The following is a 72,089-nucleotide window of genomic DNA, read 5'->3' on the forward strand; positions in this document are numbered from 1 at the left end:
TGTGTTTTGAGGATTGCTAGAAACTAGTATGTTCAACGCCTGAAGACTACTCTGTTTCGTCTAAAAGAAGCTGGCTGGCCAACAAGACCTAGCAAAACCTATTTTGTTGCAAAACCAAGAAAAGGAACAAATAAGGAATATGTAGGTGGCTCAACTAACCCCTCCTGGTTAGATTACAACAAAACTAATATGGAACTAAAGTAAGAAAACAAGTATAAGATAGAAAGTGCAAGAAAATGAGTACGAGATAGAAAAGCAAGAAAATAAAAGAATTGAAAACTAACTGCTTCAGGTTAGGTTACAACAAAACAATATGAAACAAAAGTAAGAAAATGAATTTGAAATAGAAATGAAAGAATTGAAAATTTACCTTCTAACGAAAGCATGGACTTCTTGATTTCCAAACTTTCTCTTGATCACGCTCAAAGTTATGAATTATGATCTTAATCCTCAATTCAAGAGCTTGAAATTTGACCTTTAGAATGATGGTTTTGGACAAGTGTATGATCACTCTTTAATCTTCTTCAATTTGGCAAGACTGCTCTCTCTTTGATCAAAACTCTAGAATTTGGTTATTAAGTAATTTTTGCAAAGGAAGATGAGATGTATAGAGGCTTGGTAACTTCATTAATTTGGCAAAACAACTCTCTTATTTTCAAGGCTTTCTTTTCTCTCAAATTCTAACTCAAATTTGGCATTCTCTCTACACTTCTCTTCTAATTCATCCCTTCGAACTCAAGACTAGAGCTCTCATTATATAGGCAATGCAAGTGGAGCAACAGTAGAAGACAAAGTGGAGGAGTAATGGGGCATTATGAAAGATAATGGAACTAATGGATCACCAAAATGGAGCATTATCCTCAATGGATCAAGCACTAGTCGATGGAGGCTGAGTATACATGCATTTGGTGCCAAAATGGGTCAAAAAATGGGATAGTGGGATGCCCCACACGCTCTAAACAAGAATTCTGCCAAAACTGCACTGTTTCTGGGAAAAGTTGGCCGGCCAGCCAATTTCTTGGCTAGCCGACCAACTTTTTGGCCGACTGGCTACTATTCATGCCAGCCGGCACTATTCATGCACTATTCACTACATTTTTTTTTTTTGTTGTGGAAAACAGAGTTTTTCAGCAGAATTATTTAAACTATGCGTAAAAGAAATACTTTGAAAAAAGTGAGTTTTAAATAGGTCTAAAACACTTGACCAAGACAGGATTGAGGTTAGAAATAAAGTTCAAATTCCATCTTTCTTACTAAGAATTTTGTGAGATAGCACATTCTCATTTTCATTATCGAGTGATCAAAAGAAAGCAACCAAGTCTTAGGGCTGGTCATGTAGCTTGACTTTTCGTGCCCCCTTTCGGAAGTCGAATATGTCCTACAGTATCGGACTCCCGCAGTTTTGAATCTAATCTCACAAGTGTGCAATGTGAAATAGATAATCACCAAAGAGTCCAAATCTGGCAAATCTTTTGAAAAATCGATTTTGAATCAAAATGCCAAAAATGGATTACTTTGCCAGATATAGAGTCGCCACCTAAATATTTTTTGGAAAATTTAGGAAACCCATGACTCGTGCCAAAGGCCACATGTCCATTATCACTAAGATTGTCTCGGCTCGGGAACTTAGGAACGAGAGGGGAAGGTCATGAATTGAGCACCTCCGCTCACCCAATCAAAGATCGCCCTCTACTAATCATGATATGAATCCTATCTACATTATATGCTCTTATTCCAATTATTAGACTAATTTACTATGTGATGCGCACACAAGTATAGACTAATTTGTAAAAATTGGAACACTAATTTGCAAATAAAAGCTCACTTTATACTCTAAGGCAAGCCAAACAAAGCAAAATAATTAAAAAAATGCATGTTCCTAACTAATGCGATATGATTAATAAAACACATGCGATATGCAATCTAAATAGGCTCGGCTACTTAACATTGCATGTTAATCAATTTGATACCATGCGGTAAAGCATGTATTCAAAGAAGTGTTAAACTAACAAGGCAAGTTAGCGTGATAAACTGAACCTCAATGTATGTAAGACAAGTGGATGCAAGCATGAGAGATGCTAAACAAAACATGATACCCTAAACTAACCATCATAAGCAAGTAAATAAAAAGGAGAAAAACGTAGGGTTGGAAGACATATACATTATTACAATTGTGCCCTCACGCAGGAGAGTCTGAGTAAACTAATTAGCTAGGCTAATTACTACGAATTAACTAACTATTACAAAATGAATGAAATAATTAACTAAACTAGCTAATTAATTACACTAATTAACTATTTAGCAAATTAGAACTAACTAATGAATTACAAATTAACTAATTACAACATGAATACAATATAAGAGAAGTATTAAGCTAACTACTCTAACTACTTCGCCTCAGGAAACGATGAATGCTCATGCATGCGTAGATTTCCACCCGAAAAAGCCACTGTTCTGCTGCCAGATGCCTTTGTTGCACAGTAGAACAATTGCACTGTTTTTGTCACGCCCTCAAACCCGTTCCTAAAAGTTTGGGCATGACCCGTTCAGAAACGGACATGTAACTTGATGTACATAACATACGGGGCCTTATCGGAAGCACGTAATATGAAAATAATGGAACATATAAACTCCATTGAGCTACTTCTACATGCCAGGATCCCATATATCACATGTACCATAGTAGATAGATAAAGTCCCAAACTATATCACAAAGCATCGGTTATATACATACACATATACAGTCCCAGCCCTATAATTGGGCATATACAAAAACCATTGAAGTTATATACATTCGACCTTAGATGGGCAATCAAAAAGTAAGCCAACATCTTAACAGACTTCACAAAATAAATGGCCTTGCACACTGTCTGGACACACGAAGGTTGACAAAAGAAAAACAGGCGTCATGGCTAGGACTGACCACCTAGTTGGTTACCTACAGAAACAGACATAACACAGAGTGAGCCAGGCTCAGTGAATAGTAATACATAAATAAAACGATGCTTAGCTTGAAATATAATATATCAAAGCGTAAGATGATGCACACATAGTTAGTCTGATTCTGTACTAATTTCATAACGGCCTTAGGCCCATTCTTGAAATGTAAAGGCTTGAAACATAATATCTTGAAACATGATGGCTATAAGCCCTTAAATGTAGTGGCACAAGGCCCTTAAACATGGTGGCACGAGGCCCTTGAATAAGTTGACATTAAGCCCTTGAATCATTTGGCATTAAGCCCTTGAACATGCTTGTATGAACTCAAGAGATGTCTCACACGGATTCTAGAGGTGACTCACTTCGTAGCACTTAGTTCCGTGTAGCACTTGGCTTCATGTCATAACAACTTATACGGAATGGCCATAGGCACCGAGTCTTACAAATACTTAGAGTCATGTGAAAGTATTTCATTCTTTCCTTTATTTCTTTTCATGCTTGGCTTCATTCACATAATTACATGCATAATAGTCATGCGTTAATAGAATGCTAATGACAATCATTAGCTATATGTGAAGCGTACTACTACTCACAGTGTTGTGATGACATGCTTGTTCCTCCCAGAGTGTGCCCTGCACACATTCAAAGCTTACAATTTAGTTCAGCTTTCATATCAAATTACTTCCTGTTTCGCTTTACTTCAAAGGAATTAATACATATCGAAAAGGCATCAAATATACATTCCGACAATATTAGAGGGTCCTACACGTAAAACGGAGCAACCCATGTTTTTCAGCATGGGCCGCACGTGCGGCTGTGAGCCCCGCACGTGCGGCAGACTCCCCTACACGTGCGGCAAAATTCCTCCGCACGTGCGGCAATTTACCTGTTTGGGTCTGAAAATTGCAACAAAATCTTGTTCTTTTGAGAGTGTTTGTAAGGCTCTAAGTTGAAACTTTTAAGTACTAAATCATGGTTTAAAACATGTAATTAAAGGTACAACATACCATAATCTAACTTGAATTAAACCCATGAACATAACTCAATTGGTTTGAACAAAAATTGAAGCTCATCAACATCCTTTCATTCTTGAAGCTCTTAACTTTACATACACATAACATAGATATACAAAAACATGGCATAAGCATGAATACCAATTTGATAAGTAAAGAGACAAGATGATGCTCTCACTAGATCACTTGAATTGGATTCAAAATACACAAATGATAGGATTATCATACCAAGTCTTCAACACACACATCCAAGACTTTCATTCTACTCTAGATTATACAACATTAAGAGCTTCCTATTTCAAATTGAGAAAGAGGATTGGACTAGGGAAATTACACTTACCTTAGCTTCAATCTCTCTCAACTCTTCCTTGTTCTTAGCCTCTCTTCACTTTTCTCCCAGGGAAGATATTATAAGAAGGTTCCTAAGTCTTGAGTTCAAAGAGGCTTTTATAGACATACATATACAAAGAGTGAATAAAGACGAAAATCAATCGTTTAAACATCCGAAATTGAAATTTCCCAGAAATGCTTAATATTACCTAAAAATTATGCTGATCACATATTTAAAATCAATTTCAGATAATTAAGCCCCTAAGGCTTCCAATTTCTAATTCAAACATTCTAATGTAGCAGATACTTTTCTTGTTTAAACAGATAGACACCCTTAAACATGGAGTTCACTTACTTAACCTTAATTTCTCATAGGCTTTCACAATAAGCATTCAAAACACAAAATAGGGTCTGAAAGTATATCAGAAAACATGCACGAGGGTCGGGTTATTATAGTTTTTCACCTCAGAATCAGCTCTGTTTTGCTAAAAAAAAGTACACCGCTTGGTTTTGCAAAGGTGGCCAGTAGGCTAGAAATGGTGGCCTGCCGGCCACAAATGATGGTCTGCCGTCACCAAATAGTGGCATGCCGGCCACGAATGCCTGGTTCTTTCTACTGCAACAAAGAGCAAACAGAGCAAGCATAGGGTATTCTCAAGGGTTGTTTGCACAATGTATCCCTCTTTATCATTAAACAGTTCAAAGGAGTGGTAAACTTGATTCACAAACTATCAATCGATGTAATTTCATTGCATGATGGCATATGAATCAAAGGGTGCAAATTCAACAAATGCAACAAAATAAGACTCTCAAACCCCTTCCCTATCATGGATTGATCAAGGGAAGTCGTTAACAATGACTTTTGAACCGTTTTCATCATTAACAAGTATGAAACGATTCAAAACTCAAGGGTTCAATTAACTCCGATTAAACCATAACCAAGTTATTATCTTGCATCATTTTTAGTCCCCAATTTTATTACTTAATTTTAATTACCAACCATTCCTTAGTAATTTAAGTTCAAAGATGAATTTTAAGTCCTCTAATGGGAAGAAGCATCAAACCAAGAGTTGTTTTAGGCATGAGAGAAGTGTCATGCCATTGGTAATGAACCTCCAAAGAGATTAAACCATTAAGCACAAAACCTCAATCTCAAGCTTAAACAAATAAGTGGCTTGAAACAACTTTCGAAGCAAAGCAAAAGCCAAGAAATGAGGGAGGTTGCAGAGGTGATTAAAGGTGAAAACAAGTATGGAAAATCATAAACAAATGCTATCAACTCAAATAGGTTTGTGGCTAAGGCCTAAACCACCAAACCTATGAGGACAATTACACTACAAGCATGCAATACAAAGCTCACATGCAACCAGCAGCTAAAAACCATCCTAAAACATTGCTAAATTAGTCCTAAAACTTGCTGGAATTAAGATAAAACACGAAGCATGTTAGGCTAGTAAGCAAGACACAAGGAGGGGAGGCTAACCCCTCCAATTTTGGACCTTAAAATTAACATTTTAGCCACTGAACTAACTCTGAAAATCAGTTTTTAAAAGCTTTTTTAAAAAAAATAGTGTAAAGGTAGGAAACACAAGGGTAAAAACTAGAGAAGCAAGGTGGAAAGAGAGGTGAACCACCCTTCCACCCTTTAAGGCCTTAAACCACAAGTTTCAGTCCAAAATTACAGAGGTTACACAGCCCAAAAAACAGTAGGAAAATAGTAAGAAAAATAGAAAACAAAACCAAGGAAACAAATTAAGCCTTATACCTCTTGAAGATGAGAGCACTTCCAAGCAACAATTTAACACAAACACACTCTCAAGAGCTCAAAAAGGGCTCAAAAGTACCTCAGCTCAAAGATGGTAAGGTTTGGCTTAGAGCGTATAGGCAAAGGTTCAAGAAATTTGCAAGAGATAGAGAATTGTAAAGAGAGAGAAAATAATTTGCTCCAAAATTTTCTAACCTTCAAAGCAAAAGGGGATATCCTCTATATATAGATAAACATCAAACTCCCTCAAAAATATCAATACATACACGTGTAAGCAAGTGCATGCATATGTGATAACAACTGGCACAGCTGGCAGAAAATACCTGCAAAACACACTTGTGGGCCGGCAACCAAGATCAGTGGCCGACAACCAAAGGTGGTGGCCAGCAGGTTCCAAGGGTTTTCAGGCATGAAGAATTAGGGTTATGATCCAAAGCAAAGCAAGAGGTGTGTAGGGTTTAAAGGCTCAAAGTTGTGGCATTCTGCTGAGGACTTCCAAGCACTAAACAAGTATATACATTCATCATTGGATATGCAAGTGTGAAGTCCAAGTCATAAGGACAATAAAAAATGGGATGTCTACACTGAAATTATTGACTTCATCTTGTTTTGTCATTCAAACGAATACAATACTTGATTAAAATCACCTATAATGACAAAAGACCGATAAAGGTGGACCACAAACTTGGAAACACAATCCCATGCTTCCTTCCTATAGTTACTTTTGGATGTCCATACAACAACAAAAGAACCCAAGCATCCAAACAGGTTCTTGGATTTCCAGAGCTATAAATCGTTCACAATGTTTTAACACCTTAACTTGTTTAGTATTATCCCAAGCAGCCCAAAGACCACCACTTTGACCAACACTATCAACTCATGTCCAATACTTGAAACCTCAAGTTAAATCCAACACTTTCAACTTTTCTACCTTCATCTCGGTCTCAATCAAAAATAGTAAATTTGGCCTATGCAATTGGATCAAGGACCGAGCTATACGAACCGTCAAGGGTTGACCCATCCCTCGATAGTTCCAACTTAGAACCTTCATGGTGTCCGCGGTGGTTGTTGATGGACAACCTCCGTGGAAAACCCATTGAATTGAACACCCGATTCAGTTAGCAAAAAATCCAACAAACGAGCTACCGCGGATTCCACAAAAAAGTGATCAAAGACCTCATCTGAAACTGGAATCCTAGACAAGTAGATTTCAAGTTCACCATCTAACCCATCAACGCCCACTGATTAAGAGCTAGAATTCGACAACAGAACCTTCATAAGCAGCACACCTTCTTCAACCACGTTCAATTCAGAAAATTTCCTTTTACGCCACCTTGAAGTGTGCTATAATACAACTTGTTAATATTACATGATATTACACTCCCCCTCAAACTCGAACAAATGAGAGGTCAAGAAGCGAGAGTTTGCCCACCACGAATTCATGCCGAGCACGGGTGTGAGACTTGGTAAACAAATCTGCAATCTGAAGGCCTTACTCATTTAAGGCGAAATAAAGGGCTGTCTTTTAATCCAAGCACTTCTAGCGAGTAAAGCGCCCTTTTTCTTTATATAAGGGTAAAGCCACTTTCATTTATTATCGGTACGCTCATTAACGATAGGGTTGGTTACAATCTGAATAGTGTCGTTATTGTCACTATGAAGAGGCGCTGATCACAAAGACCACAATCCTTCACATCGATTTCCTCTGGCCTTAACAAGGGATCTGTAAAGATAACGCTTCCATTGCCAACTGTAAACGTCATTTACAAGCCCGCCCCTTAACATGCACTGGAGAGTCCTTCCTCTTCGTTATTTTCTGACGAATCTCCTGTCCCAAACGACCAACTGAAGCAGTTAGATGTTGTCAGCGACCATTTAGGGGAAACGGCAACCCAAAAATCCTCAATTGACTTCTTCTATGCACCTGCACACTCTGTCGGGTCTTGATCACATCACGACGTGTTTGGAGCCGAGAGCTAGACAATGAAGACACAAAAGAGCCCACAATCAGTAAAATCAACGGAGACGAAGACCCTAAAGAATTCGGAGTAGAAAGAAGTAGACGACGCCGTGATGATCCAGCTCCATTATCCATAGACCCGCGCCTACTTGGTGCATTGTAGAAGATTCATCATCAGAGCTATCTTCTGCCTCTGAACCTAGAGTAGTACACAACGCCTTACCTTTAACCCGATCCCCTACCCATCCACTACAGTGAGAGCCCCCAGTTTGGCAATTACACCGCACTTCATTGTGCTCTTGAATCACAATGGCTTGTTGAGGCCTATGTCTTCTGGTCCTCCTAAGATTGTGAGGACCCAACCCCAACCCACCTCGGCCCATTAACATTGGCCTAGTGGGGGGCATTCGCCTCATCTAAAGCCCAAGGAACAAGGGCGTTAATGAGACCCACGAACTGCTCCAAACAAGACTTCCAACTACCATCTTCATAGTCAAAGGTGGAATTAAAACCGAGAAAAGTTAGGGTTTAAAAAAAAAAAATTATGAAAATGATCATGAAAGATTTATGATTTTTGAATTACCTGATTAGTATGTGGTGCTTTATTCTTTGTGTAATCTAAGGGTCACAAAACTTTCATGATTATTTTTATGAAAAGTTTTTCATGATACTTAGTATTACTGATTAATACCTTCCAAAAAACAATTGTAAATTTGCCAGACGATTCGACGCCATTATTAACTAGACTACCTGCATCAACTCCCATACCAGCCAAAAAATCAGCCCATTTACGCCAAATAATTTTCTAGCTCACCAACTCTTTGAACCTCTACATCTCTATCTTGCGAGGAAAGCAATCCATGCAGACCGGATTGCTAGAACCAACATTGCATCCACCGGACTTAAAGGCCTTAACGGACCCTCCATCTGAATGCCACATCCCCTGTGCAGTTGTTCCACTATTGCCACAACCATTAAACCGCGTTCCCAACTTGCATCATATTGTGAAACAAAATCATCAAGATTTACCGTTTCCATAGAACTACCATATCATCGTATTCCGGCAGAGTTTTCGATACCAGTCCACCCGTATTGGCCACAGTACCAAAAGTGGAAGCATTTCCCCGACCTGTTCGTGTATCTATAGTGGAAGTACGCCATTCAGGATGGCGACCGAAAGCACAAAGATGCAATGTATACATTAGCTTTGAAGGATTCGAGATTACTGAAGGTCCCAACTGGCGACCGATACCTGCAATAGTTCGAGTAATCGCCTCACTAGCATCTTCAAAGTTGACAAAACACTGAGTGAAAGTATGGTCAGGGGCCAACCACAAGTACGACAAAACTTATTCACCCGTTCATACTGGCATTCAATCCAGCTAGATTGCCCATCTTGGCATCGCAAGAAAAATTCACTTATCATCGGCTTACCAGTGTAAACCCATACATGAATACGCAAGAAACGAATATTCAGAGGGGTTACTGTATCCAAATCTACACCAATAAATTCCCCTATCGTGCGACCCAACCACCAACCCGCTACTTTAGTAAAACATTCCAGTGGAAGCCTAAACAAACACTACAAGAATTTACACAATTGCCGACCACTTTTGCTGAACAAAAAAATTTTGATCGCAGAAAAATGACATTTGACGACCAAATATTAATTAGTCACGAATGATCATTATTTTTGGCGACCAAATATTATTGGTCGCAAAAGATTATATTTTGGCGACCAAAAAATAAGTTGGTCGCAGAAGGTGGTACACTTTTGCCGACCAACTACAAATTTGGTCGCGGAAGGTCACATATTTTTTGGTGACCAAAAATTTGGTCGCCAAAAACTTATTTTCAGCAACCAAAAAAAATTAGTCGCCAAATTAGTACCTTTAGCAACTAATATTTTAGTCGCGTTGATTGAGATTTGGCGACTAAAAAAGTTTGTCGGCGAAGGTACCTTTTCTGCGACTAATATGGTCTTTTGGTCACCAAAAGTTTGGGAGGGAAATTTGAAACATGGAGGGAGGAAATGAAATTTTGAAAATTTCCGCCAAAACTACCACTTAAATTTTGAAATCTGTCTCAGCTATGTTTTGGCACTTAAATTTGGCGTCTTTTGGCACTTAAATTTGGCGTCTTTTGGCACTTAAATTTTGAACTCATAAAACTATGTTAAAACAAAAAATCTGTCTCAGGCAAAACCACCACCAATCCATCTTCAACTCTCCATCCTCCTTACTTACAGGTCCTCTCATTCTCTCTCTCTCTCTGTGTAACAATGGCGGACGTGGTTCAGTACAAGCTCGAGCGCATGGTGGACGAGCTCGACGACCTCGAGCGACGAGGACTCTTCTCGCAATGCGAGATTGCAGAGATTGTGAAACAGAGAAGGAAGTTCGAGTACAGGCGCAAACGTCCGAGCCCTCTCAAGCAAGACTTCATAGCCTACATAGACTACGACAAGCAGCTTAAAGCTCTACGGCTACTCCGCAAGAAGGCTGTGGCTCGGGAGCTGAAGAAGCAAAACAAGAAGATGAAGAAATCAGTTTCCGATTTTGCTGGAGTTTTGAGGATTTTGGAGATTTATCGGCTCGCAACGAACCGGTTTAAGGGCGATATTGAGCTCTGGTTTCAGTATCCAGATCAGTACAGGTGATATCCAGATTAGGTAATTGAAAGCCAATAGCAACGAAGTGCTTTCAGCTCTTGTAGTAGATCGGTCTGGTCGTAGATCCTTATTTCCTTCTGTCTTGTCTCTCTTTCTTCGCTTGTGAAGAAGTGAAATCTTATCCTTCTCCCATGCTTTCCGTTGGTCAATAATAATAAAAAGTTCACTATAGTTCTTCACTACTTGTAAAGGTTGGTTCGGGTGGGACATATTTAAAAACCTTTTCATTTCACAAAACGAGTAATACCCAAATCAACACATGATCAAGAGAAAACAATTGATCTTAAGTTCTATTAGAACTTATTTTGCCTCCTCTGAACTGGGTATTACTGGTTTCTCTTTATCCATTTTTTTTTATAAAAATTAGAAATAGAACTTAAGAAATGCCAGTTCACAACGCGACCCAGAGATGCAAAAGGAAAGCTTGGAATGCTGAAACTAAGTTATGTGAATTCAATACATCAGCAGACATACACAAATTAGCACCCATCAAGAAAACCCCAATATATAAAGGAACTGCTAATAAAACGCAATATAAAACGCCTGATCAAGCAACTCAAACTCAGTATCAGATCAAGAGAGTCATCGGTATTAGTTCTGCTTAATATTGGATTGAAGTTTTATAATCAAAAACTGATTGTTTAAAAAAAAAAAGAAAAAAAAAAGAGATTTGGCAACTAAATTGTTAGTCGGCGATTCTTTGACTTTTGGCGACCAAACTTTTTGGTCGCGAAATGTGACAATTGGCGACTAAGAAATTTGGTCGGGAAAATATCACTTTTTGCGACCAAAGTGTTTTAGCGACAAAATGGATTAGTCGCAGTAATTAAATATTTAGCGACCAAAAATGTAGTCGGCAAATCCAACTTTTCCCGACCAACCAAAATTTTGGTCGCGAATTACTTTTGCCGACCCTCAATTGGCGACCAAAGTAGCGACCAAAAAAATTGGTCGCGGATAACTTTTGCCGACCAAAAATGGGCTTTTAGCGACCAATTTTTTGGTCGGCAAAAGTGTTAATTCTTGTAGTGAAACATACCCAACAAGCAAACTTGACGATGATTGATGCTCCAAAATCAGACTGTGGTGCTAGCGTTCTAACACCAAAAGCCCACCTTGGATTGCATACGAACCTTCCTTCTATAGCCGCTCCAAATCCTCCACATTTTGAAAATGAAACACATAAATATTCCAACGCCGACCCACCACCAAAACCTCTCCTTGAGTACGCCAGTTTTGATCAATGAAATGTTGCAAAAGAATAAGAAACGTCTGCAAATCCTTCATCATGGAGATAACAAAATTCATCTTGTTTTAGAGCTATACTTAAGAATAAGATTTTTGTCTTTTGCATAATTTAAGGACATTTTGGATTAGGACTTAATATGGTACTATGAATTTTTTTATTTTTTACATTTCAAATATGTGAAATTTCACACTATTAAATATTTAAAAAAATTCCATTGAAAAACACTGTAAAATTTTAAAAACATTTGTAAAAAAAACGTGAAATTTCAAGTGTAACTACTTGTGGGAGCCAGAAAAAAAAATATATCATCTTATTGGGATTAACCCAAGCAAGGCCCACAATGGGTCTAACCCAAACAAATATCAGGCCCCCTCATCCATATAAAGAGGGGGGACATCCTAGAGAAGAGGTAAATGATCTCTCTACCCTACACAGCACACAAACACTTTATTTCTTTCATCTTCTTTCTCAAATTCTGGTGGCTAACTTTATCATCGGAGTGTCTCTGGCCGGCAACCCCAGTTGGGTGGCGCTGACTATGTTTATCCTTGTAGATGACGGTAGCCAAGCTCATCTCTTCGTTGGAGCTCATCAACATCCATGTGAAAGGATTTTTCGGGTCTCACAATTGGCATCGTCTGTGGAAAGATCAACGAAGAAGATGATAAATACACACCGTTTGCTTTTGCTCTCATCTACTGCAAGTTTATTTATATTTTAATGTGATTTGCATCATTATAATTACAGCTTTACTTTTCCTTGCTTTTTCATGTCAAGCTTACTTTCCATTTCAAGCACTCTATGTGCTATGGATTTTATAACCAGATACAGAGAAAGAAATTCAAAGGGCCATTACTTTGTTTTCTCTCTCTCACAGTTGACTCATTTTTATAGTCTTTGCATATAAATTTATTTATCAACTTGATCCATGTGGCAACCTTTTGTTTTAGATGCTCATTTTAGTTTGTCAAGAAATATTGCAGCAACCATTTTGGCAACTCGGCAATAAACTTTAACAACTAAAGAAGTCAGCGAGCCAATTGCCTACTTGCCAATCGGCAACCAAAAAAGTCAGCAAGCCAATTGCCGACTTGTTGATCAAGAGGCCGATTGATACCAAGTATAATCGTCAATCCGTATTACAAGTATAATATTATTAACATAGAGTCTGTTCTGCCAAACATTACATTTTTAGCAACAGTGACATGCAAATACAACAATTGCTTGTGGGGCCGAACAACCTAATAGCAGCGCTGCATGCCCCTTCTCAACACCTAGCATCAATAAAGTGTTAGTCGGCTCCTTATTGAGTTGCCGATCAATTTCTTCACAACCATATCTCTTGAAAATAAATAAATAATATTAATAGTTTTGCCGACCTAAAAATTAATCACCATATTTGCATGCATTTATATGTCTGTCACATACAAGTCTTCATGACCTGTTTGGCTTAAGAACTAAATGTTATAGTGAGCCCCTGGCTGGATCTCCACTTCTATGTCTTGGTATATCTTAATTAGATTAAACTTTATTATTTGGCACCATAGTAAAGGACGACTTCAAGAGTTACATTATTTTTATCTAATTTCAACTTGCTGTTTACCACAATTATTAATTGAATATGTTTTCCTCAACATCAACAAAACTTATTATAAGAACTTGGGCAATTATTACTGTAGTATAATTTAAAAGACCTCCTAGCACTCGGGCATTTCTCTCATCTAACAGGTGCACTCAGCAAAGCCAGAAGTTACCAAGCATTACCACCCAGACTCTCGGCAAAGACAAAACTACAAGAACAAGCCAACCAAATGCTCCAGTAAGAACGAGCCAAAATAAATTGCCAACCATTGCCAGCCAAGTTCTTAGCAAATCCAAATTCGAAGGGGTGTCGACACACCGCGAAGCTAAGAAAAATCGCCGATCAGAAGATCGGCACAATCACCGCCATAAGTGTTGCTGACCAACTTCTCGGCAAAGTCACATTATATATGAAATGGACACCGATGTTTTGACACTAGCTACTCAGCACACCACTCAAGTCCCTCTATTTTCCATAGACATAGTTGGGTTCACTCATAGGTTTTTCTGCAAAGGTTGTTAGGCAATCCACCAAGGCTATACGACAACCCAACATGGCTGATTCGAGAGCTTTACGTTTATATCCGACGTTCGAGCCAACTCATAGCAAATTGCTCGGCACAACTACAGAGTTATTCGGCCGAACTATGACCCCGAGCTCCATTCTTTGGCAATGAAAAACGGCCTTGATTATGCGTCGCCGAGTGCAAAGCCAAGAACGCGGACCACCAAGCTCTTTTGCCATATACATTTCCCTATCTAACACATTCTTCCAACGACTACATTTGTGCCGAGCACAAAGCTCAAGTGCGTTTACCATTATTAATTCATCAACATTATTAGGCTTCGGCAATTTATTCGGTGTAGGAGAGGGTTCAAGAAAGGAGTTGGAAAATTCGAAGATCTTCAAAGATCCTTGAAGAACAACTTCGAATTCTCTAGAATATGATGAGAGGCTTAGATTCTTCAATAATCTCAACTTAGGAACACAACAACAAAGGAGATGATGGAGATAAGAGATTGGGTGAAGAAGAAGGCAAAATGGCTAGAGAATAGAATAATGGCAAGGCTCTCCCATTGATCTCCCACTTTCACTCTCAAGGTTGATAATGGAGAAGGGAAATTAGTTCTTTCCCAAGAGTTAAAAAATCTCCAAAATCCATCCCTTGTAAAGCTATGGGTGGGTGCTATTTATAGGCACCTCATGATGTAGGATGGAGCCCATGTGCAAGGCACATGGGGGATATTCTCTCTAACCACCTTGTCCGAGGAGGTGACCTCTCCGAGGAGGTGACTTCTCCGAGGATGAGAAAACCCCGAAGAGGAGATCAATCCCTCGGCGAACCCTTCTTCTTAGCCACACCTAACCAATGATCCCCAATCATCCCAAAGGGTCAGGGGTAGTCCCAGAGGACGTCCTGCCGCAAATATTGCCGAGTCTCAGGGACCCCCTAGATCGTGCCACCTCGACCCGGGTATAGGCTAGTTTAACCGAAGAGTGAATTTATCTCCACTCACCGTCCTCGGGATCGGGTCCTTTGTTCGGACTCCATTACGCCCATGGTTCTGGTACGTAGATCCCGGAAAGCTCCGAGCCCGCAAGTGTTCTGGGACTCATTAACGGAGCGACTTCTAGATTGCGTTTGAATCCGTTCGAAGCCAAGTGCTTCGGACCTCTAGGTTCGTGGATCCGAACCTTTTCAAGTCCGAGTGCCTCGGATCTCTAGGCTTGCTCAATACCCTTTCGAGTCCGGGCCCGAGTAAGTCTCTAAGTTCGTGGATCCGAACCCTTTCGAGGCTTAGAGCGATTCAGCCCGTTTGATGGCAATAAATCTGGGCCCACCGATTCTTGGACTTGCAATAAATTCGGGCCCACCAATCTTGGGCTATTGGGCCTAAATAATTTAATGGGCTCAAATTAGCTCCTCTTACATTTGCCCCTTGCGTGTATGAGAAATTGTAATTTTTCGGACATGCATAATTTCACCTTGTCAGTCATGCTTCACATTATGTCTTCGAGAATATTAGTCTTGATAGAGTCTAAAGATAAAGCTGAAAATTCACCGTAATTTACAGATAAAATCGACAAGTAACATTAAAAAAATAAATAAGTAAATAACTTTTTTTTTTCTTTTTTTTTTCTTTTTTTTTTTTTAAAAACTCTTTTTTTTTTTTCTTTTTTTTTTTGAGCTTTTTTTTTTTTACAACAATATAAAAACATATTGCTTTTTGGACACCAAATAAATATTTGTGCTACGTTTTTCTTCATAAACAAATCCTGATCCTTTAATTCTTTAAGAGCCTGAATAATTCCAAGTCTTCTAGAACATTTGAAGGTGCATTGTTTTACTCCAAGTCAAAGCAAATTAAAGAATCCATTTTTTTTCATTCTCAACAAGATATGGCCACACTTTCTTTTACAATACAGCAGCCCATTTATTTTTTAATCTTGGAGAGATAAGGCCCACCACTTATATATATATATATATATATATAATCTTATTCTCTTTTTTTTTTTTTGTCAAACCCTACTCCTCTCTCTACAGCTTGCTTTGCACTCTATTTGAAGACCACCGCCGCTGCTTCTCTAAATCAAGAAAGCAGAGCCACGAATTTTTTTTTATTTTATTTACAGCTACCAAACCAAATCGTGGCCAGCTGGTTCTCCCTCTACAAGACAAACCCAGCTCTCAACATTTTCAAAGAGGCTCTGTTTCTGCCATTTACTTTTCTTTTCTTTTCTTTTTTTAAAGAAAATTAAGAAAATAATAATCTAAATCTCACTCCTCTTTTTGCAGCAGAGTTTCGTTTTGCCTCTACAACAACAACGGGCTATCCTTGCTTGCACACCATTTGCTGCCGCAACTCCGTCGGAACACCAATCTTTCTAGTGTTTTCCAATACACCGTCGCCCAAAACATTATCTGCAGATCTACCCATTCCATGCGAGAACCAGATGTGGATCTGTCTTGTGCGCGCGACCAGTCAACTCGTACGGCCTGTGTGCTTTTCATCCGTCACTTGCAGCCTCGCTACCGCTTCCAGTCGCTCCTGGCCAACGTCGACCACGCCGCCCACTCAACGCGGCGTTGGTTTGCCCAGCTGCTTCGCCAATTTGGAACCGCCGACTTCGACGTTTGCTCACTCCGGCGGCGCTTGTGACGTTCTGCTCTTCCTTGGCTTGTCTTCATTCGATTGGCTTCATCTTCTTGATTGTCCCAGATCTGTGAGTGAGCTCTTTATATATATATATATATGGGTTTTGATTTTCACTCAACTAATTCCATTCCCTTCACTGTTTCAGATTTATTGATCTTTGGACTTCAAGATCTAGTTGAATCTTTGCTCAAAACCTTCTTCATTTTTCTTCTTGCATTTTTGGATCTGCGGGTATTCCTTCTTATTGTTTTGATGGACTTTTGTGCTCAAAATAAATATGCACTGATACATTTTCTAATTTGGGAATTCTGGTGATAATTTATTTCAGTCTTGAGGCTTGCAAACAATCTTGAACTAGTGAAGACAATACCTACGGCTGGCCTCTCTCTGCTGAAACTCTTCCTTCGGCTTCGACGGTCCAATGCAAACCACACACGTTCGCCCTCTCAACGCAACGTGTGTGGTTGCTGACTCTTCTGTGGTACCAGTGTTGCTTCCGGCTTCAACTTATCTGACGCCGACCACGCACGTTCGCCCACTCAACGCAACGTGTGTGGTCTTGCCAAGCCTAGCCCGGTCTTGTTGATCTTGATCGACGCCGGCTCCGCTACGTCTTCAACACTGCCTTCGTCCTCAACTGTCCAACGCCGACCACGCACGTTCGCCCACTCAACGCAACGTGCGTAGTCTTGCCCAGCCTAGCTCAGTCCTGTTGATTACAGTCTATAAAACCTTTCTGATTTCAACTTGAATTTCCAACATCGGCTTCGGACTTCACCCCTCTAACAGTCCCAAATTTGTGAGTATGAAATTCGGCTCCCTCTTCCTCTTGTTGAATATATAAATATATTTATCACTCCATGTTTGATAGTATTGAAAGGAGTAGAACAAACAAAAATTTGATGTTGTTGTTGTTGTTGTTGTTGTTGTTGTTGATACTCGATGGAATGATTTCAGTAATGAAACTCGTAATGTTGAATATGAATTTTGTTATCGAATGATTGATTGTTGCAACCCCGAGAATATTAGATATCATGCTCGAACTCCTGATGTAGAATTCATCGTAGGACTTGTTGATATGATGAAATACCTTGTTGAATAATAAAGATGATATATTGTTGTTTGTTTAATTTGTGGATGCTTGAGAAATACATAGCTGATGCCAAAATTTTGTGTGACTGTTGTAGTTTTACGTCGGCTTGAGAGGAACCAGCCCGGAGAGACAAAAACTTGATTGTTGCATTTTCATGAACTCGCTCAGAGTAATAAAATTGTTGTAGCTTAAATAGATAATTATTATTTGTTGATGTTGCCCCATTCTGATAATGCCTGAATCATGATCTGAAATTAATATTGTTTGTCTCAGTTGTCGGCTTTGCTATTTCAGGCAAATGAATTCTTGATTGAAATCCACGACCTCGGGGCCCTTGGAACCCGAACTAATGAGAGCAAGGGCTGTTCCTCGGAAGTCTGAACAGAAGCAAGACTGTCCCTCGGGAGTTCGAAGGTAGCACACACCCTACTTTGGCAAGAAAGATTCCTCTGGAAGATAACCGAGTCTACCAAGCTTGCACCAACAGAAATAAAGATTGTCTCCCAGAAGTCCGAGCATAAGCAAGGCTGTCCCTCTGAAGTTCGAGCAGAAACAAGACTCTCCCTCAGAAGTCCGAGCAGAAACAAGGCTGTCCCTCGGAAGTCCGAGTGGATGTGCACTTCTACTTTGGCAGCTAATGGAAGCAAAGGCTATCTCTCGGGAGTTCGAGTAAGAGTCCACTCTACTTTGAAAAGAAAGATCCTCGGAGCTCGTATTGATGAAATCAAGGGCTGTTCTTCAGACCCGCACTAATGAGAGCAAGAGTTGTCCCTCGGAAGGCTCTCCCTTAGAAGTCCGAGCAGGAACAAGGCTGTCTCTCGGAGGTCCGAGTGGATGCGCACTTCTACTTCGGCAGCTAATAGAAGCGAAGGCTATCCCTCGAAGCTCGCACTAATGGAAGCAAGATCTGTTCTTCGAAAGTCCGAGGCGGAGAACACACTCTACTTCAACAAGAAAGATCCTTAAAGCTTGAACTGACAGAAGTAAGGGCTATTCTTCGGAGGTCGAAATGGGAACACACACTCTACTTCAATAAGAAAGACCCTCGAAGCTTGCATTGATGGAAGTAAGGGCTATTCTTCGGAAGTCCGAGTGGGAGTATACTTCTACTGTGTCAAGAAAACTCCCTTCAGGTTGTTAACTGAGTCTACCATTCCTTTTTCTTCTTTGAGGGGCAACAAAAATTGAAAACTGTTTCAAGCAACATAACACAATGAAAATATACAATGTAGAGAAAATAACTTTTAATGGAGATACATAATATAGAGGAAATAAATTTTTTCATAACATAAGAAAGATAGAACTTCATGCACAATGCAGTAAATGCAAACTGTAAATGTCATAGGTAGACTTCTTTCACGGAATGTTGAAATTTGCCCCTAGAGTTGCAAGATCATTTGGAAAGCTTTCACCAGCTGCTCGGGTTGTGGCCATCATGCACCATCATAGCTATGTCTTTGGATCTTTCTGTACAGACTGATATCCACATCCCCGCAAGACTTTTCATGGATCTATTGTAGTCGGAAACTTGCTCGTTGTTGGCCAACACACCAGGCTAGGAATCCGGTACCTCCTCGGAAATAAAGTTCACCTTGAATAATTATGAATTGGGCAAGCTTGGCCATAGTCAATTTTACAACTTTGCTTCTGAGTTGTTCGAGGACTTCTCCTCTCCAGTCCTCCGGAAGGCCTTTGTCTTCAGGTATTATCGAAGGCTCTATTCTCTTCTTGATAATAATTGTCGCCTCCTCCTCTGGGATATCAACTCTTGCCCCTAATGTTGCAAGGGCATCTGAAAACTTGTTGTCGGAGCGAGGCACATGCTCTATTTCGACCTTCTGAAATTTGTCAAGAAGCCTTTGGACTGTTGTTCGATATGTGGCCAAGGCAGGCTCCTTTAAGACGAACTGTCCTGAAACTTGCTTCACTATCAGCTTTGAGTCCCCCCGGATCCGAATCTTCTTGATACTGTGCTTCTCAGCTGCTATCAAGCCTAAAATAAGAGCCTCATACTCGGCTTCGTTATTCGAACAATGGAAATCCAGTTTATAAGACAAATATAATTTTTCCCCACTTTTGCTTGTAAGGACTATCCCGGTTCCTCCCTTCCCTCCGGCTGCTGCTCCGTCAAAGCTCAATGTCCAGAAGCTTTCCTCGGAAGCCATAGCTGCGTACACCTCTCCTCTTAATTCTTCATTCACTGGTTCATAGTCACCACTTGGAAATTGGGCAAGGAGATCAGCTAAGGCTTGGCTTTTGATCGCCTTGGGGGCTACACATGTGATCTCGAATTCACCCAATGCTAACAACCATCTTGCCACCTTCCCGGTTAGAGCAGGCTTGCTGAGGAGGTATCGGATTGGATCACTTCTAGTAACAATCTGAATCTGATGTGCTAGGAAGTAATGTCTGAGCTTTTGGGCAGTGAATACCAAAGCTAAACAATGTCTCTCTACTGGAGTATATCGGACTTCTGCTCCTCGAATCTTCCGACTGATGTAATACACCGGGCGTTCTACTCCATCTACATCTTGGACCAATAATGCCCCTATGGACTTGGGGGTTGAAGTTAGGTACAACATTAGAGGCACCCCGGGCTGCGGGGCTATCATGGTCTGAGGCGAGGTCAAGGCCGCCTTGATTCTCTCAAAGGCCTTTTGGTGCTCTTGGTTCCACTCGAACTTGGCATCTCCTTTTAATAAAGAACCGAAAGGCGCAGAGATCTCTGCCAGTGCTGGGATAAACCTCCGAATATAAGACACCTTCCCGAGGAACTTCTTTAACTCCTTCTGAGAATGCGGGGGAGGCATTGCTCTGATAGATTTGACCTTGTCTTCATCTGCCTTGATACCATGCCTATGTACAAGAAACCCGAGGAACTTCCCGGCCGTCACCCCGAAAGCACATTTGAGAAGATTCATCCTCATTTTGAATTTCTGGCACCTCTTGAATACCTTCTCAAGGTCTCGGAGATGGTCTTCTTCTTTCTTGGATTTTACCACTAGATCATCAACATAATCTTCCACCTCATGATGGATCATGTCATGAAAGATTGCAGTCATAGCCCTTTGGTAAGTTGCACCGGCATTCTTGAGTCCGAAAGGCATGACTGTATAGAAGAAGTTTTCGAGAGGTGTTCTAAAAGCAGTCTTTTCTGCGTCCTCTTCAGCCATCTTAATCTGATTGTATCCACTGAATCCATCCATGAGTGAGAACATCTGGTGTCCCGAGGTAGTATCTACGAGGGTGTCGATGTGAGGAAGAGGGAATTCATCATTCGGGCAAGATTTGTTCAAATCTCGAAAGTCTACACATACTCTGATTTGGCCATTCTTCTTCTTTACTAGCACGATGTTTGCTAACCACGTGGGGTACTGTATTGGCCGGATGAAACCAGCCTGTTGAAGCTTTTCAATCTCCTCCTTAATCTTCTCTTCGAGATCTGGATGATACTTTCGAGCAGCTTGCTTAATTGGCTTGGAGTTTGGGAACACATCAAGATAGTGGGAGACTAGGTCAGGATCTAGTCCGGGCATTTCCTTATATGACCAAGCAAACACATCTGAGTATCGGCTTATCAACTTTAACAACTGTTCCCGCTTCTCTGGGCTAAGGCTCGAACTTACGAATACCGGCCTCGGTGCATCTTGTCCATCACTCAAATCTACTTCAATAAGTTGTTCAGGCTGAGGCTTCGGCCCATGTTGCATGCATTCTGGAGCCACTTCAGGCTTTATTACTATATCATTGTCAGGAGGCTCTTCTTTTGACTCGGAGTCGGTGACTGAAGAAACCGACTCCCCGCACCTTCATAAATAGTACACCATCTTGCCTCCTTCTCGGACTTTCATCACCTTCCGAGGAATAGGCGGACTTTCTGGTCTGGACATCGCCCGCTTACTTGACTCTGCCATCGGCTCCTTGTCATCTTTGATATCCTCCCAACGAGGAATTTTGATCCCTCGAGGCTTAGAGGTAGTGGGAACTTCTTCGACAGCCAGTTCGGTGAAGTAGATGGCATCAGAATAATGAGCTTCATGAATCTCGAAAGGCCTTTCTGTAGCCTGAATTGTCACCGTCTTCTTTCCCCATTTAGCCTTAACACACTGATGATAACTCGATGGTACAGCCCCATATCTATGCATCCAGGTCCTCCCTAGAATGATGTGATAATTTGCCTCAGAATCGATAATATGGAACTTGGTGGCCGAGCGAATCTCTCCAACGGCTAAATCAACTGTTACGCATCCGATAGTAACTCTCCTTTCTCCACCGAAGCCAGTGATGACTATCGGCTGCTTCACAATGCGTTCTTCAGAGATTCCGGGTTTTTCTAGAGTAGCGCGAGTCATAATGTTAATAGAGGCTCCACTATCTAGAAAGGCCCTTTTGAACTCAACCCCGTTAATAAAAACAGTCACATAAAGCGGGCGATTGTGAGAAAAAGGATACTTCCGATCAGCCTCGGAGAAAGTAATGGCACTAGATTGCTCTTTTGCCTTCCTCGGGATAGACCCCTCAGTCGACATGCATTCCTCATGATGTGCCTCGGCTATATTAATGATAGACTTGGTGATTTCCGTTCTTGCCTCCCTGGAAAGTCCAAGCTGGTCAAAGAACTGCTTGAATTTTACACAGTCTTGCAGGGTTTTGGCATAGTGATCCGGATCTTTTTCCACTCTTGGAGGCTCGTAGTTAACCATCTCCTCGGTCTCCTCAAAATAAGATGCCACATAAACATGGTGTCCTCCTCTTCCATAGTATTCTTCTCCTCCTTCTGGATCAAAGGGATCTTCGCCATGAGTCATAAATGTTCTGCCCTCTGGATCGAGAGCACTTCCATAGTAAACTTGCTCACCCTCTGGCTCGAGGATGTCGTCCAGATAACAGTCATCGTCATCGAGATTAGCGATAGCCTCGATCATTGGGCCTTCATAAGCTATCATAGCAACATTCTTGCCCTTGTCTCGGTGTTGAGGATACGGTTGTTCTCGGATGTCTTGACTCCCTCGCTTTTTGAACCTCAATTCGTCTGCCTCGACTTTATCTCTGAAGATTTTCCTGAGAGTCCAACACTTCTCTGTCGGATGTTTCAATGTACGATGGTAGACACAAAATTCAGGGCTCTCACGGTCCTTTTTTGATGGCATTTCTTCAACATAAGGCAATTTTAGCTCTCCGTCAGCCACCCATTCCTTAACTAGAGCTTTCACTTCCTCGATTCCACATGGATAAGAAACATTCCCCTTTTCACCATTATATTGCTTTCTTTTCTGGCCTCTATGACCTCCTCCTTGTGAATTTCGGGTATCCGGGGCAGAGGCAGCAGCAACGATAGGTCCACGAGATGACTTGAAACTAGTCTTGTAACTGGCTTTAAATCCGGACTCCTGAGCCTGAGGAATGCTAATGTTCCGAGCTGCTTCTATTAATGCCGAGAAGGTGGGTAGCTTGTGGTTAACTAGAAACATTTTGTACCTGTTCAATGCCCCTTCTAGACAAATTTGAACCAGATAACTCTCCTCAACTGCTTCATGACAATCCACGGCCTTGTCCTGAAACCTTTTGACGTAGTCAAGGATGTCTTCACTTTCTTGTTGCTTCTCTTTACACAATGTAAGTGTGGTCACCTTGTCCGCCACTTGAAAGAACTTGGAGTGGAATTTGTTAACCATTTCCTCCCAACTTCGGACAGAGTTTGGGGCCAAATTAACATACCAACTATATGCTCGGTCGGTGAGGGACTTAGAGAATTCTCTTAGTCGGAGGACGTGGTTTGAACCATGAATACCTAGAGTCTCGATGAATCGCACAACATGTTCTCGGGCATTTCCTTGTTTGCCGTCGAACTTGATGAACTTCGGCACTGTATACCCCTCAGGGTATGGATAGCTCAGCATCTCAATGGGGTAAGGCGGCTTGACGTCTGGATCAGGCAAAGAGGGTAAGGTCCTCTTGCCCCGTTCGAGATCGAACATGGCCTGCACATCGGCGAGAGTGAGAAACTGTTGAGGGAGAGAGTTTGATGGTGGTATTCCCGGGACTTGGCTTATGTACCCGAAGATTGAGCTAGGGGCGTCTTGGCCATTCTGGTGCTGCGAATTCATCATTGGTGAGGACATTTGACGATACTGGCCACCAGCGCCTATAGACAAGCCAGTTGGTGATGGGATATTGAATTGAGGCCCATAGAGTCCACCGCACGGCGCCGCTATACCGGGTTGTGCTTGAAGATTTGTTGTCGGCGCCAAAGGAGGCCCGCTTGGTGCTTGGGTAACATTCACTGGTGGCGTGACAAGATTAGGTACGGGCAGAGCTCCCTTTTGCGCCATCATGCTCCTTATGCTTTCCTGGACACCAACAGTCGCCGGAGCACCATTCATTACACCAGAAACTCCCCTAGTCACCATTGGATCTTGGCTTGGCACGCCATGGAGCCCGGGTATGGGCAAACTGCCGCCGCCTACTGTGGTTTGAGCATGTGTTACTGTGGCCGTGTTGCCATGAGCCATAGGCTGATTGGGGCCTACTTCTCCTTGGATTTGATTTTGCGTTCCGGCGGGAATAACTCCACCACCAGTTTGATTTCCGTTTGGCGCCGGTGCAAAGTTAGAACTCATCACCAACATGGTGTGAGTGAGATTCTGAAGAGTGGTAAGAATCTCTTGCTGAGTATTCTGAAGTCCTTGAATGGCTTCAAGCAAAAGTGGTTGATTTGGAGCCATGGTTCTGTCATCACCACCATTAGAGGATCCTTGTTGGTGAACTTCATCTTCTCCCGCCATTCTTGTTGGAGTTGTGTGGATTCCAGATCTCGTTGAGACCATTAACCAATCCGCCTCCCCAGTGGAGTCGCCAAAATGTAGGAGAGGGTTCAAGAAAGGAGTTGGAAAATTCGAAGATCTTCAAAGATCCTTGAAGAACAACTTCGAATTCTCTAGAATATGATGAGAGGCTTAGATTCTTCAATAATCTCAACTTAGGAACACAACAACAAAGGAGATGATGGAGATAAGAGATTGGGTGAAGAAGAAGGCAAAATGGCTAGAGAATAGAATAATGGCAAGGCTCTCCCATTGATCTCCCACTTTCACTCTCAAGGTTGATAATGGAGAAGGGAAATTAGTTCTTTCCCAAGAGTTAAAAAATCTCCAAAATCCATCCCTTGTAAAGCTATGGGTGGGTGCTATTTATAGGCACCTCATGATGTAGGATGGAGCCCATGTGCAAGGCACATGGGGGATATTCTCTCTAACCACCTTGTCCGAGGAGGTGACCTCTCTGAGGAGGTGACTTCTCCGAGGATGAGAAAACCCCGAAGAGGAGATCAATCCCTCGGCGAACCCTTCTTCTTAGCCACACCTAACCAATGATCCCCAATCATCCCAAAGGGTCAGGGGTAGTCCCAAAGGACGTCCTGCCGCAAATATTGCCGAGTCTCAGGGACCCCCTAGATCGTGCCACCTCGACCCGGGTATAGGCTAGTTTAACCGAAGAGTGAATTTATCTCCACTCACCGTCCTCGGGATCGGGTCCTTTGTTCGGACTCCATTACGCCCATGGTTCTGGTACGTAGATCCCGGAAAGCTCCGAGCCCGCAAGTGTTCTGGGACTCATTAACGGAGCGACTTCTAGATTGCGTTTGAATCCGTTCGAAGCCAAGTGCTTCGGACCTCTAGGTTCGTGGATCCGAACCTTTTCAAGTCCGAGTGCCTCGGATCTCTAGGCTTGCTCAATACCCTTTCGAGTCCGGGCCCGAGTAAGTCTCTAAGTTCGTGGATCCGAACCCTTTCGAGGCTTAGAGCGATTCAGCCCGTTTGATGGCAATAAATCTGGGCCCACCGATTCTTGGACTTGCAATAAATTCGGGCCCACCAATCTTGGGCTATTGGGCCTAAATAATTTAATGGGCTCAAATTAGCTCCTCTTACATTCGGCAACACATTATACCACAACATTGCTCAACTCTGCAATTTGGCTTTTCATTTCGTATATTATCAACTCGGCTTCGGCGATATTATTCGGCTTTGGAAGCTTTATTCGACGCGTATATTTTATCCATTGCATACACAATCTTGCTTGGCACTAATATGTCGGCAAAATACTAGCATCTTGGCTTGCCGAAATCCACATCTGAAAATACTAGTGGATTCGTGTCAATTCAAGGAGTCCAAACCCACCAACCCGAGGAGCCAAGAACTAACCAAAGGTCACCGGTAGTTGCAAAACGGACCAAATTTTCAAAAAATTAAAATTTTCAAAATTGTCGAAATCAAGTTCTGACCATACCAGCGTGAAGTCCTCATTGAGACGAGTCTAACGCCACAAACTGTGTCAAAATCAGAGCTAAAACAAAGCCATACAGCCCAATCAAAGTTTGCGTAGAAAGTGAACTGGTTCGCTGGAGAAGACGACCAGCCAACCAATAGAGGAATTATCTTGTGCTTCGTGGTTGAATTACTCCCTGGTGATCTGAGCTCTCAATTCTATTTTGGCTACAACTACGCCATCAGAAGTCTGATTATAGCGATCCCATAGTCATTTCCAACTATTTGGACCCTTCTGAACGTATCTGTACGGTTCAATTCTACAAATTTTGAGTTGCATATCGAGCTCAATACATTGGCCAATCAAGAACATTAAATGCAAAATCAACGGTCACATCATACCCGATCGGCATGCACTTTCAGTAGCAGGATCTTGGGGCTAGGAAATAATCCTTTGTCTTCCCTGATCATTCATTTCGTTACCTTGGTCATTTATTGCTAACTGGGACATCTTAGTCAATTTTTCGCTTTCCAATCGGGGCACATCAGCCAATCATCATCTCGGCACCTCTGATATGCACGTATACTCGGCCAACTTGGTACAAACATTACAATGAAATTTACTTGAGTTACAAACTCCTACTCCTTTTCACACCGCTTCAAGCAAGTACCAGTTTTGGGGCAATACATTACACACTTGGCAGCCGACCGCTAGCACTTGGCAGTCAGCAGTTCGCATATTTTTGCGCGTCGTCATTTTACCAAAGCTGAATCTTTCCCGCAACACAGGGCAATGTGGCAAGTCCAATTTGCATTCCTTCTGACTAACACTTATCATTCGAAAGCAATGGAGCAAGTCTACATTGGACTAAACACAAACCGAGCAATGCTAATTGGCCCAAATTTTACTCGGCAATTTAATAGTTGGCCCAATATCTACTTGGCAATTCCTTACAAGCGGAGCAATATTATTGGTAATTAACACGTCTTTCTCATTCGGTACAGGCCATCACTGACAGGATGCATTATTCAAAATCCTTGCAATATTGGCACTTAATTGCCACTTAAAATCAGCAAAAGTCTCCGAGTATAGCGTAATCTTTGCACTCGACACGGAGCGCCATCAGCAAAGGCCTACACCCATGCCCGAGGGTTAGAATACCGCAGCCTACACCTACACATGGAGGTTAGAATACCGCGGCCTACACCTATGTCCGGAGGTTAGAATACCGCAGCCTACACCCTCATCCGGGGGTTATAATATCGCAGGTTTGCACTTTTGCCCGAGGGTAATAATATCGTGATCCATTTTTTTGGCTAATATGTCTACTTTATTTAATTTATATTATTTGGTTTAGGAAATCATTTCCGTGCTTGGCACATAGAAATATCTCTAGCTCGGCACGAAAGTTCATATCTTGAAGCGCTCTTCGCACTCGGCAATATACTATACCCTCGCCCGGGGGTCATAATACCGCGGCCTACGACTCTTGCCCGAGGGTAACAATATCGTGGCTCATCGTTATGATTTGTTTAGAACTCATGTGATATAATTTCGTACTATGATCACCATCATTTATTTAATCTCTCTCCCTTATATACATATATTTGTACATGCATTCATACAATCATTCATTCATTTATCAAAAGACCTAACATTTATTTGAACAGGGTAACTCGGCAAGAAAAACTCTCATGCCTTCTACTGCAGACAATGAAAGTTTTAGGAAAATTGTGGGAGCTAGAAAAAATATATATATTAGCTTATTGGGACTAACCCAAACAAGGCCCACAATGGGTCTAACCCAAACAAATATCAGGCCCCTCCATCTATATAAAGAGGGGGGGGCATCCCAGAGAAGAGGTAGATGATCTCTCTGCCCCACGCAGCACACAAACACTTTATTTCCTTCATCTTCTTTCTCTAATTCTAGTGGCTAGCTTTATCATCAGAGTGTCTCCAGTCGACAATCCTGGTTAGATAGCGCCAACTATGTTTATACTTGCAGATGATAGTAGCCAAGCTCATCTCTTCGTTGGAGCTCATCAATATCCATGTGAGAGGATTTTTCGGGTCTCACACTAGTTGAGTTTAAACCTGATTTGTATTTTCTTTTCAGTACCTGTTTGATAACTGTCTTAGTATATTTGTGGATCTAGGTCTTGGTTGAAATTGGATTGGTATGAGGTTTCAAAACAGTTCATTATACTGTTATTATTATTATAGTTGTTGCGTCATGGACTATTCTATTTAAAGTTGTTAGATCATATTACATTACTTTTGCCTTTGATTTCATGAGACCCCTGCTCGACAATTTTTTGAATTTTAATCATTTTTGTTTTTAGGTTTTAAATTCAGGAAAATTTATGGACACATCCCGTTATAGGTTTCTATAAGAGTTCTAATCCATGAAAAGTTGGCTTGTTAGTTGAGGGCCTTAAGCTTTCAAATTCTGTAAGGATAAGAAAAATTATGATATAATTGTCAAAAATAACCTTTCAACCTAGACTAAGAAGAAAAAAAATCATGTAGCCCACCAAGTAACTAGAGAATGAGTTGAGTATCTATATCCGACGTTTTCCATCACTCAAGTAACATAGGCAAATAAAACTATAGCACAAGTAAAAACACTCTCACCACAGACAAAGAAAAAGAATGCATTTGAGACAATTTCAATTAAACAAAAATGCTTCCATTCAAAATGAAGATATGGTATGAAACCCAACCGACCTTGTACAGCCTCAAACTTCGAGCTTTAGTCAATGTCCACCACAGCTAAAAACATCTACACCACTGAGCCATGACATTCACAAGCTACCAGGTTGTACATACATCAAGTGAAAAACTCGTCCTGCCCTACAACTGCACACGATGTCCGGTTGGGCAGCGCTTACTAGTCATACATTTTGCATTTTCTGAATGAAATCTCTTGCTTACGGAGAACCACTCTCTCGGCTCATCAACAGTCTCTCAGTTCTTCTCTGACTAAGTTTTTTCATTGCCACAATCCTCCTTACAGAGAACCACTTCAGCACACTGAATAGCTTCGTCCATCTCATCTGAGCAAAAGCAGCAGAACGAGCCAATAGAAAGCCATTGACAGCATTGCACAGATCAGACTGCGAGGCCAAATCCGAATTCTGAGACCGAAGAGGACAATCAGCATCAAAATACTGCAGGTGTTCATCGTCATCAAAAACTTGGGTTATGGATTCAGTTTCACAGATTAGGGAGTTCGCGAAAGGTTGGTCATGGTCGTATGTAAGATCCATACTGTCAATGTTATGCAAGCCAAAATCATCCAAGCTATTCACACCCGCCATAGAATAAATGGATGGTATGATATCAGGAGAACATGCACTTGCTTGTGGATAATCGAACCCACCAATCTTATTTCCACCAGAAGTCTCCACCATGGTCGAATCGGAGTAGAGAACGTTATTGAACAAGCACGATGAAGCGTTCATGAGAGAGGCCTCATCTTCAAAACAGACTACATGCTCCCACTGCTTAAATGCGGCGATTACCAAGTTATTGGTTTCGGCCTGGATAAAGAGAGAAAAGAAGCATATAAAAAAATTACAAATCGGGAAAAAAAATAATACAAAGAGAAATAAAAAGAGGAAAGAAAATGCCTTTTCCGTCTCGGAGAGCTTATCAACATGAGTATATTGGCATTCTGAAAGTAGTCCCATAACTTGTCCCACAACATTGAAAACCACACCAGCTTTCGGCTCAGATTGAGGAGGACAGTAGAAGTACAACCTAGAATCGAGTGTGCATGTCCCAGCATGGTCTATGGTAAGTTCCCACATTTTAGCAGACATACCCGTGCCAAGGATCTTACAAAAATGCAAAAGAAACAAATGTTATTAGAAATTCACGTTTCAAGGTAGAGTGAAATAGTTTTTCTTTTCGTAGACATGAACTAATTAAAACCAAGGCTCCTTCTAAAGCACTAATTTGAACTACTTTTCCTTCTTATGCGTGGACACGGGGTTTCCGCTAAAGCAACCTCAAAAACCTCGAATTTGTAACTTTGAATTTTCCGACAAACAAATTTCATTATCAAGCTTCAATGCTATTAATAATTGCCAAAGGTTAATTTAATTGCAGCAGAATAAAAAAGGGAAATGACAGAATGTATTACATTTCTAAGCCTCATAGGATCTAAATAGAGCAGAGTCAAAAAATCCTTCACAGTGTTGACTTTCTCCCTACTCAAACGCTTGTGGAAAGCTCCGTCTTTGCCAATTTTTTCCAGCCGCCATACTTCATCAAGCAGAGATGGGGGATGATGCTTCTTGTACACTGAAAAAAGAAAAACTTGAGTTACAGTTATGTCCATTTTGTCAACTCACACACGTTGACAATTTACTCCCAAGTGGTCTCAACTAAACAGAGTTAAGACAGTTATTTTTTTGGTATCACATTGCAGTGTAAGCCACCAAAAGCTATTATAAATTGGCTGATACATGTATCAGAAAAAAAACTAATACCACTGACAAAGAAAATAAAAAAAAAAATAATAAAGTACTTACATTCTCCACGGTGATCCCTGACAATAAAGGATTCAGTCATTGCCTCGCTTACTCTGATTCCATCAAAATTATCCACTACTCTTGCTCCCAGCCTAAATTTACGGCTCCTTGTCCAGCTTGAATTATCTGTAAACGAAATCTCCCCAACAAAACCAGTTCCTTCTTTCAGATTTAAAAATGCATCCCCAGTTAGGAGGGGTTTCTTCCCTTCCCTTTCTCTAACAATGTTATTCTTAAACTCTTCAAGTGTACAATTGCCGCCTTCATCACCATCGAAATCTCCTTCAAGAACTACTATTTCCACCTTTGCTGAGGATTCAGGGCCAGAGTAAACAACTTGCCCAGTAAGAGAATCAATTAAGGCCACTTTTATGGTGTGGCAATCTTCTCCTTCAATACGAGTTCCAGTGAATACAGGAAGAGAGATTTTGGGCAGGAACTGTAATTGTAAGCTTCTTGATTCAGAAGTTCGTATCTCTTTCCCGCAATTCCTAAACAAGAAGAGGAATGATGCATCAAAAAGACAGTGACAAAGGTGATCAACTTAGCTACCTTATGAAGCATATTGTAGCAGCTAACAACTCACCGCTTTATGCTGGTCACATACTTTCTTAGAGCTAATTCAACTTCTTCTTTTACCTGTCAACCCACATCAACACAAGTGATTTATAAATAATCAATCAACTGTATCATGTCATCCAATAGAAAACAAGGTAAGACACACACACAGAGATCACAGGGTACAGGATAAAAAATGTTGCTGCTCATATAATACTTAGTTGTGTCAACATGTAAACTTGACATAATGATGGCCCAATACTAAGCATACAATCAATGACTCCAAGCATACTTGACCAATTTTATGGGGGATATTGGCAATCCAACAAATAGCATATGGGTTTGTATTATGGTTCTTTTAGTGCTCTTTTCTTTTAACTTAGTTTGTGTGACACTTGTAGTTGTATGGCAATGCAACATTTTCAGTCCTGGAGCATTTGTCAGAAAGCAAACAAAACTCCTCACAATTCAGTAGTTACCTGCCCTGATGAACTGTTGAATTCTCATAACATGTAAACAGAAAGCAACACTAGGATAGGAACCTTCTCTAACACTTCTTGACAAATCCCACATTCTCATTCAAATACAACTCTTTGACAAAATAATTTCCTCATGAAAATAAGGATTATAAACTAAAATTTTCCCTAGAAAGAAAGATGTTGAACAGAATTCTTCAAAATCCAGTGGTTCCCAAATCAAAAAGCATTTTGGTATGATACAGAGTAGGAAGCACATACACATACAAGAAGGTGGCATGTTTGTGTCTAACACATGTCAGAAACCGACACTCGTAGGACACATGTCCAAGCATGTCCTACTATTTTCTTTTAAAAAAAGAATTTCAAATCCGGACATTTGAGAGGCACACATGTTTATTGTTTAGACATACATGAAACACATTACAAGTTTGAACAAAATAACTTAGGATCTAATATAAAAGAAAACAATGTAGATTAAAAACACTTCCCCCCCTCTGTTTTGTGTTTTATTCTTGAATCATTACACCCCACCTTGTCTTGGGTATGCACAATTATGAATGAATATAACCTAAATGTACAAAGAAAATAAATGTAACTTGAAGATATGAATGCTATGAGTAACATTTGCAAGGAAATGTGGTGAGAATGCTACCATTCACATGGCCAAAGCCGCACTAAAAGTGCAGGAGATCTAAAAAATTTGTTAGAGGAATGAACTATAGAGATCTCTATCCAAAGTGTTTACCAAGGATAGATACAGACACAGAATGGTTACTTATAAAAAGCCATCCAGTAGGTGAGGAAGCTTCCCAAATCAAATTTGCACAAAGACTGCTCCATTTGAGGTAAGAGATAAGAGATCACTGAAGTGCACTGGAGAATATCATTTTTACATGTCTATTAAGAATTTCAGTGTTACGTAAACCAAATACTATACAATACTGGTTGGTTGTGACAGAAATAAAATAAGAAAAAAGTCAAACCATAAAAACAAATCCTTTGAGCTAAATTTTTGAATAAGAACAAAACCGACAAAGAAACTTATTGGACTTCACTATTGTGAATAAACAACAAACAATTTGAGATTATGCACTTACAACTCTACGAATCAAGGGCTCCAGAACTGGCTCCATACAACGCTGGACTCTGTGCAAGCTCATCATCTCCATTACCACACTAAAAATAACAAACAAACTGTCAGAAAACCAAGAAAATAAAATTCTTGTTTTCACACTAGTTACTAATTGAAGAGACACACACCCACTACCACAAAAAAACACAACATTTTTTTCAAGTTTAAAAAGTAATGTCAAGGCAATTGAGAATACAGTAGATAACAACTTTTCAATAAATATGGCACACTCAACTGCACAGTTCTCTAACCACATAAACCTTGAACTCTTTAATGCCAACATATTTCTATTCAATATTTCAACATCAACAGTTACCTGAAACCCAATTAACTGAGAGCTACTTTATTCCATTTCTCTCCCCTTCTTTCTCCATAAATTCAGAAAGCCAGTTGGACCCTTTCAATAAAAAAGCAACCAAGTACTAAAATGGGGTTTGAGGAGGATAATAAGATGTAAGCAGTCTTACCCTAATTATGTAGAGAGACTAAAAAGGTTGTTTGGGGTGCACTGCAAAAGTGCACTTTTTTTTTTTTTAATCTTTTTATCTTTTTTTCGGTCATATTAACATCTCTTTACTTTTCTACACATTTTTTCGTAAAAATTTAAAAATATACCTATTTAAATGACATCCCAAACAACCCTTAATTTCGTGAATCGAATCTGCGTACTAAAGGCAAGCTTTACCATTAAACTCTTTCATTAGCTAAAATTAAAAAGTCTAGCTTTATTTTTGTCCTTTTTTGAACTTTTTTCAATTTTGGTCTATATATATTTTAGCTTTTTTAAATCAGACGAATCTAAAGATTTAAAAAGTTGAATCAATTTTGAGAAACAATCATTAAAAATAAAAATGAATTAAATTATATATAATCTAATTACAAAAATTGGCTTAGTTTTGTCTTTTCTCGTCTATTAAAAAAAATCAAAATTTTAAAATTTTTAGCATTGTCTAGTTGAGAGTTGAGACAATCTAAAAATAAAGAAATTTAACTTACCCTTTTTTTTATGTTATTTTTATTTACGCCTCCTAAAACTTCCTCAACCAGGCTTGGAAAGATCAGCAGAGCAAGTACAAGTATCAAGCATCAGTAGCACAAAAGAATGTTTTGTTTTCCTTGTCATTTAGGCTAAGTTTGGGAAGTTCCAAATAAGCCAAAAAACCAAAAAGTTACTCAAAAAGTTAAAAAGTTAACACTATTCACCAAAAGTCAACAATTACGGCTGCACAACTCCCAATTCAAATTTTTCTCTACAAATCAATTTTTACAATTTTTTATTACACATTTTTCAATAAAAAGTCAAAAAGTTAACCCAAACATCCATATTTTCAACCTCAATTTTTTAGTCCAAAAAGACAAAAAGTGCACTTTTTTAGTCTTCCCAAACTTGGCCTTAATATGTTTGCTCGCAGTAATTATCACCAAAAAAATATGGTCAAATATTAAAAAGAACAAATGCTCGATTAATTAGTAAATTAAATTATTTTATAAATCTTTTTAACCAAACTAAGGGATAATTCTGTTTCCCCACACTAATCCCTCTCTCTCAGTACACACACTTAATAAATACATTCTCAATATAAATATTATAAAAATATAAATTCTCAATACACATCTCTATATTCTAATATTACCCTCATTTTCAATTTTAAAACCTTAAGGCTATGTTTGGTTTCGATTTTTAAATCTTTTTTTTTTTGAAATTTTTTAAGAAAAATATAAATTAATTTGACAAAATAAATACCAATTTTGCCCCTAAAAAGATAAAACCATATTAAAATAAGAAGTTTTATTTATTTATATTTTTAAAACATATTCTAATATTAAATTAAACGGAACTTAATTTTTTTTTTTTTTTTTCATTCATCTACTCCTCCTTTACTGTTGTTACCCGTCCATCGCCACTGCCACTGTCACTGTCACTGCCGCTACCGCTTCTATCTCATCCCTCTCCATCTTAGACCTCCACAATCAACCTTGAGTGATTTCCAGCGGGAGATTTGTTAGTGTATGGTTTATAACGGAAAATAATCACAAGTGGAGAGGAAAAGAGGTGACGGGAGAGGATGGCAGATGATAGTGGTGGCGTGGAGATAGCAGATGACTCTGGTGTTTTAGAATTAGGGTTTAGATAGAAGAAGAAGATAGTATTATGGTATTTTTATTGTAAGATAAAATTATATTATTGAAATTTTTTATCAAAGAGAATTGACGTATGGAAATAAGAATTACTCCAGGCCTTGTTTTTGACTAAAATAGTCAAAATAATAATAATAATAATAAACCAAAATATTCAATCTTATCCACTAATCAATTATTATTATTTATTTTTTTTCCTCACAACCATTTCTTCAATTAAAAAAAATTCACAAATCATTAAACATAACCTTTTTGTTTTTTTAATCTCATAAAATAGTTAAAAAGCCTAACTAAAATAGTCAAAGGCCCAAAAAAAATGCAAACAAAATACCCCCCAAAAAAAAATTAAAAAAAACCTAAAATCTAATCTCATTTACTGGAGAATTTAAGGGCAACAAAATTTCAAGTGGGCAAAGCACATTTATCAAAAGTTTCAGTATATACAAATCACATCCAATCCAATTTTTACTCAAAAATTTTTCCATAAACAAAAACATGTGTGTATGAAAAAAGAGAGAGAGAGAGAGAAATCAGTAGAAGAGAGGAGAGGAGAGAGGAGAGGAGAGAGGAGAGAGGAGAGTCTAACTTTCGGAGAGAAGGAAGCTTTCGACGCTTTTCGTCGGAACTTGTGGCCTCCGATCGAGCCTTGCCGTCGTCTTGCTGTCGCTTCTGCGACATTTCTGATACACAACACTACGCGGCGGTGCTGACGGTGGCGGTAGCGGCGGTGATGGTGATCATGTAGTAGTAATAGTTGTTGAGGAGGCAAAGGGGCCAACATGCGGTGTCCAATATAGAGAACAAGATGGAAAGAAACCACTACGATAGAGAGACAGATATATACTTTATATTATACAGAGATGCAAATCCGAGTCTCTATATATAATAGTAATAAATGGTAGTTAATGAGTAGGCTCCAAAATAAATAATAAAGAATAACGTTATGTGTCTCAATTAATCTAAATGTTAGTAAATTAATAGATGATGTGGTATTATTGGTATAATTTTGAATATTTATAATTTATATAATAAATGTAGTCAATAATAATATTATAATATTAATTGATATACTAGTGTATATATTAATTGATGTATGTAATATTATCGAATAATAAATAATAAATTTTAAAAAAATTCTAATATACCTTTTTTAAAAAATGATATATTATATGCATACTTAATTATGTCATTTTTTTCTTTTATTTAATTATGACAGCAGCCTCTTGTGAAAAGAGGTTAAATGCGATTTTTTTTGACTTTTAATCTTTTTTGGATCACATTACTTCTCTAATTTTTTACACATTTTTTTCAAAAAAAAAAATTTAAAAAAATTCAAAAAGTTAGTTTTTAACCTACTTTCCAAAATAACCTATTATTTTAATTATGACTCATGAATCTTTTAGTTATGATATTTTTTTTTCTTTTTTCTTTTAATTAAAACTTAAAAAATTGAAATTATGTCAATTTTTTTTAGTTATAAGGTATATAGTGACGATTGTGCCACCCACACAGCAGTCACTATTGTGAAGTTATATGAGCCAATTTCGGAACCCGTTTTAATAATCTGAATCGTTCACTTTTTATAATATATCAAGTAGAATATATTGATAAAAACTCAAACTGATCGGATATCATTAACTATTTCATCGAATTGTATTTGTACATAAAAATAAATGACAAATGTAATTTGAATTAGAAAATTGAATATAAATGTAAGTAGATGACAAGGTTAACGATATTCAATCAACTTTTTTTTCTTTTTTTTTTTTGAGTGAATGATATTCAATCAACTTGAGTATATTCTACTCTTTATATTTAAAAAATGAATAGTTTAAATTATCAAATCAGTCTTAAAATAGATCCATATGACTATAGCATGCCTGGTTTGGCATAACCTATATAATCCATCTTTTTATATTTTTTTCATCATATCACTTCTCTACTTTTTTGCACATCTTTTCGTAAAAAAATAAAAAGTATATTTTTTAGAACACTCCAAACCAACCCTAGTCACCCCATTTCCATTTCCTACAAAGAGGTATTTTAGAAAAATAATTAGAAGTTAACTTTTAACTTTAACTCAAGTTTTTTGACTTTTTAAAAAGTCATTTAGAAAGTTAGTAAAAAATTATTTTTTCTCTTTTTTAGTTAATATTTATTTATATTATCACATCACATTTAAATGATCAAAATACCTCACCCAAAAAATTTTGCCCTAATCCACAAATGTAAATATAAAAAGTGTAATTATAATTTCATAAAAATCTTTTAAGCGCCTTTCCAAATAATTTTAATGCCCAAAAACCTAACTTTTAGCTTTTTTTAACAAATTTATTTTTTTTCTTAAATGTCACAATGGAAGCGTTAATTAGTATCACCATTAATGATGTGACAATGAATATACCACATTATTAGTGATTGTTTTAAAATATCACTTTAAATAGCCTCGATCATTGCCCATGGCACAAAAGTGTTGTTCCTATCTGCGAAAAACGTGATTTGGCTATCTGCGAATAAAACGTGATTTGGCTGCGTCTGCAACATGAACGTTTTTTTCACAGGAGGTGATGATGATGAGTTTTTACACTCCATTTGAATCTAAAGATGAAAGAAGAAGATAAATTATCAGTGTGTTCGTTAATAGATTTGGGTAAAAGAAAATACGTATGAAATATATAATATATATATTATTTATATTTTATCTTTCTTTTTGCTTTTTATTTTTAAGAATTATTTTGAAAAATAGTTTGTAAGTTGATTTTTTGACTTATTACAAATAAATGTATATAAAGTAGAGAAATAATGTGTCATATATAAGTTAATAAGATGACTTATAAGCTTGTTCCCGAGCAAAGCTCGTTGTCATTTGGTTATGACTTTTTTAATTGATATTTTTGAGTTAAGACTTTTTTAACTTGAGACTAAAAAATTTGTTTGGATTGATTTTCTTTTTTTTAACTTTTGTGAGAGAAAAAATAAAATGATTATAATTTAAATGTAACACTTTATCTTATTGATATATTTAACATATTTTATCTTTTATGCTTATTTAAGCAAAAAAAACTCTAGTCAAATGAAGTCTAAATCCGCCTCTAAACTCATTAATCAAACAAAACCTTACATCTTATGTTTGGGAAGTGGGTTTTGTGACTTTTTTTTGACTAAAATAGTCACAAAAATAAAATAAATTTTTTAGTCCAATAAGATAAAACATCTCATCTAACCTATAATTATTTCATTTTTTCTCTCACAAAAAAAAACTAAAAAAATCAAAAGCCCTTTCCAAACCAAAATTTTTAACCCCAGACTAAAATAGTCAAAAAAATCAAAAAAATTAACTTACTTCCCAAACGAAACCACAATTTCTCACTTTAAAAAGAAATAATTATACTTTTTTAACTTTTTGTTTGGACTTATTGTAATTAAAAAAATGATATATACCTTTTTATTTTATTTACTTTTTATTTAGATGATAGTTTAGGTATTATAATTTTTATAAGAAATAACACTTAAGTTTGGTACAATTTGTATATCTCACCATTATTTACTTTATTAAGGAGTTGTTTGAAATTTTCTTCTTTAGGTGTTGTTTGGCAAGTTGGTTTATGGCTAAAATAGTCACAAAAGATAAAATAGACTATTTTAGACATAACAAACAAAACATCATATTCAACCCATAATCATTACACTCTTCTCTCACAAAAAAAAAGTCAAAAAAGCTAAAAAGCCAAAAAGTCCTTCCCAAACCAAGCTTTTTAGCTCAGGCTAAATAGCCAAAAAAGCCAAAAAGTCAACCCACTTCCCAAACGGGGGCTTAGTGCATTTTTAAAATTTTTAATGAAAAAATATATAAAAATAATATGACTCCAATAAATACACTTATCAAATAAAAATACTTATTTAGTACATTCCCAAACAATCTCTAAACATTCAACAAGTGATTTTTCTCATCAATCTCCATACAGCAATGCTAAGTATCATGATAAGTCTTTCATGAAAATGATCATGAAAGATTTGTGACCTTTAGATTACACTTAGAATAAAACACCACACACTAATCAAGGTAATCTAAAGGTCACAAATCTTTCATGATCATTTTCATGAAATTTTTTTCATGATCCCTAACATTTCTCATTTCCATAAATATATTTAGAGAGAGAGAGAGAGAGACAGGTAGATAGAGGGAGCGGGAGTGGAGAGGTGTTTGGTACCATTTACGTTTTCAGTTTATATTTACAAAAATTTTATAAACTAGTTTTTATTTATTTATTGTTTATTTTTAGAAAAACATAAACTACAAACGCGTTTGGTAATTGACAAAATGTTTAAAAAAAATAAAAATATAAAAAAGAATGAGAAATGGCAAGTGGTGGCAGGTGGCGGCGGAAAATGGTGGTGGAAAGTGGTTACGGTAGATGGTGGGTAGCTAGTGGTGGTAGGTGGTGGCGGGTAGGTGGGTAACGGTGGCGAGTGGTGGATGGTAGCGAGTGGGTGGTGGTGGTGGTGGTGGCGGTGGCGGGTGGTGGTGGTGAGTGGGTAGGTGACGGTGGTGGGTGGTAGCGAGTGGATGGCGGTGGCGGGTAATGGGTGGTGGTAGCGGGTGAATGGCGGATGGCGGCTGGTGGCAGGTGGTGATAGTGGGTGGGTGGGTAACGGTGGCGGGTGGTGGGTGGTGGCGGGTGATGGGTGGTAGTGGCAGGTAGGTGGCAGATGGCGGGTGGTGGTGGGTGGTGGCAGGTGATGGGTGGGTGGGTGACAGTGGCGGGTGGTAGGTGGTAGGTGGTAGCGAGTGAGTGGTGGTGGTGGTGGTGGGTGATGGTGGTGGTGGTGGTGGTGGTGGTGGTGGTGGTGGCAAGTGGGTGGTGAGTGGTGGTGGCAAGTAGATGGCAGGTGGTGGTGGCGGGCGGTGGATGGCAGTGGCGGGTGGCGAGTGGAGGACAGATGGGTGGTGGGTGGTGGTGGCGAGTGGGTGGCAGGTAGGTGGTGACTGGTGGTGGCAGGTGGCTGGTGAGTGGTGATGGCAGGTGGTAGTGGGTGGTGGTGGCGGAAGACGATGGTGGAAAATGGTGGCGGGTGGTGGTGGCTAGTGTTGGGTGGTAAAAAAAAAAAAATTAAAAACTCAAAATGGAAACACATTTTTTGTGTTTTCATTTTTTGGCCAAATTTATAAACTGAGACCACTGATTTATAAATCAAAAATTTTACTAAACAAGTTTTTATTTGAGTTTTTTAAATTTTTGTAAATATAAATAGAAAACTGAAAACGTAAGTGTTATCAAACGACACCTAAACATTCAACAAGTGATTTTTCTCATCAATCTCCATACAGCAATGTTAAGTATCATGATAAGTCTTTCATGAAAATAATCACGAAAGATTTGTGACATTTGGATTACACATAGAATAAAACACCATACACTAATCAAGGTAATCTAAAAGTCACAAATCTTTAATGATCATTTTCATGAAAATTTTTTCATGATCCCTAACATTTCTCATTTCCATAAATATATTTAGAGAGAGAGAGAGAGACAGGTAGATAGAGGGAGCGGGAGTGGAGAGGTTGTCGGGTGCGATGACAGAAAAGGAGAAGTCCGCATGCTCTAAACTATTCGCCCCAACTCCCAGTTGGAGTTCGAGTCCTGATCGAATTTAAAAAAATTAAATTCAAACTTCTTATCTAAAATTTTAAAATCTTGAAATTGACTACAATTAATTAAATTATATAAACTAATTAAATTTCAGCTTAAAAAAAAAAAGGGTTTGTTTGATAACTAGTCTTTGATAAAAATCAATTGAAAGTTGAATGTTAAAAATTACAGCTTGTTTTGGTAATTGATGAAATGTGTCTGATAAAAATTAAGTATTGAATGAAAACAGATTGTTTAATAAACATCAAATTTATTATTTATTATTTTTAATTTGTAACTTTTAATTTTTATATTGTAATAGTGGCAGTGACGGCAATGACAATGGTAATGAAAATAAGGAAATTGTGGTTGTGATGATGATGGAGGGATAATGTAATGGAGGTAAAATGGGTGGGTAATGATGGCGATGATTGTAGTAGTGGAATGATAGTGGTAGTTATGACAACGGTGACAATGAGTATTAAGATGAAAGGTAGTTGTAATGGTGGTGTAGAGGTAGTCACAATGACAATGGAGTGATTGCGGTGGTAATATAGTGATAGTAGTTGAGGGGGTAATTTATAAGAAAATTGGACCGAGCTGGGTAATGGGCCGTTATGGGCCACAGTACGAAGGACTGAGTAAAATGGCCATGAAGTTATTCCGGTCCAAATGAGGCTTGAAGTTATTCCGGTCCCAAAGAGCTACGGTTAGCTCGGTCACCATACTAAAAGTTATACCGGTCATGGCGCAGTGGTATTAGATCGGTCGGAACCATGCTAATTGTTAGCTCGGTCCAATCATGCTGTGGTTTGTACAGGTGGAACCGAGGTAGAGTTATCCCGGTCTGATCTGCGGCTCAGCATAGCTATGCATACCTCGGTCATATTGGAGTCCGACCATGGAAAAACCATCTCACTTGGTTTAAGCAGTGAGGGGGGTGTTGAAGGATAAGCATTATCTTTCAGGAGTGTGAATCCAAGGAGGACTCTACATGGAGGAGTAAGAGTCCTACTAGGATTATGCCACGCGGAACCTATAAAAGCTCACAACATCACCTTTGGAGAGGTAACACACAACTTTGACTCCCGAATTCATAGAGCTTTTTGTCTGTTTGTCTATTTTGCTGACTTAGGCATCGGAGAGGTATCCGGCACACACCCGCCGGCTAGCTCACATTTGTGTTTTCAGGGAGTAAAGCGACGACGTACGGAAGAGCGCAGACTTGATCAATAGGATTATACGGGAAGAATATTTCGTGCCCATACAATTGGCGCCGTCTGTGGGAACATCAGACTAGAACAAAACCTCTTGATCAAGTTTTTCCTCTTTAGAAGCAATGGCGTACAACGAAGATTTGCCGCAATCCGCCATCGACGGACAAACACCAGAGGGGGGTGCAAGGTGTGAAGGCCTACCTTCTATCCCTCCCATGGCGGACTTGGAGCCACAACGAAAAAATCCCAGGAGGGATGCAAGGGGGAGAAGGCGGACTAACAGCCCCCGTCACTCTCGTTCACGAAGTCCTGACAGACAAAGGCGGAGGATTGATCCTCAAGTTCTGGAGGACCGCGTGAAGGAACAAGATGAATTAATAAGGAAGATGGCGACGGACATGAAGGCCATGAAGCGCCAGATCAACGGAAAAGGGGTGGCGACAGGAGAGGGGCGCAAAGGCAATGCGCCTCCTCGCCACTCAAAAGATCATAGTAGGCATACCATGACATCGCAAGCAGAAAGTAGAAGCCTCAGGACGAGCGACACTCAATCTAGGACTTCAAGAACTCATTACTCCAGGTCTGAGAGAACGAGATTATTAAGGTTTTACACAGAGGGAAGTACCTATCGGCCCTCACACACGCACCATACATCATCCAGGCAAACGGAGTTGCCTAGATCGTTAGACTTACAAACTGTGCTTGAAGAAAGGGCGCGACAGAAGGAGGATGCTAGGGCACGGCACCCGCACAGAGTTTCAGCTCTTCGGCGGTTGGCTCCTCGAACACATGGAAACGTCAAGGTTGGAATACCAGTACCATACCTTGCCTACGAACCAACAGATAAAGCGTTGGCAAGACTACATAGCTTGCCGTTCGTTCCGGCGATTGAGAACGCATCATTACCCTCAGGCTTCATCCAGCCTAAATTTACCACGTACGAAGGGAAGATAGACCCTTACATGCACCTAAGCCACTTCCGCCAGGTTATGGCGGTATATCGACGAAACGAGGCTTTGATGTGCATCCTCTTCCCATCAAGCCTTGGTGACCTAGGCTTGACTTGGTTCGAAAAACTTCCAGAAGGCAGCATAGCCTCCTAGGCGCAATTGGCAGAGGCGTTCGTAACAAGGTTCAGAACGAACACCAAAACCCCGGTGGAAATTGATCAACTGCTCTCCATCGACATGGGCAAAAAAGAGTCATTAAAATCCTACAACAGCCGCTATTGGGAGACCTTCAACCAGATTGGGGACTGCCCCACCAATCTCGCCATCGCACAGTACAAAAGAGGCCTTCCAGTCAGGAACAGACTAAGGGACTCAATCACTATGACACCGCCTCTCACGATGGAGGCCTTAATGGAGAGAGTACACCAGCACATTCGGGTTGAAGAAGATGGTGCCCGTGCTAAAGCAAAGTCTAGCACGACGGCAGTACCAGATAAAAAGACCGCGGCAAAGGTCAACACGGTAGAACGTCCGAACAAAAACAGAAAAAGCAGGCGGGACAATGGAGAAGACCAGGATAAAAGATGGCTAAGAGTCCGCACTGCCATTACCACGGTATTCAAAAAGCCAATCTACCGGATTCTAAGCGAGATACGCGATGAACCTTTCGTCAGATGGCCTGCCAAGCTAGGAGAGGCTCAGAAGGACTACGACGAAAGATCACGTTGCACCTTCCATAAATAAAAGGGCCACCGCACTGAAAATTGTACACCATTAAGACAACATCTAGAGGAGTTGGTGGCGGCCGGTCACCTGGACAAATACATTGAAGGAGGGGCGCAGCCAGCCCCCCAAAATGACAACCACCCGAACGGAATGCCAATCGACGCCCCACCTCAAGGCGTAATAAACGTAATACATGGGATATGCGAACCTGAGCGCGTATGTGAGCTTAGGGGCATGATCAAAAAGGCTGAGCACTTAAGGGAGGTTCTAAGTGCACAACCCACAATCAAGAAAGGAAGAACAGCGGCCACGAGCGTTATGTCATTTTCAGACAAGGACTTGGAAAGAATATATTGCCCTCACAACGATGCACTGGTCGTCACCCTCCGCGTCAAGGATTACGACGTCAAGCGAATTCTGATAGACTAAGGTAGCTCGTGTGAGATAATGTACTACGACACCTTCAAACAATTGAAATTGGAGGACAAAGACTTGGCACTGGCTGTATCCCCCCTGATCGGATTCAACTCAATGCCAGAATGGCCAGTCGACAAAATTATCCTGCCAGTCAGGACAGGAAGCGTGACAAAACAAGTGGAATTTTGGGTGCTGAAGGTCCCTTCCACTTACAACATAATCTTGGGAGAACATGGCTGCATGCCATGAAATCAGTAGTATCATCCTACCATCAAGTAATATGGTTCCCCAACGGAGCCGGAGTAATTGAAGAGGACTTTGGAGATCAGATTATGTCCAAGCAATGCTTTGTCACGACTAATGGTAGCCGCGCTGCCAAGGGATGTGTTCATTCAGTGGAAGAACTTGAGAGCAATGGACTGTTCGCAGATGTCGGCAAAGCAGCTGATCAAAAAGCGGTGGAAGACTTGGTAGAGGTAAGAATAGATGAAAAGAACCCGGATAAGTTCTTTTTGCTTGGATCGTCGTTGTCCAGCACTGAGAGATTAGAGGTCTTGGAATTCTTGACCTCTAAGATCGAAGTGTTCGCCTGGACACCCTACGACATGCCAGGCATTGATCCAAACTTCATCTGTCACCAACTCAATGTCCACCCATCCGCCAGACCAATCATTCAGCGCACTCACAGATCGGCACTCCACCACGCCGAGATAGTAGCGGAAGAAGTCGGAAATCTGCTAGAGGCAGGAGCTATCAGAGAGGTGCACTACCCCAGATGGATTTCCAACACAGTCGTGGTGCCAAAAAAGAATGGCAAATGGCGTGTCTGCGTCGACTATAAGACAGTCAACAAAGCATGCCCAAAGGACAGCTTCCCCCTACCACGGATAGATTAATTGGTAGACCAAACGGCGGGGCACAACCGACTTAGCTTTCTGGATGCGTACAGAGGCTACTATCAGATTGCCATGTACGAACCAGACCAGGAGGTCACGTCCTTTACCACTCTAAGAGGACTGTATTGCTATAAGGTCATGCCCTTTGGCCTAAAGAACGCAGGGGCAACATTCCAGAGAATGGTCACCAAGATGTTTGAGCCATTGTTAGGCAGAACAATGGAAGCTTACATCGACGATATGGTGGTCAAAAGCAAGGATGAGAATAACCATCTAAGGGACCTAGGTGAGATGTTCCAGATTCTGAAGAGGCACAAGTTGCGCCTTAATGCATCTAAGTGCACGTTCGGTGTAGGATCTGGCAAATTCCTGGGCTTCCTGGTGACCAACCGGGGTATAGAAGCAGACCCCTCCCAGATCAAAGCTATTCAGGATCTGGAGAGATCTAACTCAGTAAAAGAAATACAGCATCTCACCGGCATGGCAGCTGCACTTAATCGATTCATTAGCCGGTCGTCAGACAGACTACGACCATTTTTTCAAGCATTGAAAGCTAAGTTCGAGTGGGACAAAGAATGCGACCGCACTCTGGAAAATTTGAAAGAATACATGTCTTCTCCACCACTACTTGTCACCTCAATACCTGGAGAAGAACTCTTTCTGTACCTGGTGGTCTCTCAGCACGCAATTAGCGCAGTATTGGTCTGTGCAGAACGAATCCAACATCTGCTCATTTATTATGTCAGCAAAACATTGCTGGGCGCCGAAACGAGGTACTTGCCACTGGAAAAACTGGCCTTGGCCTTAATGATGGCCTCAAGAAAATTGTCGCACTACTTCCATGCCCACACCATAGTCGTTCTCACAGCTTTCCCATTAAAAGCTTTGTTTGAGAGGCAAACTTTTCTAGGCGAATCTTGAAGTGTGCAGTAGAGTTGGAATAATTCGACATCAAGTTCCAACCCAGAACCACGATAAAGGCCCAAGCTTTGGCAGACTTTGTCGCAGAATTCACCCCAGGAAGTCATCATATCTGCCCAGTCAACCTGATTGATACAACCGAACCAAGGATAGAAGTTGACGCCGGAATAGCGCAACCCTTGGTGTAGGATATTCAGTCAGACCCCAAGGCAGACCAGAGTAAAGAAAGCAAGGCAGAAGCGAACCATGCTACACCAAGCCAAGACTCACCAACAAATAAAGACTTGGTTCAATCAGATAGCGAGGGGCAGACAGCAAGTATAGACCTTAAAGAAAACACCAGCGACATTCTTGACCCCACGGCATCGTTTGATCCCTCCACTTGCTAGAAATTGTTCGTCGGAGAGATGTGGAAGCTCTTTGTGGATGGAGCATCCAACCGGCATGGTGCAGGACTTGGCATAGTCCTGATCTCACCAGACGGCCTAGTTGTGGAGCAAGTAGTCAACCTTGGATTTCCAGCATCAAATAACGAAGCGAAGTATGAAGCACTTCTTGCAGGTCTCAAATTAGCATCCTACATGAAGGCCACCGGGCTAATGGTGTACAGCGACTCACAGCTGGTGGTAAACCAAATTTCAGGCGACTACGAGGCAAAGGATGACAGGATGACTAAGTATCAAGACTTATTCAGAAAAGAGATCAAGAAATTTGAAGTAGTTAGGATAGAATAGATTGGTAGGGAGGAAAACAGCAGGCTTTGCTTCAATGGTAGATACATCCATCCCTCATCCATTGCTAATTGACTACTTACCAAGACCAAGCATTGAAGACCCGGAAGCAGAAGAGGTATGTTGCGCCGAACTAGGCCCCTCATGGATGGATCCCATCATACTGTTCTTAAAAGACGGCGTCTTACCGGAAGAAAAGAAGGAAGCCAACAAAATTAGAGCAAAATCGTAGCGATTTTGGCTCTCCCCTTCTATGGCATTGTACAAAAAATCATTCTCAGGACCTTATCTAAAGTGCGTTCACCCCAGCAAAGTGGAAGCATTCTTGTTCGAAATACACGAAGGGGTGTGCGGAAGCCACCAAGGAGGAAGATCGTTAGCTTACAGAGCCATTTCGCAAGGATACTGGTGGCCTTACATGCAAGCAGACTCGGAGAAGTATGTAAAGAAGTGCGAGAAATGTCAGAAGTTCGCACACCAAATACATCAGCCAGCTAGAGAGCTCCTACCGCTAACCAGCCCATGGCCCTTCGCAATGTGGGGCTTGGACATTGTAGGACCACTTCCAACAGCACCCGGAAACAGGAAGTTCTTTCTCGCAGCAACAGACTACTTCACAAAGTAGGTGGAAGCAGAAGTATTGGCATAAATCAAGGAAAAAGATGTGAAGAAGTTCGTCTGGCAGAATATCATCACTCGGTTCGGCATACCTAAAGCCCTAATATCAGACAATGGCACTCAGTTCGACGGTAGAATCTTTAGAGGCTTTTGTGAAGAATACAAGATAGAGTTCTACAATTTTACACCGGCATATCCCCAAGCAAATGGCCAAGCAGAAACATCAAACAAGGTTGTCTTGGATGGATTGAAGAAGAGGTTAGAAAAGACAAAAGGCAAGTGGACTGAGGAACTGCCTCATGTTCTGTGGGCTTACCGTACCACACCTCGGCGATCAACTGGAGAGACACCATTCTCTTTAGCCTATAGCATGGAGGCAGTAATCCCACTGGAAGTTGTCCTCCCCACACTTAGAAGCGAAAATTTTGATCCAGGCTTAAATGGAGAGGCCATAATATTGGAACTCGATCTTGCAGAAGAAAGAAGAGAAAGAGCACTGGTTCACATCGCCTCATACTAACAAGAGTTATCTAGGAAATACATCAAAACGGTGCATCCAAGGTAATTCAAGATCGGAGATTGGGTGCTGCACAAAGTAATGGGAAACACCATGGTTCCGGGAGACGGCAAGTTAGGGCCCAATTGGGAAGGACCTTACAAAGTCATTGGGTTAGCCGACAAAGGGGCATACCACTTAGAAGATGAGGACAGCAAGACAATTCCCACGCTATGGAATACTGCCAATCTCAAGTTATTTTATTTTTAGCGTTTTCTTTTAAGGATATGTAATTTTTTCTTTTCCCCAATAAAACAAGTAGTTTTATTTTCAGCATAAGTGTTTCATTTTGTATAAGTTTTAATAAGTTCGGGGCATTGAAAACGTAGTTGGCTGGAAAACCTAACTTAGAGGTTGGCTGGAAAAACCAACACCCTTCCTAAGCCTAGGATGAGGATCCAGGCTGCAGGACGTTTGGTCGGAATACGCAAACACTTACTCTGGGTTGGCTGGAAAAACCAACTTAGAGGTTGGCTGGAAAAACCAACACCCTTCCTAAGCCTAGGATAAGGATCCAGGCTGCAGGACGTTTGGTCGGAATATGCAAACACTTTTACTCTGGGTTGGTTGGAAAAACCAACACCCTTCCTAAGCCCAGGATAAGGATCCAGGCTACAGGACGTTTGGTCGGCATAACCAAACATCTTATACAGGTTGGCTAAATTAAACCAACTCTTGGTACTCTTCAGCCGAGGAAAGACCTCGACTAAAGAGTGGTTGGCTGGATTAAACCAACTATTGGTACTCTTCAGTTGAGGAAAGACCTTGGCTAAAGAGCGGTTGGTTGGATTAAACTGACTCTTAGTACTCTTCAGCTGAAGTAAGTATATCGGCGAAAGAGTGGTTGGCTGGATTACACCAACTCTTAGCACTCTTCAGCCGAAGTAGGTATATCGGCGAAAGAGTGGTTGGCTAGATTATACCAACTCTTAGCACTGTTTAGCCGAAGTAAGTATATCGACTAAAGAGTGGTTGGCTGGACTAAACCAACTATTAGCACTCTTCAGCTGAAGTAAGCATATCGACTAAAAAGTGGTTGGCTGGACTAAACCAACTATTAGTACTCTTCAGCTGAAGTAGGAATCTCGGCTAAAAAGTGGTTGGCAGCTATAAATAATATTTCAAGTTTTAGGACCGAGAAAGTTATCTCGGCAGGAAATTGCATGTCTATATACACAATGGATGCAGGTATGGCACAGACCAAACATAAAGATAAAAGGTTTTTTCATTCATTCAAAAACAAAACAAACAAAGGTGTAATAGCTGGGGACTTAGCCCGGTTACCAACTTTTGTCCAACAAAAAGAGAAATACACGATCAAGCAAAGAGATCATCCAGATCAGCATCCAACTCAACTCTGAGTCCGGTCTCGGCAAGAAGATCGGCTGTGACAAGAACCTCTTGGTTGGGCTCAGTTGAAACAAGCTCCCTTTGGTTTGGCTCGGTTGGAGGCACCACAAGAGTTGAAACAGGTGCTGGGGGGTTGGAAACCACTAGAATTTGAGAGATAGATCGACGACCGGGCTGGGAGTTGGCCTCAGAAGCAGAGTCTTCATCATCACCTTCCTCAAGAAATTTCTTCTGAAAGTCGGCAGCATACTCCGCCATGGAGCCCGGTATAAAATATGCAGGAGGATTGAAGACCTCAGTCTCCGGACCATGACCGAGCGGTGTCACTGCTGCCCTCCATCCGCACTTGAAGAACAAATCTTTGGCAGCTTCGCATTGTTGAGTATAAGTTGCCTCTCCCTCCTTGAAGCCCCGGAGTTCGGCGTCATTCACACTCTCCTTTAGCTTGGTGATCTCGGTATCCTTCTTCTTCTCAAGCTTTGCAAGCTGGCGCAGGTACTTGTCCTTCAGCTCGGCTGCAGCCTTCTGTTTTTCTGCTTCGGCTGAATTAACTAGCCCGGTTAGCCTGGTTACTTTGGTTTCCAGCTCGATCATCTGCCGCTTGGACTCTTTTAGCTCGGCTGTTTTTTCTTTGGCCTTTGCCATGGCCTCCTTAGTGGTCCTACGAAGTTCCAATGTACGCTTGTGTGCGACATAATTCTGTTGCAAGGCCGGCAAAAGGAGTGGTAGTCTTCAGATAAACCGAACCGAAAGACGTTGCGATTTGGGAGTAGGAAACAAAACTTACCAAAACCATGGATTTTGTAGCCGAACGAATGGCACGCAGCTCTGTAAGGCTGTCATGGTGCGCCATATCGGCTGGAAGACAGACACTTTTGGACAGGTTGAATGCCATTACGGGGTCCTCTTCAGAAACCACCGAATCAGTGTCCTCAATGGCTCGGTTCTGGAAAGTGAGCTTTGGAACCCACTTGGAAGAATTAGCCCGGTCAGCACGCTCCGACTGTGGACTTGAAGGAGGGCTTGAGACAGTGGTTTGAGGATCCAAGGTTTCGTCTTCGTTAATAAGTCGTTGCTCGGTTACGGTAGTCTGGGCACGTTTGCTTGGGCGAGATGAGGAGGATTGTTGAGATGGAAGGGCCACCACGATTTCCTGAGTCTGGTTGGGTGGTGGTACCTCGGCTTGGTGTGTTTCGGTTAGTAGGGCCCTTACTCTATTCCTCTTGGCCATCTCTTGTTCAGCAGTAGTACGGACTAGGTTAATTTGTGGCCAGGTTGGATCCGGTTCAGGAGATGCCTCCAGCAAGAAGTCTGTTACTTTGGCTTTTCGTTGACTGCTGTATCTGTACGTCGGTTCAAAATTCAGTAGCTTGGCCCAACTTCTTTCAGGATATCGTAGTGCGGCGCGAAGTGTGTTTAGATTGGGGTAGCTGTACAGTGACTTGAGGTGGGCTGAATCTACATAAAGGAGACAACTGTCAGTTCGGTTCAGGAACAGGAAACCAAAATAAAGGGAGGCAAACAAAAAAGCCGAGGTAATTATACCGGGGGTTCCTTTCTTCCAGTTTATACTGCGGCCTGGGATCTAGGCTTGGTGGTCTTCAAAATTTCCAGACACCCAGAAAAAATCATCACCGTTCAAGTCTTTATCCGGTGTGTCCTTTATTATTTTCTCTCGACGGCGGCGTATTCTTAGATAATAGACCCAGCCATCTTCTTTGGATCCTATGGAATACTAATGGAAGAGTTCGGCTAAGCCGAGGTTAATGCCAGCTCGGCGGTTTAGTTCAGCCATACCATTAATTATGCAGTATGAATTTGTGGAAAGTTGGGTGGGGCATATCCTAGTTTGCCTCAGGAATTCACAAAGTAAAGGCTGTACAGGGAATCTCAGTCCGGTTTCTATAATGGACAGGAGGGTAAAAGGTACAAAACCTTAGTTTCTCCATGGTGTGATATCTAGGTCGGCTAACGTGAGGTGAACATCATCAGGGATGTTATACTCCCTTCAGAATTCGGCCAAGCCACCAGGTGTTTCTACTAAAGACCTATATTTACCTATTTACTCTTATGTATAATTTAACTGTGTTAGCTCGGTTAAAAAATGACGCTGAGTAGCTCGGTTGAGCGTGTGAAGGAGTGTCTGGCAACCTAAGTCTGCAAAGTGAGAAAAGAAAGGGGTTATGCACAGATCGATGGACCGTGCTAAAAAGAAATCAAGGTAAAATAAATGAAGTCCTATCTCGGTTATGTGAGGAACTACGGGTGTTAGCTCGGTTTCAGCAAGGGGTCTGTTAGCTCGGTTTGAGCAAGGCGTTTGTTAGCCTGGCTGAGCCTCAAGGGGCAGCCTTCTTAGTTCGATCTGAACTTAGAAGGCTGGTTTAGCCCCTAGATGTAGCTCAGTCATAGTTAAGGTTTTCAAGGTTTGACTTGTTAGAACTACAAACATAGCAATAAAGAGTTAGTTCGGTTGGTTTGTCCGGCTAGACTGACATCCACTACAAACAACTTCCTAGTTCGATTATATTGTGATTTTGGATCAAAACTAGTGTTTTTCATGTTATTTCTTGAATCAGAGGGGCTTTATTACTAAGTTTTTTCAGAAGATGCCAGACAATGCAGAAAATGGAAGTAAAAAATGTTTTGTAAAAACACATAAAACAAGTGTTATGGACTAAAAAAGTGCGAAAACTAGAAAAATAGAACAGATTTGTGTTACTCACCAAGGTAAGAGGAAGGAAAGGGAAGTAGAAAACAGCCATAAACGCAAGCTTCGCAGATGCAAAACAATGGAGACGTAGGCAAGAGAGAGAACAAGAGAAAGAAAAGATGAGTAGTGTAGGAAGTGATTCGGGAAAAAAGGGGTTTCTACTTTGTGTAAGGCTTTTTGGCGGGATTGTTCAAAAGTTGTGAGGTACGAAGAACGGCGCAACAGCTGTACTGGGCCAATAAGAGTCTGCCACGTGTCCATTAGGATAAGAAGCGATTCAGTTGCTGTGATTGAAGAGACGTTTTGACTGAACAGATGTAGCCTAGTGTGGATTTAGTTCGGTTGGAAAAGCTGAAGAGTTTTAGCTCAACTGGAAAGGCTTAAGGATTTAGCTCGGTCGTCAAGCTAAAATTGTTAGCTCGGCCGATAAACAGATAATCCCAATCATACTACGCAGATGGAATTAAGGGGCAATTGAGAGGATAATTTATAAGAAAATTGGGCCGAGCTGGGCAATGGGCCGTTATGGGTCACAGTACGAATGACTGAGTAAAATGGCCATGAAGTTATTCCGGTCCAAATGAGGCTTGAAGTTATTCCGATCCCAAAGAGCTACGGTTAGCTCGGTCACCATACTAAAAGTTATACCGGTCATGGCGCAGTGGTATTAGATCGGTCGGAACCATGCTAATTGTTAGCTCGGTCCAATCATGCTGTGGTTTGTACAGGTGGAACCGAGGTAGAGTTATCCCGGTCTGATCTGCGGCTCAGCATAGCTATGCATACCTCGGTCATATTGGAGTCCGACCATGGAAAAACCATCTCACTTGGTTTAAGCAGTGAGGGGGGTGTTGAAGGATAAGCATTATCTTTCAGGAGTGTGAATCCAAGGAGGACTCTACATGGAGGAGTAAGAGTCCTACTAGGATTATGCCACGCGGAACCTATAAAAGCTCACAACATCACCTTTGGAGAGGTAACACACAACTTTGACTCCCGAATTCATAGAGATTTTTGTCTGTTTGTTTATTTTGCTGACTTAGGCATCGGAGAGGTATCCGACACACACCCGCCAGCTAGCTCACGTTTGTGTTTTCAGGGAGTAAAGCGACAACGTACGGAGGAGCGCAGACTTGATCAACAGGATTATACGGGAAGAATATTTCGTGCCCGTACAGTAGTGAAATAATAGTAAATACCTATATAACAATAACAATAGTAATAGAAGTTGTCGTAGTGATGGTGATGGTGGTAGAGAGGAGTGGTGACAACAGAAGCCATGGTGATGGTGGTGGTAGCGATGGCAATAGTAGGGATAGAGGGGTGGTGGCAATAGCAATAACTATAGTAGTGGCGTGATGGTGGCAGTGGTAATAGTGGTCATGGTAGTGATGGGATGGTAGTGGTGGGGTGGTAGTGGTGGCAATAGTTACAATAGTGGTGTGGTGATAGAAACAGTGGTGGCAATGGTAAAAATGGCGGCGTGCTGTTGTGATGGTGACAGTGGTGATGGTAGAGGTAGTGAAATTACAACTATGTCACGTATGAATAAGTATTTATAAATTCAATTAGAATTAAGTAGTTATCCCTTAATTTTTTTTAAAAAAAATTTGGCTTACATTTTTAGAGTCAATTAAAATTTTAAAATTTAGAAAACCCCAAGATATTGATTTGTAATTATGTACCAAAAATAACAATCTCAATCAAACAATTAAGATAAATCGACACAACGATCTTAACGTGGAAAAACCACAATTGGAGCGCCTCCAATTGTGAAAAAAAAACCTATGAGCAAAAGTCATAAAACAATCCACTAAGAAGACAAAAAGAATTACACAAATACACTCTCAATTACCTAGCGAATCTAGGCCCAAATTGAACTGACCCCTATATGTCTTTTCCACCATGGTTTTCACCTCGGAATCGTCTTGCCCAACGTTGAATCCACAACGCCGATGTCGAATCACGACGATGAGCTACTCCAGAATCCACCAAAGATTCAGGTTTGAATTCTTCGGAATCCACAGAAAAACAACACTCTCTTTTGTATTGAATAAACAAACAATTCTTTGATGTGTACTTCTTAAACCACAAGTTGAATACTCAATTAAACATCAAAGAAACCAAGAAAAATAGCCCCAAATATAAACCCTAATATCCAATAAGAAGATTTGGAAGCCGTCATCCTAAAATCTGACTGAAACACATATTTATAGAAAACAAGGTCGCGATGCTTGCTTGAGCGAAGGATCTCTCGCTCGAGCGAGGTGACTAAAATGCGTGTTTTTCCAAGTGTCTTTGCTCGAGCCACCAAAGTGTCGCTCGAATGAGAAATGCATTTTTTTAGTATTTTTACAGTCAATGCAAACTTTTGGGACCAAAGATTCTTCGCTCGAGCGACCAAATAACTTCGACTGCAATTTTACTTCTGGCTTCGGGGGCGCTGCCCCTCTACCTTGCCTGGGCACTACCTTGGACCCGCAAAGGGACACTGCTCCCTGGACCCCCGCGAGCTGACCGGGCAGCTCGATTCCCGACATAGTCAGCGAAGTAACAAACATGAAAAAATTAACTCCTGAAACTTCTATACAAGGCACAATTCGAGTTGGATTCACATCTAAAACTCATAACCTCACTGAAATAAAAAAGATCAAATATAATTACAACTGAAAGCAGTTTTGTCAAACGGGATTGTCAAAAATAAAAACCTAACAATTATGATTGGCAAATAGACTTAATTGATTTTTACTTAACAAATTCAATTTTATGTGATGAATTAGGTTTTCAAACACCACCAATTTATTACTTAAAATTGAATCAATTAAGTAAAAATGAAATAAGTTGGTTTGATAATTAAAAATTTTATCACTTAACTAATGAAGAAAAATTAAGTAATTACTACCTTAATTTGCTAAATATATAAGATTTTATTATTATTTTCTTGTATATTATTTTTGCCATCAAACATTTCCATGACAAATTTCCAACATTACTGTCATAACTACAGTCACAATATAACCACCACCCAATTACCACTGCAGCACCATTATCACCGCTACCACCCTTTATTACTAAATTATCCAGTAGTGATTTCAAAAAAATATTTTTAATAGATTCAAGCCTAATATTAAACTTACTACAATATTAATATTGTATTCTCATTTGATCCAGACATCCAATTATCAAAAAAAAAAAAAATTACATATGGTGTCCCAACTTTATTGTATCAATTGAACTTATTACTTTTATATTAATTTTTAAAAAATAACTATAAGTGTCACAACATAAATAGTGTGGAGAATCGCTATAATACCAATTCAAAGTATTAATTATTTGAGCAATTAAAATTACATATATATGATAATTTTTATTCCAGACTGAGGGGGTTTGAACCCCCTAATTTCTACATCGTGTTGCCCATGAAAATACCACCACCCGTCCTCCAACACCACCACCACCGCACCTCCTTCACTACACCCCACCGTCATCCCTATGAATAAAGCTTCGGACCCCCAGTGGGGGTTCTGGGGGTCCCTTCCCATTGGTCGAAAAAACAAATTTTTTTTATTTTTATTTTCAGCCAACCCTAGGCCGACATGTGGCACTGGGGGAGGTTACTGGGGGTCTGTAACATTGCTACATCCCTATATCTCAACCAATCTCTTATCTACTGTTGACAACACGACGACACCACTGCCACAATGTCATCATCAAAATATATAAATTTAAAAAAATTAATAATAATAAATTTTAGATTTTTTGTATCTACTCATTTAATTTAGTGCTTAAATTTTTATTAAATAATATTTTAATTTAAAAAATTCAGCATTCAATTTTTAAAATTTATTTGTAATTTTTAATTTTCTATTTTATCAAACAACACCTAAAAATTAAACTTAAATTATGGTAAGATAAGAAAAATATAAAAAATTAATTATCTATCTATACTTACTATTATTAAGTGAATGCCACGTGACAGATTTTTCTATCCTAAAATGAAAAGTTATACAAAGAGGTGGTGCACAAGGTTTGAACCAAAGACTTTAAGTTTCATTAAAAACACTCTTACCACTTAGGTGTTGTTTGTTTGAAGGGATTAGAGGATGGGATAGGATTAGAGGGTGGGATAGGATTTACATCCGCTGTTTAGTTTTTCAAGTTAGCTCCAGACTATTAGTCTCAAATGTGTTGGACTAGTCCCGTGGGGGGGGGGATGGGGGGGACACAAATGGGGGGATAAGGGGATATGAGATTAGGTGGTGAAATGACCATTTTGATACTCTATTATTTAATTATGTATTATATTTAGTAAAATTTAATAAAATTTAAATGTTTCAATTTAAAAATAAAATAATTTTATTTAATTTTTATTGATGTTTTATGTATTTAATTTTTCATAGATATTTTATTGATGTTATATTTTAAAATTTTGTTTATATTTTATTTAATTTCATTATTTAAATTTTAATAAATGTTTTATTTAATTATTATTATTTTTTAAAATAAATTTATTTAAAATTTTAATTAAAAAATAACATATATTTTTATTGATATTTTATTTATTTAATTTTTAAAATATAAATTTATTTAATTGTGTAAAAAATCAAATGAAATAAATTTTTATTTAATCTAGCTAAAAATAATTAAAATATTAAAAATATGTTTAATATTACTATCACTTAGTGAATAATTGAAAATGGTAAAATAGTCATTTGAACATTTATTCGTCTCCATAATATTCCAAACAAACCTAGGATTCATATCCTATCCAACCATATAATCATTTTTTGACATCTAATTCCATGACTAAACAAACATGGGATATATATCCTATCCAACTAAATACTCCCAGGATTATGAATCCCAGGATTACAATCCGATGGATTCCAATCTCCCTTATCCAATCTGTCCAAACAAACACATCCTTACGCAACATACATATTATAATATTAATTTCTTTGTTATTTATGTTTATCATTATATATTTGAATTACATATGTATCGCATGTGTCACCCGTTAATAGTAGATAGCTCAACCCATAGGTCCATTTCTAGATCTTTTGGGCCATTAGTCTCAAACTTAAACTTTTTGGAGCCATAAGGACAACAACAATGTAAAATACCATATTACCCATGTTCAATTGTCACATATTTGTCCAAATGTCATTTACAAGTCTCAATCATTATCGTTTCCGCTGGCAACTTGTTGGCACCGGCAACTTTTCGGTGGTGGTATGTGAGGGTATAACAACGTATGGGTGAAAATAGAAAGAAAAATTCTTCAAAATAATAATTTGTTATTTCCAACAAAATTTCTTATTATTATGTCCACACCAACAAAACAAATCAATCATTGAATCTAATGCTATAAGCACCTATAGAAATAATTTTTTCACCAAATTTCTCATTATATTATTGGTAAATTTTATTAATTAAATTTACAAAAACAATAATCGTAAATAAATATAAAATAAATTGATATATTGTCAAAAAAATTAATTTATATATTCTTATGTTCACGAACCTGTTCAAGCTAAGTTTGCTTCTATTCGAACTTGCTTTCATTACCATATGAGATTAAACATTTGATTTGAACTTGTTATAACTCGAGTTATAAATAACTTAGTTTGTTTGCAATTTTAGAGGAAGAGCAAAAATTATATGTATTTAAAAAAGGTTTTTTTTTTTTTTAACATCCCTAGTCAATAAATTTTATTATTTCAAGAAAAACTAAAATTTTTTGCTAATTTAAGGATACTAAACTTTTTGGGGACAAAACTACCTCCTCACTCGCCACCATTTTCCACCTTTGGCCAGCCACAATGATTTTCCACTGACCGTACTAGTAGCCATTGATTTGTTTTTGGCAAACTAAAATCCACTATAATTTATTGTATGAAATTTCATTGTTTTAAGACATTTCAAAATAGTACTGAAAATAAAAAAAAAAATTGTGACAGTGAAATTTCATTGTGTCAAGATAGTAAAATTTCATTGTGTTCCAATATGTTTGAATTGAAAAAGAGAGGCTCAAACCATGAGCCAAATCATTCATAACGGTTCTTGATTTATTGAACCAAAACTAGAGCGTTTCATCATAAACCGGACTAGATCGTACGAATCAATTTTGCTTGGATCAATTGGTTAATTCCAACAATTTTATCATACACCCCTTTGACAACAGAGATTAGGCGCAACATCTATTAGTTCAATACAACATTTAAATGTGGCTAATTTAGTAAGTATTACTCTTCTTTTGAGTAGGAGATTATTGGATGCCATTTTAGAATCAATTTAACTGGATCGTCAATGATTGATTTGGATTTTGAGGGGATATAATTCAATTTTGAGTTTAAAAATGACCAATTCAACAAAGTTGGTTCGGTTCTAGGTTGTTAACACTGTCTTTTACATATTATGTACAAGTTTTCATATAATTGGTTATAACTATTTATTATTTGGTTGAACTGTTACACTTAATCATGCAATCATTTTTTTTATAACTTTTTTTTTTTTTTTTTTTCAATTGTGTTTTGTGATTATAGTTTGTAGATTTTTAGACTATGGTGAAACTGCAATTCCTAACCCTGGTTTATTCAGATTGATTGGTTTGGTTTGGTACCAATAGATAATTGGTTCAATTATTAGGTGGACGGAACAACCTGATCATAATTTAGGTCAGATATTTTTGTGAGCGGTAATTAATCGAGGTGCAAACAAAATGGTCATAATTAGATAAATTATGGGCTTGATTGTAAAATAGATTAATCGGGGTGCAAATAAATTATTAGCTAAATTACATAAATGGTCATAATTTGGTTTACTGGCTAATAAATTAATCGGGGTGCAAATAAATTATGTCTAAAATCATAACTAAACACTAGCTAATGCTCCGTTCGTTTTGGTGAAAATAATTTTGGAAAAACGTTTTTCATTTTTTTTTTTGGCTTAACAGAAAACATATTTCATAATCAACATAAAACAACCTGATTTAAATATTTTCATTTTTAACAAGTAAAACATGTTTTCCAAACGATTTCAAACGTTGCTGTTTTTTTTTTTTTTTTTTTTTTTTTTTTTTTTTGTATTTTTACTAATATCATCTCACTACCACCACCATCATTACACACAACCAACACCTCTAACAAATCATCACCATCACCATTGCTGCTATTGCCACAACCACCTAACCACCACCTCCGTTGTAGCCTCCACCACCAATACTTTGTCAATATATTGGTTAAACATTTCCTCATACCTACCAGTAGAAGCGCTACATGGATTGTTATATTCCATTTTATTAGTAGTTTTAGCTATGATAAATGAAATTCGTAACTTAAAAAATAAAAAATTACTTTCTTAAATAAAAAATTACTTTCTCGAGAAGCTTCACATCCATTGTTTCATTACAACATTATACATATGCATGCGTATATAAAAGAACCGTCCAAAGTATACCTAACAATTTAGGATTACATAAGAATAAGCATTAGAAGAATGGGTAAATTAACATTTAAAAAATGATGTTTATCACCTTCTATATCCATGGTTGTAAACCTAGCTATAATTTAAAAAAGAATAATGGCTTCAAATTGTCACCACTACTTTATCAACATGTAATGTCGGCGAATTATTCAATACAGTATATGACATGCCACACAATTATTCACGATCATTCATTTGTATGAGTGTGAATCACATTGCCGTCTTGTCACAAATTGTACTCAATAATTTGTGTGAATACAAATCTTTGCAGTATAGTAGCACGCTATCAACATGTAATATCGACCAGTTATTCAATACAGTATATGAGACAATATATGTTAATTATTTATGACCATTCATTTGTATGAGTGCAGATGACATTATAGCATTTGTCGTACACTACACTCAATAATTCGTGCAAATATGAAGGATTTTACAGTATTGTCGCAAATCATACTGAATGCTCATTTGGAAATAAAAAAAATAAGTTGCCTGTTGATTTATATTTAGATTATGTCATCTCCTTATTTTTTACACGTTTTTTTTATAATAAGCAAAAATACTGTATCAAACTTGTAAATCAAAATAATCCAGAATAATATTTTAGTACTTGAATAATTTATTTTTATTTTTATTTATTTATTCTTATTATTATTATTTTTTTTTGGCACAACATGATTGAACAAATCATGGCATATAAGATTAAAGAGATATGATTTGGAGGGTCAGTGTACCTTCCTTGTTTCGAAAGCATTATTGGCACAACAAGACGCAATTATTATACCTATAAAATCACAACCTTTACGAAAAGAGACAAATGATCTTAGCTTCTTAGAAACTTCCTTAGAAAACTTCACCAGGACATGACATTGGAATGATTTGCAACATTACATACATAAAAATAAATAAATACATAAATATAGGAAAATTACCTACTAATGCACATCTTTAAAAAAAGGATTAGGATCCCCTCTTGGATTGGAGTACGCTATTTCAGTTCGTGAGGTCATTATGAATTTTGTTTTGATGATTTAAATTATTTATTTTATTGAGTATTTTGTCTATTTTATTCACATAAAAATTAGGTCAATCTGATAACTGTAACTTGTTTAATTTATTGCGTTTATCACTAAAAAATTATATGATTTATTTTTAAAAGCACAATTGTTATCTATTTTTTTAGTGAAAAATTGAACAAATTACAATTATCAAATCGACCTAATTTTTTTTATGGATGAAATACATAAAGTGTCCAATAAAATAAACAGTTCAAATTATCAAAACGAGATCCGTAGTGAGGCTCATTGGCCCAAACATCACCCTTCAATCCAAAATCTGGACTAGAGGAGATCCTATATTATATGCTTTATTTTTAACCTTTGTAGTCTTTGATTATAATCAGTTCTCACATTAGTTATAACTTTATTGGGAAGTAAGATTTTAGCCCAATCTAAGCTAAAATTCATAAAAAGACAAAATAAACTAAAATAATTAATAATTAATAAGACAAAATGTCACATCAAACCTATAATCATTTCACTTTTTTTACTTATAAACATCACATCCAATTACAAGAAAAAATCAATTATCTTCCTAAACAAAAAAATTTTAGCCTACTAAAATAGCTAAAAACTAAAATAGTCTACTAAAATAACAACTTCCTAAACACCCACTCTGATTTATGATGATATTAGTTATGATTTAGTTTTAACCTATTATGATTATTATTTTGATTATGACTAAAGAGGTATCTAATTATGCTTCAGGTGGTGTTTGATTATGACACATTACGATATTAGTTTTTAACTCAATTATGGCGTATTGTAATTGTAAAGAGATTTTTAATTATGTCTCAAAGGTATTTGGGTTATAATCTATTAAATTATGATAGAAAATAATTTAGTTATAACACTTCGTTGTATGAGAATCATAAAGTGTCACAATTTACACATGGTGCATACCCCCCTTGCGCGGGGGTATTACCAAAATAAATAAATAAAATAAAATTGCTTTTAAAAATATAACATTGATTTTTGTCAAAATTTTTGCACTTTAAACCCTAAAAGGGACAACAATCAATGTGTTTGGTTTTAATTTTTTAAAAATTGAATTTTTTATTTTATTTTTCGTGATTTTTTGTTTTTAGTGATTATTTTTAAATTTTAAGTAATTTTTTTTTTAGATGCATCTTACTTAGATATATCTAAAAAGTAAAAGATTTGTGAAAAATATTTTAAAAAATTAATAAATATACAAGAATACTAAAAATATATTGAATTTTCATATTTTGTTTTTTTGTATTTAGTAAATTTTTAAATTATTTTTTTCACAAAAAATTATACTTTTTAAAATATTTATGTTAGATGTATCTATAATTTTTTTTTTAAAAAAAAAATTGCTTAAAATATTTTTAAAATCCCGTGAAAACAAAAAAAATATAAAAAAATAAAAAAGTAAAATTTTCTCATAAGTGAATTTTGAAAACCAAAACTAAGCAGAAGTGTCATTGCACAAAACTCTCTTTTCTTTTATCACAGAAGTTAATATTGGGTTGGGCTTGTTTTCACTCCAATAAATATTAGAAAGGTCTGAAGTACTTGTTTTGTGAAAAATAGACAACTGGTATAATTTTTTTAAATAATCTGCCTAATTTATTTATTTTTTTAAAAATCAAATTTTATTAAATTATATAATTTTTATTATCAAATTAATATATATTTTTATATATAATGTACATATAAAATTTTGAAATTTAACAAATCATATCATTGAAATGAGCTATATGGTGGGACCATAGATCCAATCCTTTAAGAAGAGTGAAGAAAAGTTGCATTATACAAAGATAAACACAATCAACAAATTTGTAATCATATATTTACCGAGACATATTAAAAACTTATAACTTAAATCTTATTATATGAAAAAAGTTATGAAAAATTTACCTATCAATCCCATTTTAAGAAATGATTATCCATTTAGTCCTAAAGATTTTTTTATAGACCAATTAATTCCATTAATTTTGAAAAGATAGATTTAATATATTATTTGAAGATTGAATTTACTGTTATATCCTTATTTCTATTATGTTTCTTTATCTTTTTTTCTTTTGTGCTAGAAAGGTAAGGTACTCAATCAATAAGAATCAAATTTGGGATAAATTTTTGTATGATAATCTTTTTTATTTGGAAAACGTTTTAAAATAAGTATAAAAATGACTTGAAATATGCACCAAGGATCCTCTAGAGTGAAATTTCCCTAAAGTTTCCTAGAATGCTATATTGTGTGGTTGAGATTTACTAGCAAGTCACATCAGAAAAATTGATGTGACTTGCCAGTAAATCTCAACCACACAATGTAGCACTCTAGAAAACTTTAGGGAAAAATCACTCTAGAGGATCCTTGCTCTGAAATATGAGATTTTTCAAATATTCCAAAAGAATGTGAGATTATCAAACATTTTAAAAGGAGTACAAAAACTCATTAATAATTTTTGGACAAATATATAATTTCAAATTGTAACACTTCAATGTAACAATCAAACATAACACTATAATTAATGTAACGCTCCCAAAAAAAATTCTTAGTGTATTTTTCCTAAACATAGCACACTCCAAAATAACTTTTTAGTTGTAACACTTCAATATAACACTCTAAAAAAACTCCCTAGTATATTTTTCTCAAACGTAATATTGACAAAAAAAAAAAAAAAAAGATATGAAATTCTTCAAACCATTCCAAAAAGATGAATGATTATTCAAACCATTCCAAAAGGAGTACAAATTTTTTTTAGTAAATTTAGATAAATGTATAATTTTAAACTGTGAGTTTTATATTTGAAAAAAGTATATTAAGGAGTTTTAGTATTTTTGTATGTGTTACATTCGAATATGTTACGTTGGAGTATTATGTTTGAGATTACATTGATTTGAGTGTTACGTTTGGAAAAAGTATATTAAGGAGTTTCTTTTTTTTTTTTTTTTTATGTTACGTTGTTACGTTTGAAAAAAGTACACCAAAGAGTTTTTCAATGTGTTACATTGGAATGTTATATTATTTGAGTGTCATTTTAAAGTGTTACATTTTTATTCGTAATGTGGGATATGTTCCAAAAGGAGAGAAAATCCAAAACTTCTATATAGTGCAGATTGCTCAAATGTGTAATTTTACATTTGGAGAAACTTATTTTTTTTATCCTTAAAAAATTAAACCCAAACATGTAAGTGACTATTCTTTTATGTAATTTTCACTTTAATAGGACCTTTGAGTTTATAAGGAAAAAAAAAAAAAAGACTAAATAGTTTACAATATTACTTTTTAAAATTTATTAGTATTTTACTCAAAAATTATTTGGTGATCGTATAATAATACTTCATACCATTTAATATATGATATTTATCGATAACTGATATTATTATCATAAAAATTTAACAAATATGTCATGTGCTTTGAATACGATTTGATTTTCTATAAATTTTTAATAGAATCCTAACAAAATGAATTAACTATAATAAGATAACATTTGAAGAGATTAATTGTTAAATTTTAAAATTCATAAGAATTACCCTATATTTTAAGAATGGTAAATTACATTTTGCCTTCTTTATATTTGATTATTTTCCCACTTTGGTCTTTAAAATTTATTTTTTTTTCCATTTTGACCCTTCATATTTCAAGTTTTTTCCAATTTACTCCTAAAGATAATTTTTGTTAAAAATTAAACAAAAAATGACATATTACAGTCACATGACATAAAAATATTTTATTATATGTAACTCATACATCTGATATAAATTTAAACTCTAATATAATGATATATTTATTATGTTATGTGACAATTATTATGGTATTTTTTGTCTAATTTTAAACAAAAATTAACTTTATGAGAAAAACTTGAAACATAAAAAGGTCAAAATGAAAAAAACAAATAAATTTTAAAGGACAAAATGAAAAAGTGACCAATCATAAACGAAGCAAAGTGTAATATACCCTTTTAAGAATCTTAAACATTTTATCATGCATATATATATATATATATTACAAATAGGGATGTGTGCAGTGTGATTTAGGCGGTTTGAGAGTAAAATTATAAGCTAAATAGTAAATTGACGGATTGACAAATAATCGAATCGCGATTTGGGCGGTTTGAGATAGATTGACAAATTGAAGAATATTCTTAATCAATTATCAAGCATTTGCATAATATATAATACTAATTTACATAATATTTTTTGTATATATAACACAAACTAATTTTACAAAATATTTTTCATATATATAATACAAACTAATTTTACATAATATTTTTCATATATATAACTATTAATTTGTAACAAATTTCACATCTTAAATATTTTTCACACTCATTTTTATTTTAATATTTGAGTAAACTACAAACACATCTCCTAAGATTTGCTTAAAATATGAATTATCCCTGTAGTTTTGTAAATTACATCTTCCCTTTGAAGTTTCTAATTTTATAACAAATAGTCCATTTATTAATAAATTATCAAATCAATTAATAATTTTTAATGATATCAAAATTTTATTTCAATTAATAATTTAAGTAATTTTATTATTGTATAAGAGAGTAATTAGAAATTTTATTTTTTTAATTGATTCTGTTAAATAATTTTTTTTGACAAAGTGGTATTTGTAATTTTTAAAATCACAAGAGACAATCTGTTTTTTAAACAAATCTCAAAAAATATATTTGTAATTTATCCTTAATATATATATATATATATATATTACTTATAACAAAATGAAATAATTTCGAATTTTTTTTATAAATTTTAAAGTTCAATTCAATTAATTAATAGAACGATACAAATTAATACATATCAATACGATTTTAACGAATTATACCATATTTTACATGGTGTAACTACAGTAAAAGAGAAGTCGGGGCCTTTTACACCACATGAATGATATGATATAATTGTATGGTAGCGGGCCAACAGGCCGAGGAAACATCTTCGTCATTTCTGGGCATCGGGGCTTTGGGTCCACCCGTCCGGCATGCATCACGTGTGTGGTTTTATGGTCAGGAGCATGACCCTCACCTCTTCAGGAGAGGCGGGGTCCATTCATTGTAAGGTGGTCCAATTCATGACTGCGCTAAGGGGTTTTTTTTTGTTTTTTTTTTAAATATGTATTTTTAAATATATTTCTCAACTTAATTTAGTTTTGAGTTTTTAATTTTTTTTCTTCATATTTTAGTATCTTTGGTAAAAAAAAAATAAATTAAAAAAAATTTTAAATTTTTTTTTTAGTTTTTTGATGCTTCTAAATTATGTGCATCTAAAAATAAAATATTTGTGAACGAATTTTTTAAAAAATTCATTAAATATAAAAAATCATTAGTACATTTTCTTATTTCTTTATATTTATTAAAATAATTTAAATTTTTCAATAAAATTTTACTTTTTAGGTATATCTAAGAAGTAAAAAAATTTGATTAGAATATGAAAAAATTCACTAAATATAACAAAATGAAAAAATAAAATAAAAACTCAAAAAATTTAAATCTATATATTTGAAAACTTAAAACCGTTTGGAGATAATTTTGAATCTATTTTCTAAATTTAAGTTGTTTTGTTTAGACTACTTCAAGTTTGAAGTTGTGTTTTCAAATCACATATACATTTGGTTCTAATTTTATGAATTCAATTTTTTAAAAATAAAATTTTTAATTTTTCATATTTTTTTTATTTTTAATGAATATTTTAATATTTTAAGCAATTTTTTTACTTTTTAGGTGCACCTAACCTAAATATACCTAAAAATATTTGTAAAAAAATATTTTAAAAAAATAATAAATATACAAAAATACGAAAATATACTAAATTTTCTTTTTCTTTTACATTTTTATATTTTTGTTATTTAGTGAATTTTTTAAAAAAAAATTCACAAATATTATACTATTTAATTGTATTTATATTAAGTGTATCTAAAAGTAAAACATTTACTTAAGATATTAAAAAAAAATTCACTAAAAATAAAAAAATTTGAAAAACAAAAAATACAATTTTCAAAAAATTGAATTTAGAAAATTAGAATCAAACAAAGTGTTATTAAAAACAAGCTTATTGTAGAAGTCTTTTGGAGTTTGTATTTTGAAAACAAAACTTCAAACTTCAAATTTGAAATTTGAAATTATATTTTTAGAATATAACTTCTTAAAATAATTTGAATTTGAGAATCAAATTCAAAACAATCTACTATTATGGTGTTTGGGAACTTGGTTCCCAGATTTTTTTTTGATTTTTTTTATTAAAAGACAAAAGTTGCGTTTAGTAGAGTTTTGTAAATATGATTTGAGAGTATGAATTATATTTTGAGTTTGTGAGTTGTGAAATTATGATTTGAATGTAGAAAATTTGTTTAGTTATGGTTTTTGAATAGAGTGTTGAATTGAGTGCGGAATTGAGTTTTGAAAGTTTGATTTGACATGTGAAGTAAGAAAATTTGTTTGGTTATGAGTTTTGGAAAGAGTTTTCAAAACTTAATTCAAATTGTTATAACTCATAACAAAACACACTACTTTCCACTATTGAAAATTCTGATCAACACTCGTAACCAAACTATTTTTAAAATTCAATTAAAAAAATTTATTATTAACAGAAAATAACATTAATCAATTTTTTAACTGAAAATACTACAAAGGAAATAATTTTTTTTTTCAAAATAAATATTCAAAAAATTTAAATCATAAATATTTAAATAATTTAAATAATCTAAAAATTTTAATAAGTAAAAAATTAAAATAAATATTCAAAAAATTTAAATAATTTAAAATGTTAATATTTTAAATTTAATAACAACTCTATACTCAAATCGTAACCAAACACATAAAACAAAACTCAATTAAGAAATTATTTTTAAAACTCATAATCAAACACATAACTCGAAACTCCATACTACTTTTATAACTCTACACTCAAATCGTAACCAAATACATAACAAAAAAATTAAAATATTTAAAAATATTTTTATAAAATAGAGTTTGAATTTATTTTTATAAAATATTTTAAAATTTAAAAAATTAAAATCGTAATATTTTGAAATTAAAATATTTAAAAATATTCAAAAAATTAAAAAATTAAAAAAATTGTAACATATTTAAATATTAAAATATTTAAATCTTAACAAAATTAAAATATTTTTAAAATATTTAAAAAATTAAAATATTGATTTAAATTGAGTTTTGAAAAGAGTTTTGAGTTATGTGTTTGGTTATGAGTTTTGAAAAGTAACGATTATGTTTTAAATTGAGTTTTGAGAAATGAGTGTAGAATTATGATTTGAAAGCTCAAAACAAACAACACACTCAAATCAATGGGTGGAACTATAATTTGAGAGTTGTGCCAAACGGAGCAGGTTTTGCAAAACCACAAAAAACAAATCTAAACAAAATATCACATCCAATCCCATAATCATTTCACTTTTTTTCTCACAACCATCACACCCAACCACAAAAAACCCCAATTGTCTTTTCAAACATTAAAAATTCTTTATCCAATAATATCCTACAACTAAAAAAATCTACATAAAAATTCACTTCCCAAACACCCACTAAATATTAGAAAAGTAATTTTGAAAGAACTCTTTGTGTTAGGCCAAGCCTTGCTTTCAACTTGGCCATGATCAAGTGACCGTTATTGTGTGGCCTTTCGATCAATTCAACCTACTTTTGGTGCTTGAATCAATTTTTGAATTTTTTAATCAAATTTAATTTTAAATTTGAATAAAAAACTTGATTTGATATGAAATATTTTAATCTTTTCATCAAATTTTCATCAAAATATTTTGTAAGAATTCTCTTATTATCCCAAATTTTCATTTCCATTAAATTTGATGAAAAATAATTATCTCCAATACTTCATCTTTTTAAATTTTCATCAAATTTAAATTTGATGAAAGATTATGAGTTCTCATTTTGATAGAAAAAACGACTATCGCTTGATTTGATAAATATTTGATGAAAGGATTGGAAATAATTTTTGAACACTTTTGTATCAAATTTAAATTTAATAAACAAATATAAAGAATTGGACTTTTTTAGCCTGATTTTTTTTAGCCCCCTTTGGTTTGACTTTTTTGACTTTTGTAAGAGAAAAAATGTAATAATTACAGTTTGAATGTCATATTTTATCTTATTGATTTATGTAGCCAATTTTATTTTTTTGTGTTTTTTAGCCAAAAATCAAATGTCAAACGAAGTTTTAGCGTTTTATTTTAGAGAGGGAGGAACAATTCAATAGAAAAGTTTCATACAAAAGTATAATTAGTAAATTAATAAAAAATAAACATTAATATATACAATAAATTATGATTATAATAAGAAAAAAACCACAAATAAATTATATGTACATTCAGTAATATATTTGTAGGTTAAAGCTTATACATCAAAACACGAAAGCCAAATATCATTAGTATAATGTACGAGAGTCACTTTATTAATCCCGTTGTAAAGTCTTTGCACTATACTATATAAAAACTTTTTAAAATAATGTCATCACGCTGTACTAAATAATTTTTTTCCCCCAAAATCAAAGGTGACCAATAGGAGGTAAGAAAAATCGAAAAAATCAATTAAACTGATTGAATTAGATCAAATCAACTATATTTGTTTTTTTTTTTTTTTTTTTTAAAACAAGAATCGGTCAGTATGATTTTTAAATTTAATTTTTTTTAGAATTTCAGTTCAGTTCAATATTAGTTCAAGCACCTTATGCATCAAATTAAACTGAAATCGACCGCTTCAACATATATTATATTTATAATATATATAATCTAATAATATAATGATATTAATAAGTATAATAAATTATTAACTTTAATTAATTAATCTTATCATCTTTATAAACTAAGATCGTCAACTCTTATTATATATAATGTTAACTCTTATTCATTATTCTTGAAATCTTAGTAATTTTTTGTTTTTATTTTTATTAATTTAGGAATTGAAAAGTATTAATTAAATGGATGGATTAGATATGTTTTAAATGATAGATAAATAACTAATTTAATGTTTGTATATAGATTGGTAATTATATTTAAAAGTGACTTAAGTTTGAAAGGTCATAAACCGATTAAACCACACCGAACCAAACCATTTTAATCAGTTCGGTTCGGTGCGGTTTGATGGGAAAAACGATCGTATCAGTGTTCAAAATGATAAAACTGACATTATCAATTCAGTAAATTTTTTTACTTAAATACCTATCGTACCAAACTGATTATATTCAAGTAGCCAAAGAGAAATGTTTTTTATTATAATATATGACAATAAGTCATGTGCAAAATATTATACAGTGTGTTTGGTTTCAGTTTTCTGAATTCAATTTTTTAAAAATTGAGTTTTTTTATTTTTCGTGTTTTTTTATTTTTAGTGAATATTTTTAAAATTGTAAGCAATTTTTTTTACTTTTTTATGGCTCCGTTTGAGAAGAGCTAGATTGGGCTTTTTTGGCTATTTTAGCTACAAAAGACAAAATAGGCTATTTTAATCACAAAAAATAAAACATCACATCTAACCCTTAATCATTACATTCTTCTCTCACAAAAAAAGTCAAAAAAAATTAAAAAGGCAAAAAATCCTTCCCAAACCAAGTTTTTTAGCCCAGGCTAAAATAGCCAAAAAAGCTAAAAAGCCAAAAAATCAACATACTTCCCAAACCAACCCTATATGTATCTTACTTAGATGTATCTAACTAGTAAACTATTTGTGAAAAAATATTTTAAAAAATTAATAAATATACAAAAATACTAAAAATGCACTAAATTTTTGTATTTTTTTTTTGTATTTTTTGGTATTTAGTAAATTTTTTTAAAATTTTTTCACAAATATTATACTTTTTAAATATATTTATGTTAAGTGTATCTAAAAATTTTAAAAAATTACTTAATATATTAAAAAAATTTATTAAAAACATTAAAATATGAAAAATAAAAAATAAAAATTTTTAAAAATTATTTTGTGAAAACAAAAACCAAACAAAGTGGAGCCCTGACACCGCCTGGGTTTGCCCATGCCTCTGTCTCACGTATGAGAAGTAGGTGGTTCAACTCTCACAAATAATAATAATAATAATAATAATAATAATAAATGGGAAGATGACAGCATTTCTTTAACTTATGTTGGTATGATTTTCCAAATTATATAAAGGAAAATATTATGGATCTTAAATAAATTATCAAATTTTTTTACTAACTTCTTATATAGGTGTGGGATCCACACAAATCACATGTTTGTAAGTCTCTCACATGAGTTTGATAGAAAATTTGATAATTTATTTACGGTCCATAATATTCTTATATAAATTGTATCTTATTGCCACCTCCATTAATTTTAATGTTCTAAGAAATAAACTTAATATTTAAGGGACAATGGATGGTGTAAAATAGCTTCAATACTTGTACCATCTGATTCTCAAGTAAAAAAATCATTTTGCCAATTTTTAGAAGCAATGCTCGTGTCAATATATATATTGACTCTATTTATTTAAATAATTTTTTGTCTATTGTTTAAAACCAGGCTTACAGACATGCTTTTATTAGGTACATTGCATATGTACCTAACTTCATAAAGAAATGGTAACAATATTGTAGAGATTAAATTTAGGAATTAAATTTAAGAGCTAACTTTATTTTTACCTCATATTGTATATTTCTGATTATTTAAAAATAAATACATAATTTTGTGTAATTTTTGTGAATTAAATTACACTGTTAAATATTTCATCTAAGTTGATAATAAGCGTCAAACATGTGTCTGAACATAAATGAGTTACGTGTTTTTATATCCACCTAGGGTAAAACACAAGTGATAAAGTGCATTTTAAAGCTAAAAAGATAATGACGAAAATGCACTTAATTTACATAATGATGCTACTTATATAAAAAGGCATTTTAATCTTTTTGTTTAAGCTATTAAATGATGCATTTTAATTCACAAATTATATAAAGTTATATATTTATTTTTAATTATTAAGAGAGTAAATTGTACATAAAATAAATCACATCACTATATTTGTTATCAATGTATTAATATAAGACCTAAAAGGTACAAGTAATTCTATTTCCACACACTAAATCCCCTTTGAGCATTTTTAAAATCACATTTTCAAAATCACATTTTTATCTTTTAATTAAATTATCATTTCGAAGAAATCTTTATCTTTTTTTATTTTCCTAATACACATTCGAACATATAGGATTTGGTTGGATGTCAACCTTCGAACAGATCTAGGGTTTGTAAATATTGGGTTCATGGCAATAAAAAGATTTGTGGAGGTTGGGATCGTGTCGGAGAAGGTTGTAGAGGTTAAATGGTAGGTAACAAGGGTATAATAGGGTGATTTAGGCTAAAGCAGGGATGAGCTAATAGCAGTGGTGGCAATGGAGGGCTAAGAGTGGTGGTGGTGGTGGCGGCGGCGGCAATGGCAACGGTAGCGGCGACATTCCAAGCTTTCCAGAAGAAGAAGAACAGGTGGATGAAAAATAAATTAGGATTTTGAAAATAAAAGATAAGGGCATTGTTGGAATGAAGAGATGTATATTGGGAACATTTTTATTTTTATGTGTGCTATGAGATATTATTCATCAAGTATATATATGCCCAAAGAGAATTTAGCGGAAATAGAATTACCCAAAATGTATGGGTAATTCTATTTCTACCTCGCAAATTCTCTTAGTATACATCATTTATTCAATAGACACCAAACACAATTTTGATTTTCTTATTTTTGCTCAATGTACACCATCAATTTTCAAAAATTTCAAAAATATCCCCATCTTCCTTAACCCAACCTATCCCAATTCTTAACCCTAACCCTAACATCTCTCTACTGCCGGAGTTGCCCCTGCAAACCCCTTTTCGCCGCCGTCTCTCTCCAGTCGAGGTCATCTCTCTCCCCATCTTCTACTCCCAGCTCCTTCGCAATTCCTCACTCCACAGATCCCTCATTACAGCTGCCCTTAACCCTTACCTCCATTGCTCC

At 36.7% G+C, this 72,089-nt stretch overlaps 1 protein-coding gene across 3 annotated transcripts; it reads right to left on the reverse strand.

Moving 5' to 3' along the window:
• Positions 1-28,705: 28,705 nt before the first annotated feature.
• Positions 28,706-35,796, reverse strand: LOC114289848 (calmodulin-binding protein 60 A). 3 transcript variants are annotated; one of them, XM_028233662.2, is made up of 7 exons: positions 35,465-35,790; positions 32,705-32,783; positions 31,157-31,209; positions 30,571-31,061; positions 30,180-30,340; positions 29,665-29,871; positions 28,706-29,574 (listed from the first exon to the last, which is right to left on the reverse strand). In XM_028233662.2, exons 1-7 carry the CDS (start codon positions 35,554-35,556, stop codon positions 28,963-28,965), a joined length of 1,695 nt encoding a protein of 564 aa, XP_028089463.2. In that variant the 5' UTR covers positions 35,557-35,790; the 3' UTR covers positions 28,706-28,962. The 3 variants fall into 3 exon arrangements, with proteins under 3 accessions (XP_028089463.2, XP_082765791.1, XP_082765792.1); XM_082909665.1 differs by having other exon boundaries at positions 28,706-29,871; positions 35,465-35,796; XM_082909666.1 differs by lacking the exon at positions 35,465-35,790 and adding an exon at positions 33,056-33,142 and having other exon boundaries at positions 28,706-29,871.
• Between the last annotated feature and the right edge of the window lie 36,293 nt (positions 35,797-72,089).

Source organism: Camellia sinensis, chromosome 15 (assembly GCF_055761805.1).
Source record: "Camellia sinensis isolate YWXY chromosome 15, ASM5576180v1, whole genome shotgun sequence".
Classification (NCBI taxonomy): domain Eukaryota; kingdom Viridiplantae; phylum Streptophyta; class Magnoliopsida; order Ericales; family Theaceae; genus Camellia; species Camellia sinensis.

Coding starts and splice junctions, on each gene's coding strand:
- LOC114289848 (XM_082909665.1), bottom strand. CDS start 35,556: ATGTCGCAGAAGCGACAGCAAGACGACGGCAAGGCTCGATCGGAGGCC. Junction 32,784..35,464: donor AAGCTTCCTTCTCTCCGAAA/GTTAGACTCTCC, acceptor TGTTATTTTTAG/TGTGGTAATGGAGATGATGA. Junction 31,062..31,156: donor TATGTGACCAGCATAAAGCG/GTGAGTTGTTAG, acceptor CTTCTTGTTTAG/GAATTGCGGGAAAGAGATAC.